Consider the following 72,089-nt stretch of genomic DNA (forward strand, 5'->3'; position numbering starts at 1 on the left):
TAATTAGTAAAAGAATTAGTAGAAATTCGTTAATGATACTTGACTCACTATCAAGCCATCAAAGCTCTTCATTTCTTGTGAAAACGAAACGAAAGGTCTGCCCTGGAATATAATTTAAAATAAAATAAAATGTTTTTTGTGCGTGTGTGTGTGTGTGCGTGATGCATGCGTGATAACATGTCTGAACCACGCCGTCTTGTGACGTCACTCCGCAGCGTCTTAAATATATTGTTAATCTTTTTTTTTATTTGCAAAATTTCACATACACAAAGAGCAGTCATATCATCTCCCACATTAACACTTTTGTATTGATTTAGGCCTAGATTTTTTTATTTCTGTGAAATTGTTAAAAAATGCAAACAAATAGAGATATGTCTTAATTATTAAATTAGGTTTTATTACTCTGTTAATTCTTAAAATCAATGACTGTAGAAATGCTGTACATTAGGATTTCTGGATTTTACTTTTTTATTTATTTATTTTTATTTTTTTTTACATTCACATTTATATTGTGTTGTTGTATGTTGTATGTTTCTAATGGTTTGTGCAAAAAAAAATTACAGTATGTCTGATAATATTTTTTCTTCTGAATAAAGTTTTATTTGTTTTATTTTGGCTAGAATAAAAGCATTTTTTAATTTTTAAAACACCATTTTAAGGACAAAATTATTAGCCCCTTTAAGCTAATTTTTTTCCGGTACAGAACATCATTTTACAATAATTTGCCTAATTACCCTAACCTGCCTAGTTAACCCAATTAACCTAGTTAAGCCTTTAAATGTCACTTTAGGCTGTATAGAAGTGTATATCTAGTCAAATATTATTTACTGTCATCATGGCAAAGATAAAGTAAATAAATCATTTGTTAGAAATGAGTTCTAAAAACTATTATGCTTAGAAAGGTGTTTAAAAAAAAATCTTGGCTCCGTTACACAGAAGTTGGGGGAAAAATAAACAGGGGGTGTAATAATTCAGGGGGGCTAATAATTCTGACTTCAGCTGTATATGTACACACCATAAAATATATAAACAAAGAAAACCTGTTACACTTTTTTTCACCATTTTAAGGCATTCTTGCTAAATAAAGTTTTAATTTATTTTAAGAACAGCAGAAAAAAATATTTAATCCTGTTGTATATCAAAGAAAAATACTGAAAACACAGAGGGTACATGCATAGCCTTCTCAAAAAAAAAAAAAAAAAAAAAAAAAAAACATTTTTTTAAAAAAAGTTCCTTATCCAATTAATTCAGAATGAACCGCCAATTTATCCAGCATATGTTTAACACAGCGGATGCCCTTCCTACTGGGAAACACTCATACACTCTCATTCACACACACATATACAGTATGGCCAATTTAATTTATTCAATTCACCTATAGCGCATTTCTTATGCCTACATAGGGAGAAGATGCAAACTCTACATAGAAATGCCAACTGGCCTAGTCATCATCAAATTGATCTTTATTATTAGGCCTACTGATTTAAGAAAATTACTAAAATGCTGTAACATGCATGCATGCAAGCAACTAATGTCACTTTGCGAATTATTATTTTTAAATTAAATAATAAAGTAATTAATTATACACTGTGTACTTGTGCACCTAGGTTGCTCTAATCCTTCGTTATCGATTTGGTTGTAATACACATATCAACTCTTCCACAAAATCACATATTTTATAAGTTTACACAGAGATCATAACACTATGTCCATTTCAATTACTTGCAATTTGAATCTAGGAAAACCATTTTCAAAAAATTGCATTAAAGGCTCCTAAACTGCTTTTTATTTTTCACTGTCACACAAATGAACTTGACTGCATATGATTCAACAGTTTATTTATTTATTATGTGACCCCTGTAATATCTGTTCATGTGCAAAACAAGCATATAATTTGATGGAAAAGGTTTAACCAACTCACTTAATATCTTTGGCTTAGTCCCTGTTTTATCAGGGGTCACCACAGTGGAATGAACCACCAATTACGCTGGGATATGTTTTTTGTGGCAGATGCACTTCCAGCCACAGCCCAGCTTGGGAAAACACCCACTCTCTGATTCGCACACACATTCTTTTACAATGGGCAATTATCTTTACCAAATTCACCTATGTGTTTGGACTGTGGGGGAAACTAGAGCACCCAGAGGAAACCCACGCAAACATGGGGACAACATGCAAACTCCACACAGAAAAGCCAACTTGCCCTGCTGGGACTCAAACCAGCAACTGTCTTGCTGTAAAGCGACAGTGCTAACCACTGAGTGCCAACATAAACAATCTGCCAGTCAAAGATTGCTATGGTGACTATAGAGAAGCAAGATTTTTTTATTGCTTAATGCTTCAGATTAGTTCACGGCTCAACACAGGGTTGTTCCATATGACTAAAATTGTTTTGTTTTTTCACAGATAGACCATATGTGAAAGACCAGCAGGCGGTGGAACGTCTGCAGGAGCCCATGCTGGAGGTGCTGAGGAAGATCTGTAAACTACAGCACCCCCAGGAGCCCCAGCATTTTGCACGACTTCTTGGTCGACTGACTGAGCTTCGCACCCTCAACCACCACCATGCTGAAATGCTGGAATCATGGCGCATGAGTGACCACAAGTTTAACCCCCTCCTCTGTGAGATCTGGGATGTTCAGTGAAACAGAATATGCATAATAAAAAATGGATGAGTGAAGGAGGACTGCTAAAGACTTTCACTAAGCTGCCAAACGGTGGATTTAACTGTAAAAGTATTAAATGTAAACTTAATATATTGTTGAGCGTTAAATAAAACGAGATGATTTTAAGATATCAGCATCAGTAGGACTTCAAGAAAGAACTATTTACACTTTTAGATATTGTAATGCATTTTATAAGTTGACCTGTCCTTGCACCCGGTTTAAAATGTTTTTAATCTGAGGACTCTATGGCTTTTTACACTTTTATGTCTGTTTGTGGATGTTGTAAATTTTCTAAATATTTTAAGGTTCTCAAAATCTGTACTTCCTGACCTGTGGTCATTTTTTTCACTTTTTGAGAATCATGTAAGCTTTTTTGCCAAAATAAACGTTTAGTTGTACATATATCTGGTGTTTTTCCAATTTAAGATACGCGTGGGTTTCCTCTGGGTGCTTCGGTTTCCCCCACAGTCCAAAGACATGTGGTATAGGTGAATTCATTCATTCATTTTCTTTTCGACTAAGTCCCTTTATTAATCCGGGGTCACCACAGCAGAATGAACCGCCAACTTATCTAACATATGTTTTATGCAGCGTTTTTCAGCTGCAACCCATCTCTGGGAAACACCTATACACACTCATTCACACTCATACACTATGGAAAATTTATCCTACCCAATTCACCTGTAGCGCATGTCTTTGGACTGTGAGAGCAACCGGAGCCCCCACGCGAACGCGGGGAGAACATGCAAACTCCACACAAAAACGCCAACTGAGCCAGCTGAGGCTCGAACCAGCAACCTTCTTGCTGTGAGGCAACAGCACTACCTACTGCACCACTGCATCGCCGTATAGGTGAATTGATTAAAGCAAAATTAGCTTTAGTGCATGAGAGAGTTTGTGTGTAAGAAAGTGGGAATGTATGGGTGTTTCCCAGTACTGGGTTGCGGCTGGAAGGGCACCCGCTGCATAAAACATATGCCAGAATATGCCAGTTGGTTATTCATTCTGTTTTGGTAACCTCTGATAAATAAGGGACTAAGCTGAAGGAAAATGAAACAATAAATGAATGAATGATTGTAGAAATGACACTTCTTACAACACTGCATGACAATGTGTCAGTGGAATATGCTGGAATCCCGAAACGTCATTTATTAAATTCATCATAAATGAATTAATCTTACATGTCAAGGCTGTGTTTACTTACCTTCATGACATTTCAAAGGCACTGGTTTCTAGTGATTCATTGTTTTGATGTTTCCAGGAAATATCTGCTTAGTTTCATGAAAACCCATTTATTACTTTTATGCATTTTACATATTTTAATCTGTATATTTAAAAAGGTAAAAAGGTAAGTTACTGCTTGTCAAAGCAAATATCTAATCAGTCAATATCAGCGAGAAACTGAATTCATTTAGACATTTGGGTACGTAATTCAAAAATAAAAAAATACTGGTTCTAAACCTTTATAAGTTTCTTTATTTTATTAAACACAAAATATCATATTTTGAAGAAAGCTGTAAACATGTAACCATTGATTTACACAGTAAGAAAAACAAATACTATGGAAGTCAATGGTTACATGTTTACAGCTTTCTTCAAAACATTTTGTGTAATTTGTGAAAAAAAAAAAAGTTTGACTGAAAAAATGAGAATAGGGTAAACTATCCCTTTAAGCTCAAACCTGGAATCAGAGTGGGATTTATATTATTTTTATGTGGCATGATTGTTAGTGCCGGATGGATATTTCTGAATATTTTCTGAATATATCTACAGTTTGTTTTCTCTCACAGGTTATTAACATTGGACAATATAAAAATCAAAAAGGCTGCTTGGTCTGATGCTTGTTAAGATGGGTCATATTTTGCTCTGATGATATGGTTGGGTTAGAATTTTACGAATCAAATATTGATCCATTCTGCCTAAATCCCCACAATTTCAGCCACAACTTGCTTATCTGATGCAAGTCTTAAAAAAATATTTATAATCATAGTTTTACATCTGTAATTGTTAGTTGGACATGTTAACCAACAGCTGATTAATATTCGCTGCAATCAAATAAAAGACTTTCTTGTAGTGTGACTTCTCTTACAACAAGCAATAAACCAAAGAACACCTCGATCAGCTCAGCAACTTCAAGCTGCCACAGGGAAATGTCAAAAGTGGCCTTTTTCTGGTTTTATTTATTTATTTATTTATTTATTTATTTACTATTTTATTTATTTATTTATTTATTTATTCATTTATTTCCAAGACATGTTATGAGCAAAATAACCCTACAGATTGTAAATGTTTGCTTTAAGGTGTATTTTTAGAATGCAGTTTACTGAACATGAATGGATGACGTCAAACTCTTGTAAAGGTATTTGATCCCATTTAGACACAATATCAGCTTTAGTTCATCGGAAACGGACTGCAAACTCTAGAATGTAATTGTATGCCAGAGCATTAATATTTGTCCTGGAATAAACTGGATCATGATTTACTCATTTTCATGGCATTTCAAACAAACTGGCTTTTGCATCTGAATTCTTCTTCTATATCATATATACAGTGGTGTGAAAAAGTGTTTGCCCCCTACTGATATCTTATTGTTTTTGCATTAATCTCATTTTAATGTTTCAGATCATCAAACAAATGTAAATATTGGTCAAAGATGACACAAGTAAACACATCATGCAGTTTTTACACATCACGCCGGGAAAACAAAATACAACGCTACATAGCCGTGTGTGAAAATGTGTTTGCCCCCTCACACCTAATAACTGATTTGGACACCCTTAGCAGCAACAACTCCAATCAAGTGTTATCAATAATCTGCAATGAGCCTGTTACAGTGCTGTGTAGCAATTTAGGCTCACTCATCTTTGAAAACTTGTTGTAATTAAACCACATTGGAGGATTTTTTTTTAACATGAACCGCCATTATAAGGTCATGCCACAGTATCTCAATTGGACTTTGACCAGGTCACTCCAAAGTCTTACTTTAATTTATTTTTCTTTAGCCATTGAGAAGTGCACATGCTGGTGGGTTTTCAATCATTGTCCTGCTGCAGAACCCAAATCTTTTCAACTTGAGGTCACTAACAAAGACCGGTCATTTTCCTTTAGGATATTTTGGTACACAGCAGAATTCATGGATCCATTTATCACAGCAAGTCTTCCATGTCCTGAAACAGCAAAACAGCCCCAAACCATCACACTATCACCACCACATTTTACTAAAATGCAGCATTACTTTTATACCACATATAATCAGACACCTTCCATACAGCTTCCCAAAAGTTCAACTTTTGTCTTGTCAGTCCAAAAGTTTTTGGGATCATCAAGATGTTTTTTGGCAAAACTGAGATGAGCTTTTATATTTTAGTTTTTTCTCAGTAGGTTTTTGTGGGGTCTTTTGTAGGGTAATAGGGTAAACACTTTTTCACTCCACTGTGTATGTATGTATTGATTTAATAATAATATTAATAATAATAATACTTTTTATTTATATTGTGCTTTTCTCAAACTCAAAGCGCTAACAAGAGCATCAACACACAGAAGAACATGAAATACACAAAAAAGTAAGAATGATAATAATGATAAAAATATACATATTAAAAGAAGGCCTCATAAGTTATAAACAATAATAAAAAGATGAGTTTTAAGAAGTTTCTTAAAACAGTCCAGGGAACTGGTGTTTCTGATGTTTGTGGGGAGAGCATTCCTCAATTTAGGTGCACGATAAGAGAAAGCCTTGCCTTCCATGCTGCTAAGTTTGCAACGGGGCTGATACAAGGTGAGCCCCGAAGCAGAACGTAGATTGCGAGAGGATGAGGAAGTTGATTTCAGGTCACATATATAATCAGGTGCAGAACCATGAACAGCTTTGTTAGTTAAAATCAAGGTTTTAAAATTTAATCGATAGGACAGTAGACAGTCCAGAAAGGAATGCATGAAGAGCACCGGAAACCATGTCATGCCATGAGCACCTCAGTGCTGCGTCAACACACTTAACCACTAGGCTATTGGCACCAGCCTTATTTTTAGTTTAAAAGAAGTATAGCACATTTGAATAAACTTCTGTTTAATAATGATTATATCAATGGCAAAATAAAGACTCTTGAATCAATCCATATGCGCCTGTTAAACTGTATTATTAGAACTTTAATTAGGGGTTAGTTCTCCATAATAATTCATTTTACTTTGGGAGACTTCTGCAAGTGTATTTACAACAAAATACAATACAATTTTTATTTGAACAGCAAATTTAAAACAACCACAGTCGAGCAAAAATGTGTTGCACAGAGTATAAAAAACAAAATCAACAAATGTGTAAACAATAAAACATAAAAACAATAAAATAGTTTCGCTTTCATTCATACACAAAATCAGTTTGAAACTATTTAAAAATTGTAAAAACGGAAACGGCACTGTTCTGAGAAACATTTCATGCTAGAGCATGAAGATTAGTCAGTGGATTATACTGGAATTCCCCTTATAGTCATCGTCATTTAAGCGTGAAATCTGACATAACTTTCTTACCTCATGACATGTCAAGCACATTGGTTTCTAATAATTAATTATTTCGAAGTTTCTCGGAAATCAGTGTCATGTAAACATATATCACTTTTATGCATTTTACATATATTTACTCAGCTTAGGGAAAAAAATAATAATCTAATGCTCGTCAAAGCAAATATCTAGTCAATATCAATGAGAAACTGAATTAATTTATATAGATATAGGCAAAATAATCTGCTTAAAGAAATAGTTCACCCAAAACTCAAACCTTTATGATTTTCTTAATTCTGTTGAACACAAATGAAGATCGGTCCCAAACCTAAAAACTATCATCATTGTCACATCCTAGCGGCATTTCAAACAGCTTAGGAATGTAAGGGTCCATCTATTAGTCTTGTGACGGAACTCAGAGACTCACAACCTGCAATGGGGAATCCTGTCTACAGGATTCCCCTGACACTTTGGCTAATACTCAAATCATCATAAATTCAAGACAATAAAAGCTTTACCAAGACTCTTGCTTGGTCATGAGTTGATGTAAAGACCATTTTCCCTGGAGTGGAGCATCTGGCAAAGATCTTATCAAAGTTAAAACCCAAATCACTAATATAAGAGAGATTGTAAAATATTACACTGAAATTAGGACCACTTTACCAATCACACAGAGACATTTAAAATAACACCAAACATGAATATAAAGCCACAAGATACACCAAATTAAAACCTAAAGATTCTGTGTGGATTGTGAGTGAGCTGCTCTGGTGGAGAAGGTAAAGTTCAGGGGGCTCAGGATGCATGATCGAGACAACCTGAACAACTGGTTTTCTAGTTGATCTTCTCAGATTAGAAAGTTTATTGTTTTAGTGCCTGACCATTCTCGTGGTCTTGTCCTGTGTGGAGTTCCATAACAGTTTTCAGGGTTTATTATTATGGAGAGATATAGCCATCCTTACACTGTATGCTAATACTAATTAGCACCCCTTTGAATTTGTTTTCTTTTTTAAATATTTCCCAAATGATGTTTAACAGAGCAAGAAAAATTTCACAGTATGGCTGATAATATTTTTTCCTTTGAAGAAAGTCTTATTTGTTTTATTTCGGCTAAAATAAAAGCAGTTTTTATAAAAAAAAAAAAAAACATTTTAGGGACAAAATGATTAGCCCCTTTAAGCAAATTTTTTTTGATAGTCTACAGAACAAACTATTGTAATTAAATAACTTGTCTAATTACCTTAATCTATCTGGATAACCTAATTAACCTAGTTACACCTTTAAATGTCACTTTAAGCTGTATAGAAGTGTCTTGAAAAAAATCTTGTCAAATATTATTTACTGTTATCATGGCAAAGATCAAATAAATCAGTGTTTAGAGGAAAGTTATTAAAACTATCTTTAGAAATGTGTTGAAGAAATCTTCTCTCTGTTAAACAGAAATTGGGGAAAAAAATAAACAGGGGGGCTAATAATTCTGACTTCAACCGTATATACTAACCACATAGAAATACTGATCATTTAAAATGTATTATGTTCACTTTGTGTGGCTTGCATTATGTAGACTAGCAATTTAAAAAAAAAATATTTATGTATTTATTTATTGGAAGAAATAAAGTCTAATACACTTGTGAAGACTGCAAGAGTTTGAGTACATTTCCTTTAATTCATTTTCCCTCAGCTTAGCTTCCATTTCAGAGGTCACAAATGAACTGCTTTTAGTAAATAATATCATTTAAATTTTAGGTTTCATATCTTTTTAAAAGCTTCAGATGTATAAGACAGAAATATACTGATATTCCATTATCTGTGACTAATAAATAATAAGACGACTAAATATGATTTAACATATTATCGTGTGTTAAATCATTTTTAACACTTGGTGGAATTTAATTATTGAAAAATATTAAAAACAAATATGCCTGACCAGACTAATAAATAAACTATTGGGGGAAAGCAGCTTTGCCCAGTAAACTTCCTCAGACTTTAATAGTGTGGCTTTAAAGTCAGAAATTTGCCTGAAAGTTGAAGTTTAACTAAAAAGGAAACAACCAGAAAGCAGTGTAAATCACTAATCCACCAAAATACAATATAATTTTTACTTGACTTCTATATTTAAGTATTTTACACATGCCTTGTCATAGCAGTAAGATTTGACAGTAAACGTCACTTATACAGCATTCTTCTTTCACACTTAAATATGTCAGTATTTCACTTCTCACTTTTCAAAGAGTTTTTAAATCCTTTATAAAAAACAGACTCAAGTTGTTATTCAGGTTGAACAACTGACAACCCTGCAAACGAGATTGTGCAGAGCTTATTTGGGCTTTTTGCTGGCACTGCGGGCTATGACAAGCCCACAGTAAATCTAAACAGGCCCAGTTTGAGCTAGCCTAGGTATGGCCCATAGCTGTCTTAATGTGGACTCTGTGTGTGTAGTCCACACTTGTGACTAGCCCACACCAGGCCTTCGTAGGATTAATATAGGCTTATCCCATTAAGTCCTAGTGTGGAAATGCCTGTGCTTGTTTTTTTTTCTTCCTTTTTTTGCACTGTAACTGATGATAAACACTAAAAATGTCATTATAATGGAAGTCAATGGGGCAAAAACAGCCACGAACATAACAAAGGTTTAGTAAATTTGTCCAGAGTGTATTGTTAAAATTTTATAAAAAAATTTCAAAGGATTTCCCAAAATCTCACCTTGTCCCAAGGGATCCCCATTGTAGGGAGTCCTACAATGACCCTGGATGGGGAGGCCCCAAGTTGAAGATTGAAAATGTGTTATTTGAATGGTCCTCTCCCTGATTTGTGAGCATGAAAGACTTGTACTGTATATGAGTGTACTGTATATGAGTATGAGTGACACCAGGCCGGGATTGGCTAATCGGGAGGACCGGGAGAATTCCCGGTGGGCCGGTCCGTTTTTTGGCCGCGAGGGCCGGTGTCCCTAGCTCCAGAATCTGTTGCTCTCAGCAGTCACACTTTTTAAATTAATTATTTTTTTTACTTGACCACAGTCATTATTTTACCGCAGCTCTGCTCTTTTTATCTATTTTCTCGCAGCCTTGTTAATGATGATATAACTCAGACGAGCCACCTTTTGTAGCGCAGCTGTTGTGGTCCAGTAGTTAGCACGTTAGGTTGTGACGCTGCGGACCCGGGTTTGATCCTCATTTAAAACTCCAGGGCTGAAAAGGAGTCCCACTCCAGCCCTGAGTGACACTGTCCCTTTAGAGACAAGTTTTACCACGTTGTCAGTACATTTTATTGCTCTTAACATTTTGGTGTGTGTGTGTGTTTTTAAGAACAGTATAGAGGAAAATGTGATCTGACGGGAAGCAGGAAACAGTGTACCGAGAGCAGCATGGCCAACATAAAAGGGCTACTAACAGCTTCCAAACATTTCTGGATTGGGGAGTTTTCTTTGTCTGCTCTTACCTTTCCAGAATAGTCTTGCAAGCTTGTGTATTATCATTATTTTGACCATCATTGGACTTTTACAATGCACTATCATTGTGTTTTATTGTGCAAGTTTCAACCAAGAGATTTCGACCAAGGTGTCACTTAGCAACAAACATCTGATTATAAAAAAGCGTAATAAAATATTCAAGAGAATACCTAACAAGCCATTGTTGTTAATGTTACCTTAATAATAAATATTGTAACTGGTATGTGACTGTAATGTGTTATGTGGCATGGCAGTCAATGTAATTAATAAATTTTCATTGCCATTGATTTCTGTTTACATTAATAATAATAATAATAACAATATTAATAATAATAATAATAATACATTTATATAGCTCTTTTCTTGACACTCAAAGCACTTTACACATTTTTGGAGGGAATCTCCTTTTTAATGACCACAGAGAGTTAGGACCTTCATGTGTCATCCGAAAGACAATGCTTACTGAGCAGTATAGAGTCCCCATCATGACACTGAGGCTCACACAGACTGCAGGTTGAGCGCCCCCTATTGGTCTCCACCACTTCCAACAGCAACCTAGCTTCCCCCTGTTGTCTCTAACCCATGTTCTGACTGGCCGCAGCCCTGCTTAGCTTCAGTGGGCAACATACCTGTCAACTCTCCCGTTTTTACTGGGATTCTCCCGTATTTTACAGTTCTATCCCACTATCATCCCGTAAAGTTATTTTCCTGTTTTTCTCCCGTATTTTCAGTCTTTCTCTCAAGGGTAGCAAAATAACATTAAAGAGCTGAATCCCTTATTATAGTGGGCTTATCCATTATTCTTACATCCCAATGTTGACAGGTATGGTGGGCAATCATGTGAGAGTTCCAGAAAGCTAGTTTCAAATTTATTTTATTTATACTGTGATCTTTTCTTGCTATTTTATTAACTGTTATAGTATGGAACAAAATCAATGCCAAAAGTCTTGAATTAAAAAGCTTGTTGAATATCACAAACTGAAAAAATAATACACCGTAATAACAAGTTCTTGCATTTTTATGACTTGAATTCCAGGGTTTGTATTTTTAGGTCCTGAAATTTAACATATCTGTATATTTAAGCTGTGAATATTTCAACGAAAAATATTTTAAACACGTTTTCAAACTTAAAAATTCAATAATTCATATTCAATTTTCAGATTTCACTTAAAAAATATTCAATACCCTTTAAAAATACGATGTATAATATTCAAAAGGTCATTTTCAGTTAATTTTATTTCAGTTCAAATATTCGCTTCCATAAATTCAGTGGATCAAATTCGACTGTTAAAATTCAACATTACATCCGGGAACTGCAGGAAAAGCAATAGATTGCAGAGTTAAGATCGCCAGCTGCTCTAGCTTTCCCCAGCAGGTGGAGATGGAATAATGTAAGATTTTTAACCCAGTAAACAGGCGAGAAAAAGGCTATTAAAGGCACAAAAGTAGCATTTAATATTAATATCAATGCTTTGGACATTATAAATGATAAAAAGTATGAGTAAAATGAGTAAATGAGGTTTTAGTCATCTATATTTGCCCTTATGTAACCGAAGCCAGCTGGTGATCGCGTAAAGCTCACTCCTCGGATCCAGGGACGGACGTTGTTCTGCAATCTTATCGGAGCTTGTCTCCCATGCTGGCTCGTTACCTGCTCGGACCGGTGCGGTTACTTGCACATAAACCGTCTTTTGATGAATATGATGTTACACATTGTCTATCTTTATTGACTCTTTCTTCCATAGACACTAAGTATTATATTGACAGCTAAAGAATATAAACGTAAGAGAAACAGGAGAGGAAATATTATAATAATGATACAAAATAGATAAACATTGACAGGGCTAAGAACAATTACGAACAAAGATTTTCAAAACCAGAGAGATTTTATGAGAATGTCACACAAAACAGTTTACTTGGAAATGTTAAACAGAGTTCAGGTATGATTTAAGGTTGGTTATGGATGGGGCGTGTAATTTAAAATAATTTAACATAACGTGCAAATGCATTAAAGGGACGTCTTCAGTTATTATTTAAACGCAGCTATGTCAGGTATGGGATAGGTTATATAATTTCATTATTTAAATTATGATTGTTAATATTAATATTTTATGACATGTATTTGGGCTATTGCGCTTAAATAAGTCATCCGTGATTCTAAATTAATATTTCTATTCATCCTTTTTAGCTATCACTTTGATATCGTCTTTCTCTTCTTTTTGTCTATTTTTTGTGGTTCTGCCACTGTTACGTTTGCAAAATGTCTTTAGTTTGTCCAGATTATCGCTTTTCCTCTAAAATAGAGACGAAGCAGACGGAAAATGAATGAATTGATAAATGAATGAAATGATTAACGTTTTTATGCATGTGCTGTGCGGCTTGCGCACGACAAAGACGAACGAGTGGCCGCGAGCTCCGGTGGCCGGTCAGAGCCAGCGCCGCATATCAAACTGGTTAAGAAATGCTGGATGGCTGCCAATATATGATAGGAATTCTTCCGAAGTTTCAGATGATATCTGGGCTTGTGCATAATAATGTAAAATAAAAGTGAAAGTCATGACATTTGGCCAAGCATAAGAATCGCCTACAAGAGTGTTTCGATTATTATCATGACATGTCATGCTTGGGCTTATATGAATAACACCTCGCTGTTTACCATTTCCGAAAGTGGAGCTGACGTCGGCGCGAAATTGCTTGTATAATTGTAAAAAGAGTGATGAATATTAATGGATTTCTTATATCTGACATTTCTGATAATATAATTGATTTAACTAGTTTGAGAGTATCCAACACTCATTTAGCAAAAATGCATCCAGTATCCTAAACCAATAACTTTGTCAAGCAAAAATTATGATTTTATAGGCTACTGATTTAAAAAAAAAAAACAAGAAAAAAGAAACTATTAGCTACCCTAGCAATTGTTTATTTAAATATGATCATCTCAAAATATAAAATAAAAACATAATGGGTTGACTTTGTGAAATCATAAAACAGACTTGCAGAAAAGAGTTAATAAGAATAAATGAGCAAATACATTCTCTCCAGTAGATGGCGATTAAAGCTCAGTAATACCCCATGATGATGAACAGAGCTGCTTTGCAGGAACCCCTCAACCACGCATGTCAAACCATGCATTCTAAACATAATCTTATAAAAACTAGCTGAAGTGACAACTATATTAAATTTAAACCAGTTTAAATAAGTTTATATGTTTAATAACTGCAAAAAAGATCAACATTGCTAATCATAAAATACAAACGGTTGCTGAAAAGTTATAAATAATGGTTTTCTCATTTAATACTGAAAACAAATTAAAGTCAGTTATAACTGCCTATTACCAAACCACAGACGACTCATTTTATTACTTATCATTGGCTGCGACATTGCCACTTTTGCGTTAATACCTTTTTCTCGCCTATAGGCTACATAACAATAAAACAATAATCTGGACAAACTAACACATTTTGCAAACGTTTAACCATGGCAGAACCCCAAAAATTTGAAAAAAGAAGAGAAAGACAGGCAGAGTGATAAAAAGGATAAATAGAAATATTAATTTAGAATCACGGATGACTTATTTAAGCGCAATAGCCCAATTAAATGTCATACAATAATAATATTAACAATCATAATAATAATTCAAATGATGAAAATGTATAACCTATGCCAATCCTGACATAGCTGCGTTTAAACAGCGCAAACATTACCCCTTATAGTTATGCCATATTAGACGGTTCTGTGTGAATAACTGAAGACGCTCCTTTAATGCATTCGCATGTTAAATTATTTTAAATCAGACGCCCCATCCATAACCAACCTTAAATCATAGGCCTACCTGAACTCTGTTTTGTGTGACATTCTCATAAAATCTCTCTGGTTTTGAAAATCTTTGTTCGTAATTGTTCTTAGCCCTGTCAATGTTTATCTATTTTGTATTATTATTATAATATTTCCTCTCCTGTTTCTCTTACGTTTATATTCTTTAGCTGTCAATATAATATAGTGTCTATGGAAGAAAGAGTCAATAAAGATAGACAATGTGTAACATCATATTCATCAAAAGACGGTTTATGTGCAAGTAACCGCACCGGTCCGAGCAGGTAACGAGCCAGCATGGGAGACAAGCTCCGATAAGATTGCAGAACAACGTCCGTCCCTGGATCCGAGGAGTGAGCTTTACGCGATCACCAGCTGGCTTCGGTTACATAAGGGCAAATATAGATGACTAAAACCTCATTTACTCATTTTACTCATACTTTTTATCATTTATAATGTCCAAAGCATTGATATTAATATTAAATGCTACTTTTGTGCCTTTAATAGCCTTTTTCTCGCCTGTTTACTGGGTTAAAAATCTTACATTATTCCATCTCCACCTGCTGGTGAAAGCTAGAGCAGCTGGCGATCTTAACTCTGCAATCTATTGCTTTTCCTGCAGTTCCCGGATGTAATGTTGAATTTTAACAGTCGAATTTGATCCACTGAATTTATGGAAGCGAATATTTGAACTGAAATAAAATTAACTGAAAATGACCTTTTGAATATTATACATCGTATTTTTAAAGGGTATTGAATATTTTTTAAGTGAAATCTGAAAATTGAATATGAATTATTGAATTTTTAAGTTTGAAAACGTGTTTGAAATATTTTTCGTTGAAATATTCACAGCTTAAATATACAGATATGTTAAATTTCAGGACCTAAAAATACAAACCCTGGAATTCAAGTCATAAAAATGCAAGAACTTGTTATTACGGTGTATTATTTTTTTCAGTTTGTGATATTCAACAAGCTTTTTAATTCAAGACTTTAGGCATTGATTTTGTTCCATATTTTAGACAGAATTCAGATTAAACAAGAAACCACTTTTAATTATTCTTCCAAAAAAAATAAAACTCACAAACTGACTTATTTAATATGAGTCTGATGAATCCTGCACAGATGTAACTCAAAGAATCAGTCATAATTAATTTGTTTGTCAACATATTTCAGTTTTTCACTTTTGAAGTTGAAGTTCTAACAGCTTTTGCTGACTGGCTCACTTCCCAAAGTTATGAAGTTAAGAAAGCAGTTTCAGAATTTGATCATGGACCAAATCCTTTTTTAATCAAAACCTTAGTTTCCTTGTTGTCCAGTAAATGTTTTACTTGAAACATAGTCATGGAAACTCTAGATTCTTCATAATATTCAGTTTCCTTCTTCCTTATTCATCTTACATAATTACAGTCAACTCATTTTCTTTCCACTTGCTCACTGGGGTTTAAATCTTCTGTTTCTTCTTAATGCTTCTTGTATTGTCATGTTCAAACACAAAAATGACCGGTCAAGTACAATTAGATTTAGTATTCACTACAACGTCTCTGTATAATGTAGCATCATTAATATATTATTTATATAAAATCATGCTTTTTAGTTGATGCTAGTTTTAATTAGTTAATAAGAATGAATTACATAATCAGGACGTTGAATGAATGAATGTACTTAATGACAGAATGAATGTACATAATCAGGACGTTTCCCTACAACTACATTGTGTGTCTGGGTTAGCCCTTTGGAGGGGGAGTACTACATATGATAAGCTGGTTAGCGGGTAGGGAAGACATGGGTCCGCCTGGTCAGGGGAATACTCAGTGGCTGAAATAAGCATATGGAATTGCCATTGGGGGCCGTGCATAGCTGGCTCCGAACGTCAGCATGTGGGTAGACCAGACATCACACTGAGCCAGGCACCCAGTTCCTCAAATGCAGGGGGCCTCGAAGGTATTCTCTAGGGTTCGCCAAACGAGGAACTTACTAGCAGAATAGAAAGTGCACGTAGTAACCAGGAGGAAACTAGCTCCACTTGAGAATTATAAAATCTTGCGCATGTGTTAGGTGTCTCCCAGCTTACAGCTCTACATAATCTGTAAAGAGGCAGCGCATACTCATGCTGAAAAGGAGGCACCGGGGGACACGGCTTGCCCTGCCACACGAAACGAGGTCATTGGCTAAATTTTCAAAGTGAACCAACCTTTGCTCTGATATGGCACTTCTGATCTGCCGATCATAACAGATAAGAACTGCTTTGAGACATATGCTCTACGTGTCACATTAATATAGCAATGAAAAGGCCGGGTCTGCCTCCTCTGCAGAAAGCACATGCAGGTTCACTACCTGATATTAAAACGGCGGTAGGAACTTTGGCACATAGCTGAACTGGGGTCTCAGGTAAAGGAGAGAGTAGACCAGTCTGAATTACTGGCACGAAATCCTGACCCACCTGATTAATGCCAATGCGACCAACTGAGCTGCCTTCATTGACAGAAAACGTATAAATACAGAGTCGCGTGGCACAACAGACCTCACCATGACCGATGGGGCTAGAGAAATCCCAAGAGGGCAAGAGACAGGGGAGGGGATAGAATTAACCATCTTGTGTCACGCGGCTCTGAGGAATCGGCTGATGAGGTTAAGTCTTTCCAGAGTGCTACCATCTGCCTCCCCACAGAGAGCGGGGAAAGCAGCACACTAAACCTTCAGTGCGAAGGGTGACAGCCTGCGCTCCAGCTATCCTGAAGGAAGAAAACAAAACACTATCTGAGACATATCTGAGGTTTCTTTCAGAGAGAAGTGCTCCACACAACAAATAGACTCCACCACAGCACATAAGCTACCCTGGTGGATTTGGTCGATTGTATCCTTCGCCAGGAGGATAACAATTTTCTCAATCAAGACAGGAGTGGCATTGCGATGCCCACTTAATTAAACACCCGTGAACTCTGGAGGCCTACAGCGAAATGAAATGCGTAGTCTGACCATCGGTGCTAACCAGACTGACAAAATCTGAACGAGCAGCTTTACCTGAATGACCGCTGAGTACCCGCAGAGGGGCAGCTTTGGGAGGGGGAGTGCTCACCCTGGGAAGCGGAGCGTCCCAAAGAAGTGATGAAAATATGAGATTGACTCTTACATTCCTCCCAGGATCCCATGGAGAGGCTGGAGGTGTGAGAGAAAGAAAGCATTCTCTGGCACCTCAAAGCCTGTGGCGAAGTGCAACAAAGCTGAGGGCTGGAAGGCAGCGTGTCCCATGCTGGCAGCAATTAGACTTCCAGACCAGGACTGAGGAAAAGCCGCTCTTTTTTTGGATCGCTACATTCATTCATGGGGGGAGCCCCCGGTTCTCCTCATCTTCAAGTGGCTTGTCTCAGGTTCGCTTCCCGGCCCAATCACAGGTTTCTCACAGGCCGACTGATTTCTCTCCACCGAGGACTCCTGGGTAAAGTTGAATGACTTAAAGGTCATTAGAGCATAATCGACCACCATGTGAGGAACCCTTGTGCCGCACAGTGAGGTGGTGACATGGTGCAGGGCTGAAGGGGCATGGCCCGCAGTAGTGTGGGCTCTGGCTATGAGAGACACAGATAACTCACCCGCCTTGGATAGGGGTCTCAGCTTACCCCTCCAGGTGGTGGCACCCACCACCTGAGGAACCCACTTCTTTATACCCACTGGCCCACCCAGTGGCCCACTGGAATGTCACACCCTCTAGTCAGTCCTGCAGTGAGACTTGGGGACAAGTCATCTCTAGCCACACTGCCGAAGCAGCCTAGGAAGTGCAGCCATCATTTCTGACTTGAGAAGCGGACCACGCATTGCACCCCATAGGATGGTAGTAGGCCCGGTCTGTCATCTGAGCACGACAGCTTGCTCTCCGATGTTGTGATGGGCAACTTATCTCCAGTGTCATTAAGCGGAGGTGTGGGTATCCCAGAGGATTAACTGACACTACCACACGAAACTTGGATTTAATGTGCTGTGGAGGATTGGGGCCTCTACCCATGCCCATCATCCAGGAGCCACCGCACCCAGAAACGCACAGAACAGAGTCTTGAAAAAGACGTGTTGATTGACTGTGTTGCTATCTTAGGAAATCTGCTCATTCAATGGAAACCGTTTTTTTTTTGCACACCAGTGAAACACCCAGGGGACAGGAAAGCCCAAATCAACCGCCAATGTCACATCTTCTCCCGCACAGATGAGTAAACTGGTTTTAGTCCTGAAATCAGGTTGGCAGAGGTTCATCAGTCTCGTGAGGTAGTCTCTAAAGTAAAATTCTAATGCTCGCTTCTCAGCAATCAGCTGATATACTCTGCTAATGCCTAATCACTGAAAACTATGGAGCTGAGCTGAGCCAATTCATTTGGCACTCACTGGACATATTTTTTACTCTTCAGATTGATTGGTCATCTGGTGAACTCCATTAGTCTGCTTCAGACACACGTTGCAGTTCCCATGAATTGGAACTGGTGAATCACTTTTTAAAACATTTGAGAAAATCATTTCATCATCAAAAGAAGAAAAAACTTGAAACCTGTCTAAATGCAATAAGGAAATAAATACAGATCAGCATCATTTCACATTTTACTCGACATGGTTAATGATTCCCTCCCATTTAGTTAAAAGGCTCGGGTCAGTTTTGCAGATCGGTAAATGTATTTTGCTGACCATCAAGTATCACTATGGAACAAAGTGCTGAGTTCAGGTAATTAAATTTTCTTTTACACATTAAAAGATAATAATAAAATAAAAATGATAAATTATATATATGCATACATATATATTCAAAGACTATATATGTGCTTGAGTCTGCGTTTATGTATTGTATTCTAAGCTTCTTTTCATCTAAAACAGGCAATTACGGGATGTGCACAAAAAAGAACATAAGCAAGATGAGCAGAAGGAACAAGAACAGTATGTATTTTATATATATATATATATATATATATATATATATATATATATATATATATATATATATATATATATATATATATATATATATATATATATATATTCAAACTTTCATTCCATATATTCAGACATTTATTCTATATATGTAATATATATTAATATATTCTTCCATATAGGAAATTTTGGGATGTGTGCAGAGAAGTGCCAATCATTCAAAATGAGCAGATGCCAAAGAAACGAATGCACTGTCTAAAATGGTTCGCATGTACAGTTGTTGGCTTGCTTGTCTTCATTCTTGCACTTCTCAGTAAAGTGAGCTGCTTTATTAATAATTGTCTAAACATTTTATTGATGATGAGATAACTATTAACTCATCGATTTAATAATGTACAAAAAGATTTGTCTTACTGAAATGATCAATTTTTGTCTTTACAGACATCATTTCTGCTTTTGATAACGTTTGGAAACAATCAAACAGACATTATTCATTCAGACAAAAAGCCCACTGCTCTACTTGCCATTGGGTTTGTTCTGGTCGGGCCAAATGTTCTGCTCCTGCTAAAAAGCACATGGAAGTTCATTTTCAAGAGTGCAACCATGCCAGCTAAAAAAACAGTTTTCTGGGTAAGCAGACATAATGTACCACCATAGAACCTAATTGTTTTAGCCATAACCTTTCTGACTTTGCCCTTTCCTCTATAGGTCCTTTGTGTTGAAATCCTGGTAGCATTGGGAGCTGCAGTTCTTACAATTGTAGCCATGCCACACTTTGACATTGTCACTAATGTGATGATCCTAAACAGTGTGAGCATTTTATCCGCAGTTTTCCAGGTGGTTGCAGAGTGCCTTGCCAAAGAGAGGAAGCGTCTTATAATGCTCCCGGTTTTATCTATTATCTTTATAGTCCTGGGTTATGTGTTGTTTGTGGTCAACTATCTGGTATTCGAAAGTTCTTTTTGTATAACAATTGGACTTGCCATCTTTGGGACCATCTGCGTTTCTATGAACTGGTGGGAAAACTACAGTACACTTTTTAACAGTTTACACCTAAAGGGGATATCCAAAGACATTGGCAAATCTCGTAATGCAGTGAACATCATCTCCAGCTTGACAAGAATCCTGATTACTTCAGCTGTGATTGGAGCGTATGTCACTCTAACAGGTGATGGCTGGAATTCAGTCAAACTTGTCTTTGAAACGGTTGTCATTGCATTGGTTGTCATCCAGACTCTATCCTCAGCCTTGTGTCGCTGGTTTGTGGTCGTGGCTTGCAAGATGCACGCTTTGCGACGTAGTTTTTTTATGCCCATGTACTTTGCCTCAGTTATAGTTTTGGCAGTGTTTTTGTCTCCACTTGTAGTCAAGTTCCCTGTGTCTAATTACACTTCAATCCCTCTAGACAAAAGTGAATCCAGTGTAGAGTGGGTGAAGTTGTTGCTGGCCGATGCCATAAAAACTTTACTCACCAGAGACATTGTGGTAAACATGAAAACAGAAGGACTGGTCTGTTTAGGCTGTTCTGCTCTCTTCTGGTGGCTGGGACTTGTGCTTAGCACAGTTTATATCTGGTTCCTAAAGATCCATCGAATTGAAAGAACCCAAGATCTGTTTGTGCAACGCATGTATGAAGGAGCGTTTTTGGAGCAGTCCTTGTTGCTGAACACTCGTTTTGAAATCAGAAAGAAAATCAAGGACAAAAAGTGGTAAGTGTTTACATTTTTTTTTATATGCTCATTACATGGAGATTTTGTCTTTATTGGTATTTAATATGCATTGATATTTAAATATTATGATTTATTGTAATTTTAGTGTTTATTTTGTGTACAGTATATTTACTTTTTATATATATTTACAGTAAATGTGTTTCAATTACAAATATTTGAGTTTTAAAGTAGTACATACTGTATGAATTTGCTTAGCAACCTCTGAGCAATTAGAAAATTTCCTTTGGATTTCTTAATATTATGTTACTTGTACTCCTCAGTGCACAAATTATCCGAGTGTTTCTATGTGCTACAATGTGGCATGAAACCTATGATGAAATGATGAAGATAATCATCTCTATGTTCAGGTAAAAATACATAGACTAAACTTAATCAACCAATCCGAATATAATTTTAAATGCAATACTTGTTGTTTTGCTTCCAGACTTGATGCATATAGGCCCAAAACCGGAAAACACAGCGATATTGAGTTTGAATTTCATGTTTATTTTGATGACGCTTTCAAGGATGACAGTAATCAAAGGGAGCGCCTTGCAAATGAATACGTTGAAATTCTTGTGGAAGTTATTAAAGAAGTTTACATGTAAGAATCATGCTTTGTTGTACGTGCTCTTAAAATATATGCTACTGTTACACAATTAAATCTACTTATATTTTAATTGATTAGCATTTTTAGTGAGGAGGATCCATGTGTCTTCAAGAAGATGCAACCATTACCAACCCAGAAGATCATAAGCACTCCTTATGGAGGTCGGCTGGAATACACACTTCCAAAAGGCAATGTCATGATGGTTCACCTCAAAGACAAGCAACTTATCCGTCACAAAAAAAGATGGTCTCAGGTAATATTAAACACCGGTGGCTGATCTGTGAAATTTAGCTATAGCAATTTTAAGCTTTTTCTTTCATTCATGCATACTGTAAAGGTGTAATTTTGAATTTTTTTGTTAAAATATGTTTAACGGTGTTTAACGATGTATAATTAATACATGAAAATTATCACACATTTTCCCTTTAAAGATCAGTTATAGGCAGTGGGTACCAAGAATTTCACCAATCATTCATGTTTCCAGATAATGTACTTGTATTACATTCTTGGCTGGAGACTTAACAAACAGTACTATGAGAAATTTGAGGCAGGTGAAGAACCGGATTTGCTTAAAGAAAAACTAAAGGTTAGAAGGATATCTTTACTAGCAGTAAGTTCTAGCATATCAACCAGGCTCTGGATCACTAACTGTGTATCACATGCTTCTTAGAGAGAAAGAGAGAACACATATATCCTGGCTCTGGATGGGGATACAGATTTCCAGCCTTCTGCAGTCATGCTGTTAATTGACAGACTTAAACTCTACCCAGAGGTCGGAGCCGCCTGTGGCAGGATTCATCCCACAGGCACAGGTTGGATGTTAATTTTGGATAGACTGTGTCTAAAAGTCGTACACATGCCACTGTCCAGTATAATTTAGCTCCAGCTTGCCTTAACACATCTGTCTGGCTGGTTGGGAAGTTTTAATTTGGGTTGGAACTACAATATGTGGGAAAATGGCTGTCCAGGAGCAGAATTGGACAATAGTATCTGGATGTAACTTCGATGATGCAAGCTGAGACTGCAGATGCAGTGATGCAATGTCAGTCACAATGCACTCAATGGAGCTAGTGACATCACTGCGAGGGCTAGGGTTTGGCATGGGGTTAGGTGAGTGCATTAAAAAAACATTGGATGCAGCTCAGTTTAAACTGAACTAGGTCTGCATCCAGACTCCACTCCATTTGGATGCGCTTGGCATAGAACATTGTTATAGAGCAGGAGAGGACATTTCTGGTCCTGGAGGGCTGCTGTCCTGCAAAGTTTACCTCCAAGCCTAAGACCTTCCCCAATGTAATCAATTTTGTAATCATAGAGCTGACACTAAAGGACCAGCGTATCGACCCATGTTATAGGAACTATCTAAATGTGCTCAGGTGTGAGCTAAGCTGTGCTTCTTTTACTGTCAAAGCATTTAAAAATGCAAAGTGCTCAACACTGAGCATAAAATGTATGCGCAGCACCTGGCTACTCTGCCGGTATTCCACTGATAACAAAAAATGTTTCTGAAGAGCAAAAAACTTTTTGCCCAAAAAATGTTCATGATCCATGTTCATGAGATCCACTCGTCTAGATACAAATCAAACAACCAACCTAAAATATCTGACTGAAAACGTATTATGTGTTAGGCAGGTCATAAACATACACATACTAATAAGATCTTCTGTTTGCTTGAAGGACCGATGGTGTGGTATCAGAAGTTTGAATACGCTGTAGGCCACTGGCTGCAAAAGACTGCCGAGCATGTATTCGGTTGTGTGCTCTGCAGTCCTGGATGTTTTAGTCTTTTCAGAGGAGCTGCACTTGTGGAAGACAACGTCATGAAGAGATACACAACCAAAGCCAGTGAAGCCAGCCATTATGTCCAATATGATCAAGGTAATGTCTTTACAAATAATATCAGTTCAGGCTAGACTGGGAGTGGGCAATTCTGGTTCTGTAAGGACGCTGTCCTGTGTTGCCTAATCAAATGCCTGAAAATAAAACCTCTCTTTAGGATTTCTTACAGACATGGGTGTTCAGTTATAGAGGGAGCTAAACTCTTAAGGATAGTAAGCCTTCAAAATCAGGATTTGCTCAACCCTGACCTAGACTAAACTAATTCCTTTGGTGTAATGTCAGGTGAGGACCGCTGGTTGTGCACTCTGTTGCTGCAGCAGGGTTGGAGAGTGGAGTACAATGCAGCATCTGATGCCTACACCAATGCTCCACAGGATTTTAAAGAGTTCTACAACCAACGCAGGCGCTGGGGACCTTCTACCATGGCCAACACTATTGACCTCCTGGGCTCAGGACAACTGACTTCTCAAAGGAACAGCTCTATCTCAAAACTTTATATATTGTACCAGATTATCAGCATGGCAGCTTCCATCTTGGGTCCTGCTACTATCTGCCTCATGATATCAGGTAGTCAAATTAATGCTTGTCAATAAATTGAATTCATTGTGCCATTTTAACGTACTTCCTGGTTCCAAGTGGGATTCAAAGAGGCAAGCATGCTAACAAGGATGCTAAATAAAAAACAGGCTCCATCTGCATGATGCATGAAGATGAAGGTGTTTAGGAGCCAATATTAACTCCCCCAGAAAGTTTTCTTTATTGAGCTGTTTTGAATTGCCTGTGGGCGAGGCAGTGGCGCAGTAGGTAGTGCTGTCGCCTCACAGCAAGAATGTCGCTGGGTTGCTGGTTCAAACCTCAGCTCAGATGGCGTTTCTGTGTGGAGTTTGCATGTTCTCCCTGCCTTCGCGTGGGTTTCCTCTGGGTGCTCCGGTTTCCCCCACAGTCTAAAGACATGCGATACAGGTGAATTGGGTAGGCTAAATTGTCCATAGTGTATGAGTGTGTGTGTGTGGATGTTTCCCAGAGATGGGTTGCGGCTGGAAGGGCATCCGCTGCGTAAAAACTAGTTGGATAAGTTGCCGGTTCATTCCACTGTGGTGACCCTGGATTAATAAAGGGACTAAGCTGACAAGAAAATGAATCAATGAATAAATTGCCTGTTTTGAATTGGCCAGATTTGGTTCGAAATAATGTAATTTCAGTTTGTGGTTCAATTTCGGTTAATGTATACCAGGGCCTTTACCACTGATGAGTTGCAGGCATGTCAAACAGTCTAACTTGAGTAGAACTGGAGTGTAGGAATTTCAATGGTGCTGTGACCCAGCATTTAGCCTAACAGGGTTGCATCGTCTAGCATTAGTCTCTTTTTCACCTCTTACCACAAACAAGAATGTTAAGAATCATAACCTCTAGCAATAATTGCTAGTGTGTGAGTCAGGGAGTGAGATATATGTTTACATCTCTTACTACTTAGCCCCTGTTACATAAGCAATAAGGCACACACTGTTTATATTGTCACATCTGTCTAAATGTTCTTTGCTTGTTTTGCAGGAAGCTTTGTGTTCATATTCAATATGAATGAAAATACTGCCCTTGCTTTGGCGATAGTGCCCCCTACGGTCTACCTTATCCTGTGCTTCAAACTGAAATCTGATACACAGATTAGAATTGCAGCAATCATGAGCATTATCTATGCATTTCTCATGGCTGGAACAATTCTCTCTATCATCGGTAAGGACTTTTAAATGCTATTTGAAAAATGTAAAGGCCTCATGATATAATTTGATGAACGGTTTTGTTGACATGCAAGCCTTCAAAATATGTAAGGTGAATACACTCTTAAAACAATTGATACTTTTACTTAGCAAGAATGAATTAAACTGTTCAAAGCTGGCAGTGAACAATCTTGAAAAATGTTTTCACTTTTTTTAACAACATTTTTGGCATGAAAAAGGAACTACTGTCCAGCTGTACATGGGCAAACTGAAACTATGATAAACTAACTAGATTGTGCAACTAGCTAATGGCTTGCAGTGGGTTAGGGTCTATGCAGTAATATCCCATACACAGCATGACCCTAAGTCTCAAGTAGTAGTCTGTATTCTTGTCTTTTATTTTCAGACACAAAACAACATGGCTAAATGTTCCACAGGGCCCTGTTGTTTCTTCACAACAGGTGAAGTGTGGTTTCCTCTGGGTGATCCGGTTTCCCCCACAGTCCAAAGACGTGCTATAGGTTAATTGAATAAACTAAATTGGCTGTAGTGTCTGTGTGTGAAAGAGTGTGTATTGGTGTTTCCCAATGTTGGGTTGCAGTTGGCAGGGCATCCGCTGCATAAAACATAAGTTGGCAGTTCATTTTGCTGTGGTGACCCCTGATTAATAAAGGGACTAAGCTGAAAAAGAAAATGAATGAATGAATCATCTTGGGTCTGTCACTATCTGTTTCGCTGCTGGAGGTGAGTGGGATGAGCCATCCAGCCATCCACTAGTCTTTCGTCCTAGGGCCAGCATGTGAAACAGTGCAATGCAGTTTTATCAAGCACCACATGCTTGCCCCATTCAAGCATTCAGCCCCCTAAGACCACCTCCAAAATTTATTGAGGATGTGATGAGTCAGTTTGGGTGACATCGTTATATGTTTCTGTTAGATTCCAGAATCTTCCAGAACCTCCCTGCCCAGCTGGTGGTCTGTGTTAGAGGCTCCTTTAACTGTCTGAAATAGTCACTGGATCAAATGGCCAACCCAAACACCAAGTCCACTAGCATTAAAATGTCAATACAATCAAAATCTCAGCATTGACTAAAAGCAAACAAATTTCCTGAGATCTCTAATATTAATGAATAGAATTACTGTACCTAAACAACCAATGACAAATATGCCTCTATCTTTGCACTTTTCTCCTCATCTTAACTCTCACAGGTGATTTAGTCAAGCAAAATACTTTTCTGACCCCTAGTGGTCTGTTTCTCATTGGCATGGTCATGCTGTACGTCATCACAGCAGCTTTGCACCCTCAGGAGTTCTCACTGGTTGTCTATGGTTTGCTATACTTCATCTGCATTCCCAGTGGCTATCTGCTATTAGCCATTTACTCCATTGTCAACATGAACAATGTCTCATGGGGGACTCGTGAGTCCGGCGGCCAGACGAAGACTTCTGCAGTGAACAGTCTCAAGAAGAAGTTTATGAACGCCACATGCTGCAAATGTCCATGCTTGGAATATGAAGATGAAACTAGCAAGGAGATATTACCAGCAGAAACCATAACAAAAACTGAAACGTCACAAATTACCTTGGATATACAAAGGTAAGAACATGTCTACTTTGTTTTACCAATTAGGCATAAACAAAATAATCTACAAATGAGTTACCCTAAGAATACTGCTACTAATACTACTAATAATACTGTGTTCTTACAATGTAGTGCAAATGTCTTCCCAACCAGTCCTTACAGTAAGTATGACTTTCACATGTAATATTGTTTATACTGTGATATTCCCACCAACATAATTGAATGAAATCATCAATAATCCTGTTATAGGTTTAGATCGAAAACCTTGGATTCAACGTTTGCAGCCAAAATTTGGTTTTTGGTTGAAGAGTAAATCCGAATGCAAACTTTCTACAGTAAGACACATTTTTATTATTCATTTATTCATTTTCCTTTGGCTTAGTCTCTTTATTCATCAGCAGAATGAACCGCCAATTTATTCAGCATATGTTTTACACAGCAGATAGCCTTCCAGCTCCAACCCAGTACTGGCAAACATCCATACACACTCATTCACACACTTAGGCCAATTAAGTTTATTCAATTCACCTATAGCATATGTCTTTAGACTGTGGGGAAAACCGGTGCACCTGAAGGAAACCCACTCGAAAAACAGCTACAACATGCAAACTCCACACAGAAATGTCAACTGACCCAGCCGGGAGTCAAACCATTCACTGAGCAGTGGAACACAATGCAAAAAATGTTTGCAAAACATTATTGCTTATTTGATGCTTCATTCATTCATTTATTTTCTTTTTGGCTGAGTTCCTTTATTAATCTGGGGTCGCCAGAGCGGAATTACCGCCAACTTATCCAGCATAAGTTTTACGCAGTGGATGCCCTTTCAGCCGCAACCCATCACTGGAAAATTATGTTTCATACATTGAAGAACTGTTGAAGATTTGTTTTGTTATCCTAATTATTAGACGACAGTTATTTATTTAAAAAAATCAAGTTTTCTTTAAGTAAAATAATGGTTCTGCCTGCTTCATTTTCCCCCTGCATGTATTTAATGACACAATTGTATACAAATGGAGTAAAATTGAAAATTGAGGATGCAGAGAATTCATCAGATTCATCAATGCATCGTGATGTTCAGTTGAACTGAATCCATAAAACATGACTCCTTGCGATGCACAACATGCAAGTCAGTGACTACCAGGACTTTGAGAGTAAAAAAAAAAACACAAGCAATTCAAAATGAACATCTCCTTATGATACTGAGTAGATACTGAATACGAAGTGGAATGATCAGTCTGTGCAAGAAGTAACACATTCTTTGCAATATTATTATACATTAATAATTTAATAAATACAGTTATTTAATAGTTGGTAAGTAATATTTTTACTGCTATGTTTTGATTATATGTTCTTTGTCTTACAGGATGAAGTCAGTTTTTGGATGGAAATGCAAAACAAATATCTGGAACCTCTTATGGAAAATAAAGAACAACAAGAAAAAATAGCTAATGATCTGAGAGAACTTCGAAATAAGGCTAGCCTGATAAATTCACCAGTTGCCAAAAATGGTTTAGACTACTGTTTGCTCTGAAATGGTAAAGATTTGCCCTCATCATTTTGTCTTTTAAAATACAGGTTACATTTGTCTTTTTCTTCTGCAATGCACTTTGGCTAGCGGCAACTTTCTTCCTTCAAACAATTGGTGATGCGGTCTCTATAAAGATCCCAAAAATCTACCCCAATGGGACTCATTCTTCAACAGAAACGTTGTCTCTTGATCCGATTGCGCTGATGTTTCTACTCAGTTTTGCAGTACTGCTGATAATGCAGTTTCTTGGAATGCTTTATCACAGGTAACTTGCAGACAATGATTACAGTTTAGCAATCACTGATAAAGACTATTTTTGGGGGGTATATTAAAATGTAATTTCGTTTAGGTATTTCCTTAAACCAAGTGAAGATTATATTATGTGTGTAAGAGATAAATATAAATAACTGATAAGTTTGTGTTTTGTTAAGTATTGGTGCATTATGTCTTTTTATTTCAGGATTTACACATTAATCCATTATGTGGCTTATGCTGATACAGAAATTAAAGCCCATAGAAAGCAGTCAGAACAGGTATAAGCCAACGGACAGCCATTCTATTTGATAGTTCTTTATTATAGTGGTTTCTTATTTTAATTTACTTTGTTCACATTTTAATAGGTTGCACAAATCGTGGACTCAAACCACCATCAAGAGACTACGGAGGATGATGGAACATTATGGTTTCAGAACCCCTCTACCATAGGACACATAACTGCTGTATAGAAGTTTGGATTTAACTCTCATTAATGCTGTATAAAATAAATATTTATTTAAATCTGAATGTATTGTATGTTGTGGCCTAAACTATTATGTTGGTCAATTATTTATGTATAAACTGAATTCTCAAAATAAAATATTGTATAACTGTTAAAGCATTGGATATATTCTATAAGAATTGGCATATATTTTTCCTTTTTTTTTTTGGTAAGAATTGGCATATATTTTTCCACTTTATTACTATCATTTCATATATTTCCATGTTTCTTTTAAAAAAATTGTTAACAATAAATTGAAAGTTTTATGAACATATAATAAATCTTTCATTGTAAATCTGTTCTTTTGAACATACTGTATTTACTGTATAGTGTATTGAAATACAATAAAACTATTTTGTTTTGAAAGTTTCCTATTCATTTAATAAGGCAAAATTCATTATAAAATTATTATTTATAAGGAACATTTATTTATAAAGTAACACACACACACACACACACACACACACACACACACACACACACACACACACACACTTGTAGTAAGTACTTAGCTATATTTTATTCATAGAAGATAGATATTTGTTGTAACCAATTTGTAATGAGATTTTGAGGGTTTCAAAGTAACTCATTATTTTATTGTACTTGAAATACAAAAAAGTATCCTTTAATACCCTAAAGAACCCTTTAATATCCTCAATTAGGCATGTAATGAACTTACAGTACACTTACTAAGCATACTTGAAAGATTTAGCAACTTAAATTTAGCAATTTAGCAAAGTACACTAAATACACTAAAAGTTGTGTTACTGAAACTGTAAAAAAGCAACAACAGAACAACCCATTTCAACTTCCCTACAATAATCATTAACATATTTGAAGTACACCCCCAATACTGGAATATTGAAACAAAATAAGGTCATTGACATATTGACATCCATTTTTTATCGATATGTCACTGCAATTTATTTTCAGTTTGGACAGCTCAACATCGAACTAGTCTAGCCTTGATCCTTATCTCTGAAATCAGGGGTGTGTAAAACTATGTTAAAGTATGAATAGGCCACTTACTCAAAAGAGTCAAAATAACTACCTAAAAGATATAATTATACTACACTTAAGTATAGGCCAAAATATACTACTGATTTCTGTCACTATGAGTCAAGTATGATGCAATTTTAAGTATATTTATGAGAAAAACCTAAAACCTGCATTTGATAGAATAAGTTTTTCTTTATCTATAAGGAATTTAGGCTTACATGCAAATGTGGTAAACCTTGCTGGTATGCATATTGAGACAAAAGAAGGTCATTGACATTTTGACATTTAGTTGTTTTAAAAGACATGTCACTGCTTTTTTTTCTGTTTGGACAGCTTAAACATGCAATTCAGTCTAGGACTAGCCTTGATTCTTATCTCTGACATCAGGGGAGTGTGTACAAATATGTGAAGAAATGAATAGGTCACTCAATCAAAAGAGTCAAAACAACTTCTTAGAATAATTACTTTTAAGTAGAGTCTAAAATTTACCAAGAATTTCTATCAGTATAAGTCATGTATACTTAAGTGTAACATTTATTCATTCATTTACTTTCTTTTCAGCTTAGTCCCTTTATAAATCTGGGGTTGCCAGCTGCAACCCATCACTGGGAAACACCTATACACTTGCATTCACACTCATACACTACAGACAGTTTTAGCTTACCCAATTCACTTATAATGGATATCTTTTTAAATTTTGGGGGGAAACTCGGAGCACCTGGAGGAAACCCATGTGAACACCGGGGAAACATGCAAACTTCACACAGAAACGCCAACTGACCCAGCCGAGGCTCGAACCAGCGATTTTTCTGCTGTCAGGCGAGAGTGCTACCCACTGCACCACAGTGCTGCCCTAAGCGTAATATATATATATATATATATATATATATATATATATATATATATATATATATATATATATATATATATATATATATATATATATATATATATATATATATATATATATATTTTTTTTTTTTTTTTTTTTAAAGCCATTTCACCTTTAATTGACAGGACAGTACAGCGTATAGGCAGGAAAGCAGAGAGAGAGGAAAGATTGGCATAGGACCTATAGGTGAACACCCGAGTGCCCAACACAATCTCACGGCAATTCGTAACTTTTTCATTTAGTGGCTAATTCGTACAAATTTGTACAATCTAATTCGTACATTTTACTACGATTTGCGTATCCCCCAATGACGGTTGGGTTTAGGGGTGGGGTTAGGTGCCACGCCTTCTTTTTAAAATCGTACATTTTCTTATGACTGAACTCGTACGAATTCGTACGAATTAGCCACTAAACTGCCAAAACATAAAATATTTACGTTTTCTCGTGAGATCAGGCTGGAGTGCCATGTGTCAACGCACCAACCACTACGCCATTGATGCCGACTGCTAATTCTTAATTTTAAGTATATTTCTGAGCAATACCTAAAGTATACTTTTGAAAGTGAATGTTCTTGACCTAATTTTAGATTTATGCACTCATTTGTACTTGTTAAACTATTAGTTAGAACCCTAATTAGGTAATTAGCGGTTAGTTCTCTATAATTATTCGCCTTGGCAGGGTCTCTAGATGTAAATGCATTTGCTCACATTCATGCACAACATCAGAAACTAACTCCAATATTTGAAACAGAAATGACAATTAGAAATTTTAGAATATCACAGCATACCAGTGTTTTTTATTATTTGTCATTAGAAAACAATGAAATTTCTGGAATAGTCTTCGTCATTTAGACGTGATATATGTCATGTCAATTTACTCACCTTCCTGACATTTTAAACACACTGGTTTCTAATGACTCAGTAATATCAGCCTACTGTCATGCAAACCCATATATCACATTTGACGTATTTTGATCTGTATATTTACTAAGTTGGCAAGTTAAAAAGACCTTTAAGACTTACCCACAGCTGGGTAAGTAACTGCACATCAAGACAAATATCTAATCAACCAATATCCGTGAGGAATGAATTAATTTAGGCATATAAGCTAGTTATAGGTGTTTGTCTGTAACAAACACTCAGGAAATCTCCAGGAACAGGAACATAAGAGCAAAGAATGTGGAATAATGTTCAAGACCAGACAGAAAACATGAGGAAAACATAAATACACTAAGACTTACAACGGGTTTCCACTAAAGCGTCAAATCTGTACTCGGTGCTACCACCGCCTCAGGTCCGGGGCTTGTCAAATTTAGGGCAGAGCACACCTGTTCTTACATTGTGCTGCTTGTAAACAGGATGGAAGACAGCACGCATACACAGTACCCTGTTTAATGGCTGCTTCAAAAAAAATCAATGAATAAACACACAGTCATAACATTCTAATACACTCTCATGGTAGCCTTTATGTAAGTGATTTCAGCACAATAATTAAGTTTATAGCATCATTTCTGATACTCTTGGCTGATCTCAACACCTTCTCTGTGCTGCTTTCAATCCAGTAATACACTGCGTGAGCATTAATACTGAACTTCCAAATGAATTAATTTAAAAAGATGCTTGTAAGGTCACAGTGGAAACCCACTAATGACAAACACAGGTACATGTGATATAGGGAGCTAAGGCAAGTAACAAAACAAAGGAACCACAAGACAAAAACACCTGAATTTAATCAACACAGAGGAGTGATTTATCACCATCTGAAGGGCATTTTGTTAAAAAAAAAAATTATGGCCGTCATATTGAAGTGTCATTCCAAACTAAAGTGCTCAAAACCGACCACTTCAAAGGGCCCTTTGGAATGAAGGATTTTGAAAAATACAGCTGATGACTTATGGACACTTCAGGCCTTTGTCGCTTGAGCAGGTAAATTGTTTAGTGTCACGCACTGCACTCAATTTGGAAGGCTCATCCCTTTGCTCTTATAGGACCCTCTAAAGGGATGAGCATAGGGATGAGCCCTTGCGAATGGAACCCAGATACAGTCCTTGGGCCTTAACATACACCCCACACAATAAGGCGCAAGATGTCTTTGGTGCGATTTATTGCTATTTTCAGACCAGGGCTACCCAAATTTTCATGTTTTGCAACACGTTGTTTAAATAGTAAATCCATTTGCGTCACTTTGTGGACTCATAGGCCCACACGGAATCTGCGCACGCAGAAATTTGCAGATTTTTAGCCCATGATTGAGTCAATGTATTTACTTGTGTCAATGTGTGTAAAGATATATTTATTAAGGTTTTAAATTGATTTCACTAATATTATTGTGATATAACAATAGTAATATTAAAATGTTCATATGATGTATTTACTAGTTTGTAACGTATATAGTAATAAACTATTTTAGTAGATATATTATATGAGAAACTTGCTCTGTTTACCAATAAGTAGATCTAATTGAATTTGCATTGTAAACATAAATAAATGTTAAAAATGTCCTATATTTTATTTCACATATTTAGTTTTTAGTTATGGTGATACTCCTAAAATCAAATAAACTGATTTTTTTTTTTTACAAAATTCTCAGCAGAAATCGCAAAAAATGTCAGCAGATTTTGTCCGGCCATAGGGTGTTCCGGTCTAAAAAGGAGGTGCGTTAAGGCGCATTGTTGGTGAGTTGTTATTTTGAGGAACTGAAATAGACTGCAACATTGACCAACTAAAAGCTGGTCTAAAGTCCAGCGCCGAACACTTTAGTTATACTCCAATGCAGGTCCAAAACGCTTAATACAAACAGGATGTTCAGCAATACACAAATATCTTTACATATAAAAAGAATTGAAGGATTAAAATGTTACGAAAATATTTATTTTCTATATAAATATAAAAACCACTCCCTCTATGCCATCTTGATGTGGAGTTTTATATTTCAATATTTATATTTGTTTTTATTAAAACAAGTTTAGATTTGTCCACCTGTTGCGTTTTGGAGATGTATGCATCACCATATGTGGCATAAGAATAGAACGTGCGTTTTTTTTTTAAACTGTTTTTGTTCATTCATTTGTTTGCTGGAAATTAAAACTGAATTTAAAAAATAGTTTTAAAACAAATCTTTGCACTTAAACGAAATTAAATTTAATGAATGTCTGCAGTGGAGTGCGTACAACACCGTCTCCTTATTCCACTGGAGTAAAGAAGTAAAGCAAGGAGTAAAAGTAAAGTAAAGAGAAAGTAAAGAGGCAGATTTAAATATGTATTGGATTAAAACATGCAGTGGTAGAGGGAAGCTGAAATGAAGAATAGGGCCAGGACATGATTATTTATAGGGGTTTGGTCTTATGCTGATTGAATAACAACATAATTATCGATGCAGAATTGTCAAAACATATGTTCATGCCCTTTCTGAAATATGTTTATAAAATATCACATACAAAATTAATTGAGACAGAATGCAGTCAAATTAAATAGCAAAATAAGTTTCCCGTGTCTGGACCAGGGATGTCCAAACTTGGTCTTGGAGGGCCGGTGTCCTGCAGATTTTAGCTCTAACTTGCCTCAACACACATGCAAAGATGTTTCTGAAAAGCCTGGTAAGAGCTTGATTAGCTAGATTGGGGTTGGAACTGAACTTCTGAACTGGAACTGGGGTTGTAAACGGAGTCTGGCCTGGTCTGGATTATCTCACAGGTTATGGTTTTAGAATGTTTTTATGAATGTTTACTTTGAAGATGTTTCAGCATGGAAATAAAATGAATATTAATGAGTAATATATTATTATTAATATTATTACTAACAATAATAGCAAAAAATATGTAAATATAAAATAAAATAATAAATAATCTGTTTTTATTCCAGCCTTGCCATCAAGTGGTTCTAAACCTTCATGGGTTACTTTATTTTATTGAACACAATAGAACATATTTAGGAGAGCTGAAACCCTGTAACCATTGACTTCTATTATAGGAAAAAATACAATGGAAGTCAAAAGGTTTTCAGCCTTTTTCAAAGTATCATCTTTTGTGTTCAACAGAGTACCACAGAGTTCAAGAGACCCCAACAGACTTGTGGCAAATGAAGTGATGACAAAAATGTCAATTTTGGGTGAACTATACCTTTAGGTCATGGGTGTTAAACTGTTGGGTGTTCCTGGAGGGTCACAGTCCTGCATAGTTTAGCTTTAACCCTAATTTAACACGCCTGATCAAACTCAGTCCTTCAGGCTTCTTTGAAATCTAGTGGTGAGTGTATTGATCCACGCTGTGGGCCTCCAGGAGTTTGACACCCCTGCTTTAAGGGTTTTAGACGTAACATTTGCAGGACTAGCATACTTCTTTCATGCGTAAAAACAATGGCCGTTTCTTAATTCCAAGAACGCAGAGAATGGACTTGCGCACTTCTGGAGACCGGTCTTGCCAGGTGTCCTCGGAAGAACGAACTCAGGAGAATGCGAGGGCAGAGAATGAGTCCTTTGAGAAATGAGATGCTGCGTTCTTTCTGATGGTCACGTGACCTTCACACGTTTTAAATGGTAAATTATTTAAACATTAAAGCATTCATACAATGATTTATTGTTTTTCCCCTTTTCAAAATTTATACTCTACATAAAAACATTACCAATATACTCTGCACAATATAAATAAAACTGATTTTCATACGAATTTCAGCAAACAAACACCCTTAATGTGTTTATTCATTTATTAAGATGTCCATGAAAATGTTTAGTTTCATTTAGGGAAATAATTTATATCTCTGAACTTTAATAATAAATCTAAATAAATTGCTGCACTTCCCACCTTCAGTCGCAATGACTTCTGGCAATTCCAGAGCGAGGTTGGTGCTCAAGTCTGCATTGTTTCATCCTCGATATCAAGAACACATCTGGGAAGTTTTACGCATCCTCCGTACTTGCGGACTTGAGTATTGGAATTGATCTTAGGTAGCTGATGATGACGTTGCACAAGAACACGAGGACGCAAGACTGCTGAAGAACGCATATTGAGAAACAGCCAATATGTTGCCCTATTTCTTTCCATCATGGAGGTTCAAACACATGACCTCAGTAAATTTGTTATTCTGGTTGAACAAGTGATAAACTAAAAGAGTGATTCTAAAGTAATCTTTAGGGACTTTTATAAACAAAATAACATAAATCCTTTAATTGATTCTTCTCTACAGAAAATTTACTTAGGGATCAGACAAGCCTAATACTTATCAGAACACAATATATAGTTGTTGCACACAGGATTATTAAGTACTAAGTAGTCAACATTTGCATGTACTTAGGTCCTGTCCTTGATCAGCCAGACATGCATAAGCAGCCAAAACACAGACAGCGCCACCTCGAAGAGGCATATTATGTGTATAGCTGTATCTTCTGTTAAATTAGGCTCAATCCCATTTCTATTTTTTTTACCCCAACCCTTTACCCTTGAACCAGTGTGAAGGGGAAGGGCTTCAAATTTTACCCCTAAGAAATGGAACAGCACTCCAACACCTGCACATGTCATCATATGTGATCACAATTCATTACTTCATATGAGAATGATGAGATCGACTGCTGTATTTATTCCAGTATTCCAGCATTATTATTTTTTATTTATTTACAGGATATCACTGAAGGCACTGATGTCATGTTATTACAATGATATAATGTGGCAATAAGATCATAACTGTACTGTGTATTTACACTGTGGCCAAATTCTAAACACACGAAAACAACATTAACATTATACCAGACACTGTAAACAGCACATTCCCAGCCACTAGACTTTTTTGACAGGATATTCGAGTGTCATCGACTGACAGATGTGAAAGTATGTTATGGGACTGCTCTACAAGAGGGCTTATTATCAGGGCTTGACATTAACTTTTTTCATCACCAGCCACTGTGGCTAGTAATTTTCTAACATTACTAGCCATTCGCCAATATCACTAGCCACAATGTTGTTGTTGGGGAAATATATTTTATATGCGTAAATAGGACTTTGACATGCTAAAATTACTTGATTTAGATTTTGTTATATCGACATTCCTCCTCATTCATTTCACTTGTTGTGTGTTGTCTATGAGTTTGCTTAATGAGCATGAGCAAATACATCATGATTTCATAGTGTCATATTACAATTAGTTTTTTATTTCACATCACTTTTTAGAGCTCAAAATGATGAATTTACCACATTTGTCTATGACCACGCCAAACATGAACAAATAATTATTTCTTAGCCACAAATTTTTAATGTGTCAAAACAAGCAAAATATAGCTGTAAACGATTTAATATACATTTCTTTAAAAAACAAAAAAACAATTGACAAAAAATAGTTATGGTCATGTATCTAAAATATGCACAGTAGTCTGTCCATGCTAAAGAACTCAGATCATCAGTTAACTACACACAAATGGGAAGTTAATCTCCCACTAAAGCAATGATATTGTAAAAAATGTTAACAAAATATTAACAAAATATTAACAAAAATAACTAAGTAAAAGAAAGCAGGTGGCAAACATACCGTGAGCGAATGAAAGGATGATCCTTCGCGCATGGTTAACTTTAGGCCAAGGTATTAAACATCTTTTCAAATAATGGTTAAAGCCAAAGCAACCAGTGCTGCTTACAAAAATCTGAAGCTCTTGAAAGCTGTAAGACTGTGGGTGCATGTCTAGTCTATTTGAATGAGAACTGAGCACACCTGTTGCGTTTCTAGGCACGGTTGCTTCACGCAAGGAAACGAGACCGTGCATGCATCAGCTGGCGGCGCGAGTGATCATCCTCTCATTCGGTATTCAACTAATTTATTTTTAACGTGCAAACTATTATTTTTGTCAGTCGTGCTGTTCTCAATTCTAAGACGCCATTTGCACATTTGGCGAGCTAGCGGGTGTTAATGTCAAGCCCTGGTTATTAGTACTGTGAATTATAGATAGCAAAATTGAGCTGTTTTAGTTTTAAGTATGTAAAACATGAACACTATTATGAATGTGCTAAAACATATGGTTGTTTGTTGTAAAAAAAAATCATTATAATGACAAAAATACTACACTTTGTGCATCTCCTTACTTCTGTGTGCAGCCATGCTTCCATTGTAGATGGTTTATTCCTAAAATTTTCATACCTCTTGGTTTCGAGTGTGGTTCTGAAACATCTCCATTTCAAGGGCTATTCAGCCCTTTCCCTTAGCTCTGCACCTTAAAGCTAAGGAGAATTGTAAAGGGGAAGGGCTAAGGGGTAGAACTGGGATTGGGCCTTATTGTGTTAAATTGTGAAATTTGTAATGAGGCAGATGTATGATGTGTCATCAATTTGACTCACCCTTTTCTTTTTCATTTCAAGTATACATTTGAAGAAAGCTGAAAACCCTCAATAGGGTTTATGAATGCACTCTGAAAAGCTGGAAGGGCATCCACCGCATAAAACATTTGCCAGAGAAATTGGCATTCATTCCGCTGTGACTCCTTAACCAAAGGAAAGCAATATACAATCACTAAAGCATTTATTACTGTACATGTATAATATAGGCTACATATTCATTCACTTTTACATTCATTGAAAAAAATCATCAAGTAAGTTTTGGAATTAAACATATTGTACATATCAAATGAATTAAAGGGATAGTCCCCCAAAACTGACAATTCTGTCATTGTTTGCTCACCCTTTACTTGTTTCAGAACTGTTTGACTTCATTTCTTCTGTTGATCACAAAATAAAATATTTGAAGACATCATGAAATCTGAAAATATTCTTAATTAAAGAAACATAGATGATTGGTCTATGCCTATGTTTTCTTCCAAAATCCCATTTGTGGCACAGCAAAGTGTTGTGAATCTTCTCTTAAACTGACACAAGATTTACTGCTCCTCACTTAAAGTACCACTGGGATATAGGACTGGTAAATATTAAGTGGAGCTTTGAGTCAAGAATTGTTTTTACTCTTAAGTCAATTCTTAGCACTGTTCGTATAAGTGTTGTTTATAACTGTTCGTATAAGTGTTGTGTAGTTTACAAAGGCTTGTTGTCAAGACATTTTTTCACTTGAATCATACTAAACCCTTGGAAACTGTAAACCATGGAGAGGGTTCTCCTTAAAATCCAGTTTCCTTTTTAATTGTTTATCTTACGTTTTTACAATTATTTATATATACTGTTTGCACTTGCTCATTGGACTTCAATTTGGTAGAAATCTGTTATATTACAGACCCTATATTTTTAACAGTTAGATGAGGTATTATTAACCATCAGTTACTTATTTTTATTGCCAGTTGTCTAAATTGTGTTTTTTAATATTTTCAAAACTAGTCGAGTGTCATGGAGGCACACCCTGACACAAACGTTGCTAGTTTCTTAAAACTGTGGCTTTAATTAACTATAAATGAACCCCGACCCAATAAACCCAACCCTAACAGAACAAAAAATATGCTGCACTTTCACATTTTCTAAATATTTGTTTTTTGTCTGGATGATTTATGAGGCATTTTTCTTATGGGGACAAACAAAATCTCCCCACAAGGTCAGCAACAACGACTGCCAACAACATTTGATGCCACAATCTGATAAATACAAGGTACACACATAAAATTATTGCTTCTGTAGCTAGTTTTGTTATATATTTAATTCCCTTTTGTGTTCTGCGTATTTGTTTGTACTCTTGTGTGTTGATAGCAGTGAATTTCACGGGCTCTACAACATACTCCACTTATTTTCTTTTTGTTAGAAATTTGTTATAAATGTGTGTTTTTTTGCCTTTAACTCATTTAACTCCTTTTAACTCATTTTCTTTATCTATTTTATATTGGATAAATATTTTAGAAACTAATCTTTAATTAAAAAGGAAAATTAAACTAAACTTGAAACATGACATTTTCTTCACAATGAAGCTGGTTTCCTCACAATTCAGGCAGTGGGTTATAAAATTTGACATTTTAAAAAACATGTTTCATAACGGTGCAGTGTCCCCTCCCATCTTGTTTAAAGACTCTGGTTTGTTTCACAGATGCTTGGAGTTTTTTTTTTTTTTTTTTTTTTGCTGGTCTACAAGCATCACCATGAAACAGACTCCTGAATTCAGGTACTTAAACAGTTTTTTTCCACAATACCTTAATTTTGAAAAAGCATTTGTAATAATAATAATAATAATAATAATATTAATAATAATAATTATAACAATAATAATGTTTTTTTATATGAAACATCACAGTGTGCAGTGCATCACAGGGTCTATTGCTATGGTCTTGTTTATTCTCTTTTTGGTTTCTTGTGTCTTTGTATTGAGCGTGTGGTCTTTGGCGAATTCTAACCACAGGTTCTCTCTCTCAGACGAAAAAACATACTTGAGTGCACTAAAAATATACTTACTAGCAAGTAAAGTAAAATCTTATTTTTTACTAAATAATAGTTGTAAAAGATTTTTTGAATATAGCAATAGTGTACTACTTAAAAAACACATTAGCGTATTTCCTAAAAGTCTCATTTGAATGCTATAAAATAGTTCAATGTTAGTATTCTTTTACATTTTCTAAGTTTAAATGTAATTCAACCTATTTTAAACACTAAGAAGAATCTAATAAAGGATCTGAGAATCCTTGTAGCAAACTTACAGTGTGTGTGTGTTGTTTCTAGAAAGTAACCATTAGTTTGTGTTGTGTATTATTTAAATTTTTTTATATTCATTATTCATTTAATTATTTTATTTAATAAAATCTTTAGTCATTTATATAATTATCATTTTATTGATTATTACATCATGATTTGATTATTATTATTGATTATTATTTATATGAATTATAACCTTTTTCCTATAATTATTGCTTTGTTATTATTTTATTTCTCCATATTGTTATACTCTTATGACTGTGTGGATTAAAGCGACTTGTTTTCATGAGTAAGAGATAAGAGAATGTCTCTATTTCAAGGTTTGCAATGTTTTAATGTTCTGATGCAATTATTATCCATTGCTGTTGCTTGTGCTATGATAACACTTGTTGGATTTATTCTGGTCAGACAAAATCTGGGCATTGAATCATACGCAACTATATAATACTTCTCTTTCTTTATCATCATTACTTTGTCTCCTGCTTCTGCTTTTTTGGCTTTCTCAAACAACTCCTATTTTGATAGGAGATTGGTAATTCAGTTGAATACTGGTTAACAAATTTGGGTATTGGGCAGCTCAGCTGGCTTGTTGTCTGGATAGAGAATCAGACATTTTTTGACAGGATCTGATGTCTGAGGCTAGATTAATGTGGCACGGGGGATGTGTTCTAACAGTTAGTAGATACATATTACCATTATTATATTATTGCAATAGTTCCAATGTGCAACTTTGTACATCAATTACCACTACCTCAAAAGTGCACTAAAATATTTTTAATTTAAGCACACTTACATTACTCTATTTCCCCAAACTAATTAATGTGCTGAAAAGTGCACACAATGTGCTGTGTGTATTGATTTCCCTGAGTCACATGATCAGTGAAGCTTTACTTTCAGTCCAATCACATATGCATTTCACTTTGTGTCCTAAAAGATTTTTACCGCAGATTTTGCTTAGGGAGTCCTTGTTGGCTCTGGTTGATGGGTTTGTGATGCGAGTGCTGTACTTCAAAAGTTAACCAATATATTACATTTAAACAAACATTATTTATTTACTAATGTGTGTGTGTTTGTGTGTGTGTGTGTATGTGTGTGTGTGTGTGTGTGTGTGTGTGTGTGTGTGTGTGTGTGTGTGTGTGTGTGTGTTTGTGTGTGGAGTAGCCTATTAGATCATTTTGAGTCATAATGTAGGCCAGTGGTGCACGAGAACCTGCAGCATACATTGGCGTAGTAATTGATCATGGAGGATGATTTACAGTACAAACTCAACATGTATTGACATGTTGTGCTCTAAGAAAAAAGGCTCAGCCATCACACTATCCATGTTTACGTGTACTTTGTCATTAAGATTGACAGATTTTACTGAATCAGGTAAGCTGAATTGGGCTACATAACTAATGGATGGTGTGGCTCAGTGGTTAGCACTGTCGCCTCACAGCAAGAAGATCACTGGTTTGATCCTCGGCTGGGTCAGTTGGCATTAAGTGTGGAATTTGCTTGTTCTCCACATGATTGCGTGGTTTTCCTCTGGGTGCTATGATTTCCCCCACAAGTCCAAAGACATGCGCTATAGGTGAATTGGGTAAGCTAAATTGTCTATGGTGTATGTGTGTGAATGAGTGTGTATGGGTGTTTATAGTGATGGATTGCAGTTGGAAGGGCATCCACTGTGTAAAACAGATGCTGAAAAAGTTGTTGATTCATTCTGCTGTCGCAAGGGACAAAGCTGAAAAGAAAATGAAGGCATGAATGAATATTTATGTGTGTTGACCCAGTTAACCCAACTGTCTTTCTATGTATATTAAAAATAGTTTTGAAATGTTTTTTTTTTTCTTCCGAAACAGAAAATTTTGGGATGTAGGCAAAGAAGTGCCTTTTATTCAAGATGAACAGATGCCAAAGAAACTAACACACTGCCTGAAATGGTTCTCTTGTACCCTTGTTGGCATGCTCGTCTTTGTCCTTGCACTCCTCAGTAAAGTGAGCTGCTTTATTGATCAATGTCTACTCATTTTGGATGATGAGGTAACAGCTAATCTATAACACTAAAAACTCTGTCATACTGAAATATTTTTTTGTCTTTACAGACATCATTTCTACTTTTGATAACATTTGGAAATAATCAAACAGAAATTGTTCCTTTAGACCAAAAACCGACTGCTCTACTTGCCATTGGGTTTGTTCTGGTCGGGCCAAGTGTTCTACTTCTGCTTAAAAGCACATGGAAGTTTATTTTCAAGAATGGTAACATGCCATCTAAAAAAACTGTTTTCTGGGTAAGCAGACATAATGTACCACCATAGAACCTAATTGTTTTAGCCATAACCTTTCTGACCCTGTCTTTTCCTCTATAGGTCCTTTGTGTTGAAATCCTGGTAGCATTGGGAGCTGCAGTTCTTACAATAGTAGCCATGCCACACTTTGACATTGTCACTAATGTGATGATCCTAAACAGCATAAGCATCCTATCTGCATTTTTTCAAGTGGATGCTGAGTTCCTCGGCAGAAAGAGGAAGCATCTTTTGATTCCCCCGTTTTTTTCCATTTTCTTTATAGTCCTGGGTTATGTGCTGTTTGCAGTGAACTATCTGGTATTTGAAAGTTCTCTCCGCGTATCAGTAGGACTTGCTATGTTTGGGACCATCTGTGTTTCTGTGAACTGGTGGGAAAACTACAGCCCACTTTTCACCATCCTGTCCCTAAAGAAGATTTCCAAAGACATGGTGAAGTCCAGTAATGCGGTGAACATCATCTCCAGTTTGACAAGAATCCTGATTACTTCAGCTGTGATTGGAGCTTATGTCGCTCTAACAGGTGATGGCTGGAAATCTGTCAAAATCATCTTCGAAACGGTTGTCATTGCATTGGTTGTCATCCAGACTCTATCCTCAGCCTTGTGTCGCTGGTTTGTGGTTGTGGCTTGCAAGATGCACGCTTTGCGCCGTAGCTTTGTTATGCCCATGTACTTTGCCTCAATCATCGTTTTGGCAGTGTTTTTGTCTCCACTTATTTACAGCCTCCCATTGTCTAATAACACTTCAATCACTCTAGAAAAAAGTGAATCCAGTACAGAATGGGTGGAGGTTTTGCTGACAGATGCTATACAAACTTTACTAACTAGGGACATTGTGGTAAACATGAAAACAGAAGGACTGGTCTGTTTGGGCTGTTCTGCTCTCTGCTGGTGGCTGGGGCTTGTGCTCAGCACAATTTACATCTGGTTCCTGAAGATCCATCGAATTGAAAGAACCCAAGATCTGTTTGTGCAACGGATGTATGAAGGAGCGTTTTTGGAGCAGTCCTTGATGCTGAACACCCGTTTTGAAATCGGAAAGAAAATCAAGGAGAATGAAGTGTAGGTGTTTCACCTTTTTAGAGTCTGCTCATTGCATAAAATGATATTTGTTGTGATTTTAGTATCAGACACATCCTTTATCAGTCATCAACTTTTTCTAAATTAAAGCATTTTACATAGTAACATGTTTCCTTAACATTTACAAACATGATCTCTGAAATTTAGCAAAAATTGACATTAATCAAGTTTTTGCATTTGCTTATATGTTGCGTTTAAGAAAAAGACTTTTGTCACACTTGTAATACTTCTAGTGTTTTAACATTTAAAACTATGCTCACGTTTACTAAAATACCAAAGCCTGCAAAAAGCCTTCATCGATTTCAATATGAATTCAAACATTTGACTAGACTGTCCAAATTTAACTCATTTGTATTATGCCATTGCACTTTAGTAGCATTAAACTATTATTTCATGTATTTTACGCAAATTTTAAATAGGATACAAACCTTTATTTTGGATCACTTGTTGTTTATAACCTGAAGAATATTTGTTGTATGCTTTAGTGCAGAACCAACAAAAAAAATCAAAGTGTTTCTGTGTGCAACAATGTGGCATGAAACCTACGATGAAATGATGAAGATAATCATCTCCATGTTCAGGTAAAAATGCATTGACTAAACTCACTCAACCCAAGCAATCCATATGGAAATTTAATTTAAATGCTTTTTCATTTGCTGCCAGGCTTGATAAATATAGACCAAAACATGGAAAGCACAGTGATGTTGAGTTTGAATTTCATATTTATTTTGACGACGCTTTCAAGGATGTCAATAATGGAAGGGGGCGGCTTACAAATGAATACGCTGAAATTCTTGTGGACGTAATTAAAGAAATTTACATGTAAGAATCATCCTTTGTTCTATGTTTACTCAAGCTGTACAAAAACAAACCTACTAATAATTTGAATTCATTAGCATTTTTAGTGAGGAGGATCCATGTGTGTTCAAGGAGATGCCATCATTACCAAGCCAGAAGATCATACACACTCCTTATGGTGGTCGACTGGAATACACCCTTCCAAATGGCAATGTCATGATGGTTCATCTCAAAGACAAGCAACTTATCCGTCACAAAAAAAGATGGTCTCAGGTAAGATTCAAAAAGAGGGACTACATGTGGAATTCTGAATTTATTGTTTCCGATGTATTTCTCCTGACATGAATAGGAGATTGCTAGACAACCAAACACTCTGAAAACAGGCCAATGAATGCCAATGAGTTGGCAGAGCTCAGCTCCGCAGGTACTGGTGATTATTCATTAGTAGAATATATAACCTGTGCACGCAGAGTGAGTGGTTACACTTTCGCTTCAGAGCCTCTCACATGATACAGAAGAGATCTTCTGCTTAGCTGTACAAAGCAGTAATTCCTGCAGTCCAGGCAACGACGAGAGGGGGTTGAATTGGGTTCCTTTCCTGTTCCCTGGGTGTTTTACTAGCAACTGAAAGAGCAGAATACCCTAAAAGTACAATTTGGTTGAACAACATGTTTTTTAAAAGATGTTGTTCCAACAGTGCGCTTCTGGATGCGGTAGCAGCCAAGGGGTACAAAGCGATTACCCAGGTGGAGCGTGCTACTGTGGTCAACCTTTACCTGCAAGGCATCACCACCTGGAGGGATCTGCCTAGACTATCGCCCAAGGCATGTAGATTATCCCTCTTGGCCAGAGTTTATACAGCCGTGGGCCGGGCTGCCTCCGCTTTGCACTCTATGGCCATCTATCAGCGCTACTAGACGTAGAAATTGGCTAAGTTGCACGAGGGTGGTTCTTCCCTGGGCTTAATGCATTAGCTCCGCACGGCGACCAACTCATGAGCACCAAGTTGGCCGCCAGTGCCCTGGGAAAGACGATGGCCACATTAGTGATCCAGAAGCCAGAATGGCAATGGTGGCATGTATATTCCATATGGGGGAATAAACGCTCCTGTTGCATGTCTCAGCTTGCCTACCGTCTGCTCCTTTGGAGTCACACGGGGTTGAAATTGTTGCTCTGGGCTCTCACAGCAGCTAGCTTTTTGAGGAAAATGGAGACTCCACTCCAGTGCAGTCCAGCTGATATAGGAGTAATTCTGGGAAACTTAGGTTTACCTGTTTGCTTTTGCTGAAATGTCTATTGCCAGTTGCTTTATGACCGAGGCCCCTCTTGGCATGGATGCACTGGCTTAGAACTAGTCCTGGGCATTCGCAAATATGCGTTTTGCCCAGTGAGCCTACCCGCACATACCTTGTGCAAGGTCAGGGAGGATGAGGGGCAGGTCTTATTAGTTACGGCTCTATGGCCCAACCGGACCTGGGTTTTCAAACTCACACTCCTCGGGACAGCCCCTCCCTGGGGTGGAGCTCACTGGAGCACCCTCTGGCACCCGCGCCCAGATCTCTGGAACCTACATATGTCGTCCATAGATGGAGCAGGGTAGACCTAGGTGACCAACCAATATAGGTGGTTCAATGTACGTTCTTTTGAGCAACTCTTTATTCGTTACAGTGATTGACAGAATGGAAATGCTGTTACAAAACAGAGGTTGGCCTACTGGATAGTTGATGCCATCACCCTTGCCTATTAGTGCCAGGATGAGTTACAATCCCTGAGGGTGAGAACACACTCAACAAAAATTGTTGCCTCCTTTTGGTGTTAGCATGCAGCACCTCTCCCACAGATATCTGTAGAGCTGCAGGCTTGTTGACACTTACACATTTGCGAGATTTTCTCATTTTTGAGTGGAGCCAGTTTCCTCCCGATTACTAGGTAACTCTGGTCAGTTAGGAGGAAACTAAGCTTGGTGTCAAAAACGCTTACTGTGCCATGCTCCCTAACTCGGTGATATGTGCACTTATTCTGCTCTGCTAAAGTAAGTTCCATATTTAGCGAACCCTAGAGAGTTCTTCCGAGGCCCCAGCACCTGAATCATCAGAGGAGCTGGGTGCCTGGCCCAGTACAATGTCTGGTATGCCCACTTGGTCTACCAGAATGCTGAGGTTCAGTGCCAGCCATGTGCAATCCCTGTTGTGATCCCTTATGCGTCATTCAGCCATGGAGTATTCCCCGTTCTCAGACAGACCCATGACTTCATGTGTCTTGTCCATGTAGTGTTGTCCATCTGTAGCACTACCCTAGCTAGGGCTAGCCCATATGTCCATATTTCTGTCAGGTCTCCCTCACATTGGGTAGCAGGTGGCCTCTGCTGCATTATCCCACCTTTGTGGACTGGCACGCTTTCCCAATGTACTGTCGTGTTTTCAAAATCCCTAGACTACAAATAACCAAGTAAAAGCACATTTATTATGCCCTATCTAAATTCTTCTAAATATTCCTATATAATGGTAATTATAGGGCCTAGAAGACATTGGAAGGACATTGCGCCCTTGGTGATGCTTGTGCACTCATGCTTTGCTTGGCAAACTTCACATCAGGGTGTGACAGGATTAGCTGCTGTGGCATTTTTATACACTTTTAAATTCGTGTTGGAAGACACACATCGGAGTTCCCAAACGGGAATGTCTTAATTACTAATGAGTAAAGTGTAATCGCTCGCTCTGCGTGCACCAGTTATATACTCGACTAATAAATAATCACCAGCCGCTGCAGAGCTGAGCTCTGCCAACTCATTGGCATTTATTGGTCTGTTTTCTTACTCTTCAGAGTGATTGGTCATCTAGCGATCTGTATAATCAAAAAATCGGCAACACCAAAGCTCCAAAAACTACCAATTTATTCAATCAAAAAGGCTAACACAAAGCAAGTAATGTTTCGAGCACACCAGCTCTTCATCAGACCTCCCATAGTAATCTCCTATTTATGTCCGAAGACACACATCCCTTTCCCTCAACAGGGAACGTGGGTTACGTTACTAACAAGATGGTTTTTGTGACACCAATGGCTGATAAGTAAACTGCAGCCTGCAAATGAATGCATATGTTACCTACATATGAAACCTACTGCAATGTCATTGTGTCATGCAAATAAAGGGGTTAGTTTACCCCTTAATCTACATGACACAATGACGTTACAGTACATGACTCTTTCGGCACTACCCTTAACACTGTATAAGCGTAACAATAATTTCACTAACCATTTATGTTTTCAAGATAATGTACTTGTATTACATTCTTGGCTGGAGACTCAACAAACAGTACTATGAAAACCTTAAAGCAGGTGAAGAACCGGAACTCATTAAGAAGAAACTGAAGGTTATAAATTTACCTTTATTGGTTTTAACTTCTAGCATTTAGATGCTATCTCTGAAGCATTAATTGTGCATTACATGCTCTTTTAGAGTGACAGGGAGAACACATATATCCTGGCTTTGGATGGGGATACTGATTTCCAGCCATCTGCAGTCATGCTGTTAATTGACAGACTTAAAATATACCCAGAAGTTGGAGCAGCCTGTGGCAGGATTCATCCAACAGGAACAGGTTGGATATTTATTAAGCATAGACTAGCGGTGTCCAAACTCAGTACTGCATGCACCACTGTCCTGTAAAATTTTGCTTGCCTCAACACATCTGTCTGGAAGTTACAAATATGCCTAGTAAGACATTGATTAGCTGGTTCAGGTGTGTCTAATTGGGGTTGAAGCTAAACACTGAAAAACACAGGCACTCCAGGACCAAGTTTCAAAACTCCTGAACTAGGGCAAGACCTAAATTATGTGGGACAGAAGCCCTCCAGGCGCAGGTATAGATACCACTTTTATAAACCATAATAGGGCAGGGATGGGCAGTTTCAGTCGTGGAGTACCACTGCCCTGCTGAGTTTATCCACTGCCATATCACCCCACAGGCCAACACTGCTTACTAATTGAAGCTAAGCAGGGCTGAGCCAATTTAGAACCTGAATGGGAGACCTCATGGAAAAACTAGGTTGCTGTTGAAAAAGGTGTTGAAACTGAATTCTGCAGTAAGGTAGATTTCCAGGATAAAAATGATTGGACATTCCTGCTCTTAGGAGTAGGGGTGGAACCCTGGTGTTCTGGCCAAATTCCCTCCATCGACCCTTAACCATCATGTCCTCCCAATCATTCACATCCACTGATTTGGCAGCTTCACGGGTTCTCCTCTCCACCTGCAGCAGGGCAGTGGCCCAATTATCCTGTGACGGCCTTTACATCATCCAGATAGATACTGCACATGGGTGTTAGTAAAGGGAAACCTCTTTATGCAATTGTAAAGCACTTTAGATGTATAGCAAAACAATAAATGCACTGTATAAATGTACATCACTATTCACAGCACCTATGCATTTTGGCAAAACTTGATCAGGGTGACATTATTTGGTGCATATGGATGAAGACAAGTTTTGCTAAAATGTGTAGATGTCTTTTTTTGAATACTAGCCATGTCAATAAAATCTTTTTATATTTTCACCTTCTTTTCAAGTGCCTTGGGCTCATGATTTATTTACATACAGTTGTGTTGGATTAAGGATGAAGCTTAACACTGAACAGTGGCATTCAAAGACTAGAATTGCTCAGTGATTTTTAGGGGCTATGTTAAAAATTGTCCATTAAATCCAATCAAATCATGGTCTGATTAGTACTCATATGTTGTGTTAAAAGATAAGATGACCAAAGTAATTTCTTCTCTTCGATTTTAGGACCAGTGGTGTGGTATCAAAAGTTTGAATATGCTGTAGGCCACTGGCTACAAAAGACTGCAGAGCATGTATTTGGTTGTGTGCTGTGCAGCCCTGGATGTTTTAGTCTTTTCAGAGGAGCTGCACTCATGGATGACAACGTCATGAAGAGATACACAACCAAAGCCAGTGAAGCCAGCCACTATATCCAGTATGATCAAGGTAAGTTATTGACAAATAATATCAGTTCTTGAAGACCACTGTCCAGTAGAGTTTTGCTCCATGCCTAAACAAATACCTGAAAAATATTTTCAGGATTTCTTACAGGCAGGTGTATTTGATTAGAGGTAAACTCTTATGGGTAGTGAACTTTCATGACCAGAGAAGCTCAACTCTGATCTGGACTAAACTAATTTCTTTGGTGTAATGTTAGGTGAGGACCGCTGGTTGTGCACTCTACTGCTGCAGCAGGGTTGGAGAGTGGAGTACAATGCAGCATCTGATGCCTACACCAATGCTCCACAGGATTTTAAAGAGTTCTACAACCAACGCAGGCGCTGGGGACCTTCTACCATGGCCAACACTATTGACCTCCTGGGCTCAGGACAACTGACTGCTCAGAGGAACAGCTCTATCTCAAAACTTTATATATTGTACCAAGTTATCAGCATGGCAGCTTCCATCTTAGGTCCTGCTACTATTTGCCTCATGATATCAGGTAAAGTCAAGAATAGGGATAAACCAATGTATTGGTTGCTGTCATTGAACTGACAATACTAATTTAATTTGAAGTTATTAGCATATTAGCATAGATGAAAATATTGAGCTCACCCAGGATGTAAATGGAGTTGAGCGAAATCAATGATTTGTGACTCCGAAGGAGCAGATTGCAAGTGACCAGTGACATGGGGTGAAAGAGTGCACTCGGCTGCCCTTTTCCCTGCCAGGAACTCCTGGGCAAAGTCCCTGGCAGTGTCACCGAACAAGCCAGCCTGGCATATGAGGGTGTTAAGAAGACAAACTTTGACTTTGTCCCATATGTCAACCAGGTTAAGCCAAGAATGTTGTTCCTGGACCACAAGCATGGCCACCACTCTGCCCATGGCACAAGCAGCTGATATAAAATGCATTGTCAGTCGCTTGAGAAGGAATCATCCTTGTGCACTTGGCAAGAGTATCGTTGATGGATAACCATGGCATGCAGGGCAGAGGTGGCCTGGCCTACAGCAGTGTAGGCTCTGGCTGTGAGGGATACAGAAAACCGTAGAGGATGGTGAGGGCAGAAGAGCTCAAGGACGAACAGAAGGGGACAGGACTTGTGAGGATTTTAATCTTTTCACCCATCTAGTCAGTCCAACTGCTGAGTTGGAGGTTTACCTCCAACCCAATCGCCAATGCTGCCTGCAACATAAATATCCTGTCTGATTTAGGGTCCAGGCAAACAGCCATGTAGGCGACGGACCCAAGCATCCCTTGGAACATGATAACTCACTCCAATGGCGCGAAGAACATCTGTGCTCCAGAGTCATTGGATGTGAGTGAAGCCATCCCAAAGGATAAACCGACACACTCATCCAAAACATGAACAAGGGGAGGTCCACAGAAAGTTACCCAATGGATTAGCCCTCACTACAATCATGCTTTGCATCAGCCATGATCTAAGCATACCAAAAGACATTTCCTATCACTGTGGGCATGAACTGCTCAGCAGCGCTGCATCATCAGGCTGGACTCCCACACATAGGATACAGTGAAGGGAGAGAAGACCCTGCTCAACTGCCATTGAATGTACTGTCACAAACCCTAGCAGACAAAGGAATACTTGAGCTCTGAAAGTCAGGAGCTCAGTTGAAATTGTCTCTTGTTCTTCAGAGGCAAGAAGGCAAAGAAGCGAAAACTAGCTATCCGAAGCTATCTGACCTAGCTAGTACTGTATGCAATTAGCCAATATTGTTAGCAGTGTTAAAAGCATTAAAATATCTTAATTGTTGTTAAAACCACTGTCATTGAAAACTTAAGCATGTCTTTTAAAATTAATGTTAACATCTGGTAAACACAAACCAACCTTACTCACTGCTCATTGACCCAATGGCCAAACGTCATCTTGGTGTCAACAATGGTGCTATGACCCATCATCAGACAATTAAAACCTATATGCCCAGGCGGCAAGCGAACAAGTTCATATGTTCTAGTATCAGTCTTTATGGCCAATGGGGGCCAGTGGAATAGAGTGAGGAGTCAAGTGTTATAACAAGGAAACTGAAAACCATAAACTACAACAGCAGTTGCTAGTGTACCTCTTCAGGAGATTAAGATTTACATGCACAGCTCTTATTACCTAGCCTCTATTACATTAAAAAATAAGGCAAAATGTTTCTATAGCCACATCTGTCTAAATGTGCTTTGTTTATTTTGCAGGAAGCTTTGTTTTCATCTTTAACATGGAGGAAAATAGTGCACTTGCTTTGGCTATAGTGCCCCCTACAGTCTACCTCATCCTGTGCTTCAAACTGAAATCTGATGTGCAGATTACCATTGCAGCAATCATGAGCCTTCTCTATGCATTTCTGATGGCAGGAACAGTTCTCTCCATCATTGGTAATGACTGTGTTTTAAATGCAATTTTGAAAAATACCATATGATATAGTTAGATGATGAATTTTGCTCACATACACTAGCATTTGATTTTAGATTAATAGATTTTTACACATCATCTAAATGTAATGTTAATTTTTTATTTATCAAACCATCTTGAAAAATATTAAATGGTAGTTTCTATTTTAGACTGATAATATAATATAATATAATATAATATAATATAATATAATATAATATAATATAATATAATATAATATAATATTTGGCATTTACATATGCTAATTTAACTGTGTAATTTAAAAGTACAATCTAAATCTGCTCATCGACTAAAAAGCAATCACATTTCCAAAGGTTTCTCTAAAAATGCATGTCCAGAATTAGTTTAACAACCAGTGACAAATGCACCTCTTACATTTCTATCTTTTGTTTTTCCAACACCCATAGGAGATTTAGTGAAGCAAAATACTTTTATGACCCCTAGTGGTCTGTTTCTTATTGGCATGGTCATACTGTACCTCACCACAGCAGCTTTGCACCCTAAGGAGTTCTCAATGGTCATCTATGGACTGCTATACTTCATCTGTGTTCCTAGTGGCTATTTGCTCTTAGCCATTTACTCCATTGTCAACATGAACAATGTCTCATGGGGGACTCGTGAATCTGGCGTCCAGGTGAAGACTTCTGCATTAGACAACATAAAAAAAAAGTTCATGAAAGCCACCTGCTGCAGATGTCCATGCTTTGAATCTGAGGATGAAATGAACAAGGAGGTATTACAAGCAGAAAATACAAATAAAACTGAAATGCTACAAATGACATTGAAAATACAAAGGTAAGAATGTTTGGCGTGTTTTAAAGTTTTATGGTGTAGTGTTGTAATGTATAGATTTTTAAAAATTAAAGTAATAGCTGTAAGATTATTTCTAATATTGATATTGTATTCTTCCTATGTAGTGCAAATGACTTCGCAATCAATACTCATAAAAGTATGTATTTTAATATTTCACATGTAAAATTGTTAATATTATAATATAGTAGCTGTGAAAGTTTAATGATCTGATTATTAAAAATATTACAGGTGTAGATAAACAAACTTGGATTGAACATTTGCTGCCGAAATTTGGTTTTTGCTTGACACCAGAATCTGAACTTTCTATGGTAAGACAAATTGGTTAAACATGTTATATTATATTATATTATATTATATTATATTATATTATATTATTGTCACCCTCTACGAGGAATGCCTATACCCTGAAGTGGAGTCTATTTGCTGAGTGGTGCGCTTCTCACGAGAAGACCCCTGAACTTGCCAGATTAGCATTGTGTTATCCTTTCTTCAGAATAAGCTAGAGCGTTGGCTGTCACCCACCACACTGAAGGTTTACATGGCTGCCATCTCCGCTCACCATGACGCGGTGGATGGCAACATCCTCAGGAAGCTTAATCTAATCATACGATTCCTTCCAGCCCTTTTCCTGTTTTGTGTGTGTTAAGTACCAAAGTAATGGTGTTGAAAACTGGATAATTTTGAACTTCTGTGAGCTAATTTCATCTTCCGAGTTTAAAATCATTTATTATGGTGGGATTAAAACTGGTGATGTATCGATATCTGCCTGTCCAGTGATGACGTGTTAGTTCCCCTTCAGTGGGACTGCTGACGTGTGTGTCTGGAAGACACTTTGAGAGGACGCTAGCTGACCAATCACTCTGAAGAGTAAGAAAACGCTGATGAATGCCAATGAGTTGGCAGGGTTTGGCTTTGCAGGTGCCAGTGATATTTAATCCTAAAGTATATAATGGGCACATGCAGAAAGGGCAGTTAGATCTTCGTCTTATTAAAGATGTCGTTCCAACTGTGAATTTCTGGATGCTGTAGATTTCTTGCCCTGGATGATAGACGCGAGTACTGCATCACATGTCTGGGGTCCAGCATGTTGCGGCGGTGCTCGAGGACAGTTCTTGCCCTCACTGTGAGTGCTTGACTGTTCTGCAACTGAGGTTGCAGCACACCAGCATTAGGGGACCTGATGCCCATCGCTGCATTGGAAAGTGAGTTAACATGTTCCGATGTCAAACTGGACCCGCTGTCACTCTCCGAGATTGACAGTGAGGTCCTGTTAGAGTCGGACATGTTAGCCATGTTACCCTAGGCTATCTCGGCAGTGAAAGAGCAGTCGAATGCGATATGTGAAGTCATCTATCAGCACTCTCAGAAAACTTGGCATGTCCTTAGACCTGCTCCGCCTCTTCAGCCCGCTCCACTGGCCTTTTTTTAAATTCTGAGCTAGACTTGAACTGATAGGGGGGGTTTCATGACCCTTTAAATTACTTTTTGTCTTACAGGATGAAATCGATTTCTGGATAGATTTGCAGAAAAAATATCTAGAACCTCTAAAGGAAAATAAAGAACAACAGGAAAAAATAGCTAATGATCTTAGAGAACTTCGAAATAAGGTATGTCTCATTATTTTATTCCAAAAATAGTTGAAGATTTTACTTTACTTTCTCTGAAACTGTATAGATTTGCCCTCATGCTGTTTTGCTTTTTAAAATATAGGCTACATTGGTATATTTCTTCTGCAATGCACTTTGGCTTGTGGCAACTTTCTTTCTTCAAGCAATTGGTGAAGCCGTCTATATCAAGATCCCAAAAATCTATCCTAATGGGACATATGCTGCAAAAGAACTTTTGTCCCTTGATCCAATTGAACTGATGTTTCTACTTGGCTTTGCAGGACTGCTGCTAATGCAGTTTTTTGCAATGCTTTACCACAGGTAACTTGCACAAAAAAAAAACAAAAAAATTACAGTTAAACAGTCACTGATAAAGATGCTTGTTTTTTCTATATTTTTGATTGAAATTTGCTTTTGCTTTTCACCACACCACCAAGTGGAGATTATGCTATCAATGCAAAGTATGAATATATATATATATATATATATATATATATATATATATATATATATATATATATATATATATATATATATATATATAAATGTTGTTATGTCCTTGTGTTTCAGAATCTACACATTAATCCATTTTGTGGCATATGCTGAAACAGAAGAAAAAGCCCCGAGAAAGAAGGTAAGTCAATGAATTGCCCAAAGAAATTTTTCATTTTTTGGTTTTTATTATTCTTTCTTTCAAACTCCACTGTGTTCACATTTTGCTAGGTTGCACAGATCGTGGACGACAATCATGAGACTTCTGAGGATGACACAATATGTTTTGAGAACCCCTATGTTATGACAAGACATATAACTTATGTATAAGATTTTGGATTTACCTCTCAGTTAATAAGGTAGAGCAAATATAGTTGTTTAAATATTTGTTTAAAGAAAAAACTTTAATGCCTTCAAATTTGTAAATGACATTATGCTAATTAAAGGTATCACATGATTGTTACAGACTAAAGCCTTAAATGTTATTGATATTACGAGTGGTGTATCAAGTCAATTACAAGTCAGTTGTCACGATATAGAAGACAACACAGGACTCAGGATTGACCGAACTTGCATTTCACTAGCTTCAAATATAGATGGGGTTCCCAGTATTTCTGAAGGACCTGCATGACATGGGGGTGATGATAGGTTAGGTATATCAGAATAGTATTGATGCAAACAATGGCAAAAGGATTGAGGAAGAGGTTGGGAAGATGGCTGGGGAGATGGAGAGTCCATACAGCATAACCTACAGTAGGCAGCCATTTTTTATCTTCGGTCTGAGGCAGGCTGCAATGGCAAGCAGCACCAAACCTATCGAGCAACTCAATTAGCAACATTGGATATGCATCAAATTTCAACACAGCATTTATTTTGCAATTATCCACACAGAACCAGACCCATCATCCATCAGGCATCCGCCTTGGGCACTAAGACAATTGAGCTAGCCCAGTTGCTTTGGGACTTGCTAGCCCAGTTGCTTTGGGACTTCTCTGCTACCCCCATATCCAGCATATTCTCCCATTCTTCTTGAACCATTTTTTTATGTTTTTTAATGTTCCGCTAAACAATACAGAACTGTTTTAACTACCACGCCTGGTTTAATCTCTATATGGGGCTGAATCAAGTTGGTTTGTCTGGGCAAGGGTGAGAACACATCTGCAATATCAAGCTGGAGGTGCTGAATGTTGATGAGCAGAGTGTGTGAGAGAGGATCACCCCTAGTGATCAGAACAACAGGCCAATCACAGCCACTGCTGTCTGATCCCAGGTCTTCCTTGTTTGTTTGTTTGTTTGTAACCATTGTCGCCTCCGGCTCCCTCCACTGCTTTAGCAGATTTAAATGCTAAATTTGGTGTGCCCTGCTTCTGTCTGTATCCAAAACTTCATTATCAAGCTCCGCAACTCTTCATGTGACCACGAATCGCTCTTGCCAATTGGTCAGTAATTTTGAACCAGATGAAGGAAGCAGTACAAGCACTTTATCTCCCGGTGCAAATTAAAGTAATTTAGTGCCTCATATCGCTAGCACTTTTTGATTCTGAGCCTTTTGGTAAATTCTGAGCAAATTTTGGTGTTTCTCACCACTGCATAAAGGTATTATGGGAATTTGCCAGTATCTTTTTGTTAAGTCCGATGTCAAGTAAAAGTAAGCAGCACCCAACCAGTTGAGCAACTCAATTTGCAACATTGGATATGCGCCAAAATTTCGACACATCATTTAATTTGCAATTATCCACACAGAACCAGGCCGAGCCATCTTTCTTGGGCACTAAAACAATTGAGCTTGCCCTGTTGCTTTGGGACTCCTCTACTAACCCCCTAATTCAGCATATTCTTCCATATCTTGCATTGGGGACCGGGATCAGGGCATGATCCCCACTCCCTTTGCCAGACCTCCCCGCTGTACCCCAAGGTAAACAGGACCAACTGATTGAGTTGGAGAGAGAAAAGGTGCTGTGTTGGTTGTTGCTGGTAGCCTTGACTCCACTCTGCCTTCTTTTGTGCCCACCCTCCGCTCCCTTAAAATGCCTCCTGGGCATTGGTCTGGGTGCCCGGTGCATTCTGGACCTGGGAATGAGGATAGGTGGAGAGACAGAGAGAGAGAGAGAGAGAGAGAGAGATAGAGAGAGAGAGAAACAGCATGGCTGACTTCTGCTGTGGTTAGTTCAACAACCCTAGAACTTACTACCAGATCACCCTTTGCCACATGAATTCCAGGTCAAGCCCAAGGTCTCTGGCTTTTGACCCAGTGTTTGGGAGGGAAGGTGGGTGAAGAATTGCTTCAGTATGATGCCATCAGTGACCTAGTTGAATCTCTGAGCATCCTGCACTAGCCATCTGTGGCAGACTTCATAGAGCTGCTGAGCAAACACGAAAGTCCGGATGATGGCTCACTTTAAATTGGTGTTGACCCGGAGATTCTGGACCAGTAGCTGGTGAGCGGCAATCTGGGCTTTCCATCAGATCTATTACTGAGAAGCAGGCAGTGGGTGAGGCTAACTGGTGAGCATCTTCAGGTACAGTATATGGCAGATAGCTAGTACTTGGGAAATATGGGTGGCTCATTGGACCAAGGCGTCCAGGCCAAAGGTGTCATCAAAGATCACCATATCACCATATCACCATAACTTTGATGCCATTACTCAATCTTTGTTGTTAGGTTCTCAAAAGAGCTGATTGCTTGCATCCACTAGCTACTGCCAGAGTACAAAATTGGAGATTGTAGTCTGTGATGACGAATAATCCTTGAGAGTGATGGAAAAGTTGCTCTGTGGTACAGTGCTCCAGTGGCTGTACTGAAAACTTCTGCAAAGTGGTTCATGAAATGGGAATAAAGCTTAATGATAACTTTGTTAGCGGTCTATACTGCCTTTGCCCAAAACAGTGCTTTACCAGTAGTAAGATGAGAAAAAAACTATTTAGAGCTCTCTACGGGGAATTAGGGGAGTAAGAAAACGGAAAGTGCCACTGAGAAAGGCAGATGTAGCTGTCATAGGTCCCAGAGCTGAAATGAGAGATGCTTTAAGAGCTGTAACCATTTCAATGAAGTGGTTTGGGGGTAAAGGTGGTTGGGAATCCATGGGTTAGTGATGAGGTTCGGATTTTTGTCACAATATAGCAAACAACAGACAGAAAGAAGTGCAAAACAGATTGGTTTAATGACAAACTTGAGGAATGAAATGCAGATTTGGTAATGGCTACTGAAAGTCCTAGTTTTATCTATTTATGATGAATTGCGGGAGTGTAGAATAGGGAAACGGGATAAACATCCAGGGAAGACAACGGTGAACACTAGTATACAGGAAGAAGGAGTTAGTCAGGTGAGTTTGGGTAAGTGAACTGTAGACTGGATGACATGTTCTATATTTATGTCTTTGTAAGTGATGCTGATTAGGGAGTGCACAGGTAACAGGAATCAAAGCGTCTAGGATGCTGGGAATTAAGTAGGGGCGTGGCTGGTGGTGAATGCCTGCCATCAGTACATCATTTCTAAATTATTATCATTTCAAATATCTTCATGTTCTATTCCTGAAAGCAGTCAATAACAAGAAATTGAAAAGTTATACAAACATTTGAAATAAAAGCATTTTATATCTTCCAGACCCAGAGCCTCCAGATCTAGACCCAGAGTCTTCAGACCTAGAGCTTCTAGTGCCTGATCAAGGCCTCCTTTGCTCCATGGTCCATACACACTTTCGAACCACAGACCTGGCTCTCCATCTTACACCCTGTTCCATCACCCTCCTTGACTCTTTGTTTTTCTGTTCATTTGAAATTCACACTTTTTAGGCAGTATGGGGTTTTCTGCTACATGTCATGTTCCTGGTTGTGTTTGTTGTATTTTTGCTTCGCCCTCTCCCCTTGTTTCCTGTGCCATGCCCCTTTTGAAATAAGCCCCTTTGCTTTTCTTACTATTTTTAAAAACGTAATTTAGTCATGATTTATTGCTGTCTATGTTCTTAGATCCTGCCTTGTTTTGTTCAATAATTATTTATTATGATAAACAAAGATGATCAGGAAGGCGGATCAATATTGCACTAGGGATGGGACAAAATTCAGTGCATTTCGATTCTTTCTCCAATGATTCTGAATCGATTCTGAAAAGTTAACAATTGATTCTTTTTTCAAATTAGTCAAAACAGAAGAAGACTCCAAACAGAAAAATAATAAGCGTTTATAGGTGTGAGGTGTGGACCAGTGTGGAACTTTTGATCCGTTGTGTGACCGGCTTCAAGACACTGTTCAAAATACTTCTGCCACTGAAAGTGAAATCTTTTCATCATAAACATGATGATGCTGTGCCACACTGCACCACTGACCTGGTGTGCCAGTGGTTTTGAAATCACTAAAGGAGGCACGTAATACATGGACACCAATTACAGAATCGTAGGTCATCATTACAACACACTCAGTTATGAGTGAAGGCTGCCGGCTTGTGTTCTGCAAATGCAGGTTGTGAATGAAACTGAATTAAGTCTAAAGCACATAGTTTTGAAAAATTACAATGTTTTAAAGCTTGTTTTATGCTTTAAGCTGAATACTAGTATCTTGCTGAATACTTGGTAAAATATCATTTACTGACAATGACAAGGATGAAACAAATTAGTTATTAAAATGAATGTTATTGAAAATTGTTTTCTCTCATAGAAAGCACTTAGGAATATTTTAAAAAGAATCATTATTTTGCAAGAGAGCTAATAATTTTGCCTTCAACTGTACACACACACACACACACACACACACACACATATATATATATATATATATATATATATATATATATATATATATATATATATATATATATATATATATATATATTCCTCATTATAATACTACCTTTTTTGGAATATGACTGTTTGTCCTTTATATATATTTTTTGTAACCTGTTGTTTTAATGTTACTTTAGAGCCCTGGCCACACTGCACTTTTCACCCCATAGACTTCCATTCATACACACGTGAATGCGACAGATTGAAAACACAAGCTCGTGTGACAAGTTTTGCAGTTGGAAAGTTCACGCTTGTCGAACTCTGACCTGCAAAATTGCATCACATGAATGAGTAAAACCAATTAAAGGTCAAAACATGACCTCTCTGGACAGAAATGTAAAATATGGACCAATCACTCGCTTTTTTAATGTCTAATCATCTTGTTCAATCTTGTCACCTTACGCAAAGCAGTAGGACAGAATTTCGCAAGCTCAAACTCTAGTGTGACCATGGCATCAGAGCTTCCTGAATAATTCTTTAGTATAATAAATAATTGTTAAGATGCCTACTGGCATACAGAGCTTACAATCATTAAACACAAGCATAGAAACTCTAATTTTCATTCAAATGTAAAGTTGTAAAGATTTAAATGTACAGCAATAGAAAAAGGAAACATTGATTTTGAATCGTATCGTGACACTCAGATCTTCACCCCTATACTGCATTTGGATCCACCTCAGGACCTTTTTCAGGACACACAGAAAAAAATGTACTGCAACACTAACAAAGTATACAACAGCTGCTGCTCCGATTGCAATTTATGTATTACATAATATTACTTTTTAGTTGTCTGAAAGTAGTACTGGGGTCCAACTAAAGATATGTTTAGTATACTTTGTTGTGCTAAAGTGGAACTATTCCAAGTACGACGTTTATTTTATTGAAATATTAGAATTTATGTTATAATATTAAATCTGCACTTTATAACTTTAATAACATTGCAATTGCAAAAAAATTACACTTTAAGTGTAATTATGCATTACTGTTATACTTAGAGTAAACTTCTATTATATGAGTAACGCTTAAATTAAATTAATGTGCATTTTTATTTAACTAAAAGTGTCATTAAAATTTTTTCAAGCTAGGAAAATTGAACGCTTGTGGGAAAAAGTACAGTTGAAGTCAAAATTATTAGCACCCCTTTTATTATTTTTTTAAAAATATTTCCCAAATTATGTTTAACAGGGCAAGGTAATTTTCACAGTATGTCTGATAATATTTTTTATTCTAGAGAAAGTCTTTTTTGTTTTATTTCGGCTAGAATAAAAGCAGTTAAAAAGATTTTAAACACCATTTTAAAGACAAAATTATTTGCCCCTTTAAGCTAAATATTTTTTTGATAGTCTAGAGAAACCATCATTATAACTTGCCTGATTACCCTAACCTGCCTAGTTAACATAATTATCCTAGTTAAGCCTAGTTATATGTCACTTTAAGCTGTATAGAAGTGCTTGAAAAATATCTAGTAAAATATTATTTACTGTCATCATGGCAAAGAAAAAATAAATCAGTTATTAGAAATTAGTTATTAAAACTATTATGTTTAGAAATGTGTTGAAAAAAATCTTCTCTTTGCTAAACAACAGGGGGTCTACAGGGGGTCTAATAATTGAGGGGGGCTAATAATTCTGACTTAAACTGTATACTAAGTTGTGTGACAAAAATATTTTATTTTTAGCAGTACATTGCAAATATAATAACCAAAAACTTATAAATATGAAAAGTAACCCTTTAAAATAATTGTAATCTAGTATTTTAGAAAAAAATATACTTCAATTAAAAGCAAAGTTTATTTTTTTATAAGTGTATTTATTTTGCGGTTGACGTAAATATATTTTTGTATAATTTTTTAATTATGCATTGAAAATTAACTTTGTAACATCGCATCAAAGACACACTTTCAAAGCTCATTTTTAAATAAGCAGTAGTTGTGGTATAATTTAGAAGCAAATTTTAAGTGTAGTTTTTTCATTCCTGCAATTCGTTTTCATTCCTGCAATTTGTTACTATTTTCAGAAAGTTATAAAACATGTCAAATGCATTGAAAGGTCATTTAAAAAATGTGTAATTAAGAAGTGTATACAAACATATTTACGTCCTTCAGCCTTTGTAAAGATCATATATGGATAATGTACTGAAAAACATTTTAATATATCTTGAAAAGTTCTATAAAATCACTCAAACCTAAGTAGTTATAAACTATGCAAATGTACAACTTAAAAATAAAGTCATAAATATTATTCGATTAAATTCTATTATCATATAATCATTAAAATATGTATCTTTCATCCCTCAATTTAGGATGGAATACCCATTTAAATAGTTAAAATCCTCCTTAAAATAAGCCTTTATTCATTCAATCCAATCTGATCATTCTATATATTTTCCTTGAGTAATGTGTTGGCCTATTTGTAATTACCATTCTCACGTTTTAATTAATTCTCACTTCATTACAAACCAGCAATGGTTTAACTTGATTATTTACTGGTTTAACCAGTAAATAATTACCATATAAAACATTAAGCAATTTCCCTGCTTACAATTACCATACCATGCCGTGAATTGTAAACACCAACGTTTCCTCGTTGTCATGTAAATTCCCTGAGCATAAAATCCCGGTGGAAAAAAAAGGCCCAATCAGAACACAGAATGGACAGAGTGTGTCCACAATATTTGCATGAAATTTAGGTCACTAAATCATTTAATAATTAGGTCACTATTTTTTTGGCTATGCCTAGGTACACCCAGATTTCTTTACAGGAATAACACTTACAGTTGAAGTCAGAATTATTAGTCCCCTTTGATTTTTTTTTTTTTAAATATTTCCCAAATAATGTTTAACAGAGCAAGGAAATTTTCACAGTATGTCTGATAATACTTTTTCTTCTGGAGAAAGTCTTATTAGTTGTATTTCGACTAGAATAAAAGCAGTTTTAATTTTTTTATGAACCGTTTTAGTCTTCAGAACAAACCATCATTATACAATAACTTAATTACCCTAACCTGCCTAGATAACTTAATTAACCTAGTTAAGCCTTTAAATGTCACTTTAAGCAATATAGAAGTCTTTAAAAATATCTAAATATTATTTACTGCTATCATGGCAAAGATAAAATAAATTCGTTATTAAAAATTAGTTATTGAAGCTATTATGTTTCATATCATGTATCTTCTCTCCATTAAACAGAAATTGGGGAAAAAATAAACAGGGGGGCTAATAGTTCTGACTTTAACTGTATATTCAAAATAATAAACTACTTGAGGAAAAGCTGCTTTGCTCAGTTTGCTTCTTCAGATTTAATGGTCAACTTAAATAAATAAATAAACAGAAATGGTTCTCGTATATTAAGCCTGCATTTTAGTAAAGCATTAATCGGCCAAAACATCAGGAATTTGACATATTTACTGTATTTAGGTGCGTCACATGTGCCTTTTGACTTCAGTTCTGCAGAATGACGTGCTAAGCCTTTTCATATCATTAGTCATTATTCATCATTCACACCTAATAATGTCAGTATTTATTCATTACCTTCATGGCATTTTAAACTACTGTTTAGCCCTTTTCTGATGAACAGGCTAAAGCACTTATTCATTTTGAACAAGTGATAAGCCTGAATCTAAACTCTCCAACTTTGCTTCTTTTTCGTTCCTGTTGATCTTTATAAATGAGGCCAAACTTTACATTCTGTCCCTCGTGACATTTCAAACATATGTGCTTTATTTGTCAATATTGTACAGTTAGTAGCCAACAAAAAAATTTATAAATTAGGAATCCTTTATGCATTCGCTCATTTCTGTTATTTTCAATCAGTTCCTATATTCAAATACAGAATTTATATGGTTTTACTGTTTTAAAATGTTTGCACTGTTGTCTTCATTCAAATTAATTTCACGAATTCTTAAAAACATTGAAAATAAGTATATGGGTGATTTATGAATAAAATAATAGTTCAAAGGATCAGGAGCTTATCATGTGAAAAAGATGATGCAAATTTCTTTTGAGGTTGTATATGTGTCTGTATTTTTATATATGTGTTTTTTTTTTTTTTTTTTAACCATAGAATACATGTATTAACAGCATTATTAATACATCCATGGAATAAAATATAATAATAATATAATAATAAATAAAAACATTTTAAGCAAGTACTGTGTTTCCTTGTTGTCATGTACACTCCGTGAGCATAAAGCATCTGGAGGAAAAAGGAAAACCAGAACACAAAATGGGTGGATCCATGTCCACATTATTTGCATGTAATTTAGGTCATGTTCTGAGTCATCCGTTGCCAGAAAAGATCATTAATATACATGTGCTAGGCAAAATTTCGAGAGTATAATATTGATAAATTAGTTTATTTTTATCTAAATTTATATTAAAATTCTTATTAAACCATTTTGCCATGTACAGAACACTTATTATTTGGCTATGCCTGGGTATACTCAGATTTTCTTTATAGAAATAACAATGTTCAAACAAATAAACATTTTGAGGAAAAGCTGCTTTGCTCAGTTTGCTGTATATATATATATATATATATATATATATATATATATATATATATATATATATATATATATATATATATATATACATATATATATATATATATATATATATATATATATATATATATACATATATATATATATATATATATATATATATATATATATATATATATATATATATACATATATATATATATATATATATATATATATATATATATATATATATATATATATATATATATATACGATTGAAGTTACAATTATTAACCCCTGTTTATTTTTTCCCTAATATCTGTACAATATCCTGTATGCTTAACTAGGTTTATTAGGTTAACTAGGCAGGTTAGGGTAAATAGGCAAGTTATTGTATAATGATGGTTTGTTCTGTAGACTATTGGAGAAAAAAAAATCAGCTTAAGGGGGCTAATAATTTTGACCTTAAAATTGTGCTTAAAAAATTGCTTTTATTCTAGTCGAAATAAAACAAATAAGACTTTGTCCAGAATAAAAAATATTATAGGAAATAATGTAAAAATTTCCTTGCTCTGTTAATCATCATTTGGGAAATAAAACAGGGAAAAAAAAGGGGTGGGGGGGGGGGGGGGGGGTGCTAATAATTCTGATTTCAGCTGTGTATATATTATTTTCTTTTTGTTTTGCTAGAATACTGTACATGTATTAACAGCATTAATAATATATCCATAAAGTAAAATATTCACAATACTTTGAAAAATACAAATCAACACTGAAAACACAGGATATTCATGAGAGCATTGAAGATAATGAAGCAGCTTTAGCCTAAAAAAAACTGTAAAATAAGTGAAGAATTTGTTATAGCTAAAGAAAAATGTTTTGGACTAAATTAAATGTTAAATTGAAGAGGTTTACTATTTGTGCAGATATAGACCTAGAGAATATTAATTTATTGTACGAACATGAATGTTAGGTGTTGTTGTTGATCTAAAAGCAGCAAAACTGTCCACTGAATGCTGAGTGTGTCAAGCTGACAAGACATGGGAAATTTTTTTGGGCTTTGTTATCGGTCAATATTACAGAGCGATGTTGCTTTCCCTACTAAACATTAGCAACAAAAGTTTTACAATAAAATTAGAAACATACTGTGAATTATTTTGTATAAAAGTAGAAATATGGTGTGCAGTGTAGTTACCAGCGTAAAACTAAAATAGGAAATAGTAATGAATACATTTGACATGTTTGAGGCCATACTTCTTTACTTTAATTGAGTTCAAAAGTGTAGTCAGTACTTCAATCTTTACCACAGCCATTTTAAACATAAGTATCTGTACTTGATTAAAGGATGTGTGTGCTTTTGCCATCTCTGATTAATGTGTATTTGTAATCACGTTTGAACTCATTCTCACTTCATTACAAACAAGGAGTTAACTTTAATTATTTACTGGTTTAACCAGTAAATAATTACCATATAAAACATTTTTAAGCAATTACCGTGTTTACAATTACCGCCATATCGTGGTTGAAAAACATCAATGTTTCCTCATTGTCATTTAATTTCCGTGAGCATAAAACCCTGGTGATAAAAGGGCCAATCAGAACAAAGAATGCACAAATCCATGTCCACATTATTTGCATGTAGTCTAGGTCACGTTCTAAGTCCAGAAGCCAGACGTGCCAGAAGAGATCATTAATATGCACTAGCTTAGGCTGAATTTTCAGAGTACAACATTGATATATATATATATATATATATATATATATATATATATATATATATATATATATATATATATATATATATATATATATATATATTTTTTTTTTTTTTTTTTTAAGTGTGTCTAAATTTATTTTAAACCATTTTGCCATGTACAGAACACTTATTATTTGATTATTTGACTATGCATAGGTATACCCAGATTTCTTTATAGAAATAGCACTTAAGTTCAAATGAGCGAACTTCTTGAAAAGCTGCTTGCTCAGTTTGCTTCTTCAGATTTAATGATGAACCTTTGAAGACTTAAGAGGAAACAAACAGGAATGATTCTCTACGCGTGCATTTTAGTAAAGCATTAATCAGCCAAAACGTCAGAAGTTTTACATATTCACTGTATTTAGGTACGTCATGTGTGCCTTTTGAACTCAGTTCTGCAGAATGACTTGCTAAGCCTTTACATATCATCATTATATTTACTTCACACCTAATTAAGTCAGTAGTTATGCTTTTCTGACAAACAGGCTGTAGTCCTTATTCAGGTGGAACAAGTGAAACTTGATAACCCTGAATCTTAACTAATCTTTCTGCAGTTTTTTCAAACAGAATCAACTTTTTTTCAATTTATTAAACAATTCATTGCTCAGGTGACAGTGACAGTGACATGCATTACAGGTGAATCAAATAATCACCAGCACGTGTCTACATTTAGAAGCAAGTTTAGTTGTCATGTTTAATGAGATTTAATGATGGTGCCAATCAGTGGTGTTGTCCTAAAAAAATTATATTACCCACCCAACCCAAATTTTAAATCAAAGTAGGCAAAGAAATGACGAAAGTCAATGTTTCTTTGATTCATTATAATGCTATAGCAATATTATTTAACATCAGTTATCTGTATTGACTTCCACAGAAGGAACTTACTTTCTTTTCTGGTTTATTACTTTACATTTAATAGGCTCCTTTAAACATCAATCAGCCATTATGTTTGATTTTCACATTCATACGTGCTTGTTTTAAACCAAGGGGAGTCTGATCTCAAAAGGAAACATAAGTATTTTACGTTTTGTCAGTTTAGTGGCTAATTCGTACAAATTCGTACGAGTTCAGTCATACGAAAATGATTTTAAAAAGAAGGCGTGGCACCTAACCCCACCCCTAACCCCAGCCGTCATTGGGTGATAAGCAAATCATACTAAATTGTACGAATTAGATCGTACAAATTCTAATGAATTAGCCACTAAATCAAAAAGTTACGAATTGCTGTGAGATTGCGTTAGTCTATAACACTAAAAACGATGAGGCAAGACAAATTATAAATTATGTAATGCTATGCAATTTACAAAGGTAACAGAGACAGCAGAAGACATCATTCCTTGTCGTAGCGTGCACAATTATTGCAAATGTCAAATACAGGGGCGATTTTAGGATTTTCATTTTAGGGAGGATCTTTATGGGGTAAACAAAGAAAAATGTGCAGTAATGTATTTGGTGAAAGTCAGTAAATAGCCACCCTGTTATTTTTTTCCCCCAATTTCTGTTAAATGGTGAGAAGATTTTTTTTTTGCACATTTCTAAACATAATAGTTTTAATCACTCATTTCTAATAACTGATTTATTTTCTTTTTTGCCTTGATGACAATAAATTATATCTGACTAGATATTTTTCTAGACAATTTTTTACTGCTTAAAATGATATTAAAAAGGCTTAACTAAACTAGGTTAATTAAGTTAACTAGGCAGGTTAGGGTAATTAGGCAAGTTATTGTATAATGTTCTGTAGACTATATATAATATATATATATATATATATATATATATATATATATATATATATATATATATATATATATATATATATATATATGTTTTATATATAGTCTACAGAACATTTTACAATAATGTATCTAATAATGTTATAATATACTCTGGTGAGGTTCGAACTCGGGTCGGCAGCGTGCTAACGTACTAACCACTGTACCACGATGGCGCTGTTATGCATTCGATGTTATCTGCTGCTCTTGAAGTCTACTCTTTTTTTTTTTACCCTACTCTTTTTCTCCCCTTTTTATATTTCTGATCATGTTATATCAGATTTATTAATGTAGTGAATCATCTGATTTTCATTGAGCAGGTGTAATATTCATTATTATTAGTTAATATTCACTAAGGTGCCGCTGTTTGGGGTGGAATGGGGTGCAGCCCGCAGTTTAATAATGATCATCATTAACCTGCAGGCTGCATTTTGTTCACGGGGCTGCGAGAAAATAAATAAAAAGAGCGGAGCTGCAGCAAAATAATAATTAAAAAGAGTGAGGTTATGGTCAAATAAACAAATAAATGAAAAAAGTGCAACTGCTGAGAGTGCAAGCAGCTAGGGACACCGGCCCTCGCGGCCAAAAAACGGACCGGCTCACCGGCCTGCATGGATGTATGTTTTAGTTAATGCTATATGCACTATAATGTGCTTTGTGTTCATGGTCAGTAACGCCGCTCCCTATACGCAGAGCATGCAGGCTGCGTAAGGCCTCAACTCCGGAGGGGGGCACCATCTCGGCTGCTCAAAACAAATAATGATATTTATTTACTCATATTAACATAAACTGACTGTAAATAAAATGTATATTGATAATATTTTGTTAAATACATTCTAAAAATTATTTTACGACGGACGCAAAAACAAACATGTCATTTCTTGCGTGTACGAACATAGCCGCGTGCGCACGGTCCAGCCCGGTCAACTCATCTTTGCGGCTGCTAGCAGCAGATGATTATAATTAATGCAAATTGCTGCTCCATGCCCTGTAAAAGACAACAGCAGATGAGAAAAGGAAAAAAGAACAAGATGAAACGCATCACTTTCAGGTAACTTCCATGAATTTGGAAAACATATTTTTGGTGGTAAATTAGTGAGTAAAGTAGTAAGGCAAACGTTTAAACTTCAACACAACTGCATCCATCTGCCTTGTGTTGTTGCTCACGTTCAGTTTCTTGCTTTACGGCTGTGCATTTTGCTTTAAACTCTGACAGGACATGTTCTCTGACTTCTCAAGTTCGCCCCTCTTTCCCATGTCATTGATAAATACACAAACTCAATTATTTATATTAACTTGTGCAATACTTTACAATTCTGTAGACACACCAGCTACATAGACATGCACTGCACAATTATTTGACTGTATCTATTATTTATTATTATATAGTTATTATGTTATATAATTATATATTACATGCAGTTATCATTGTTTATTGTTTTGTCTATTTTTTTTTACATTTCGTCAACTTGGAATTATAAGGTTTTATCTGCGTCCTGAATGATTTTGAGATATTGAGCTTTAAAGTGTTTGCATTCCGTATCAAGCACTGTGTGTGTAATAATTGTTTTTTTTAAGAAGAAAGTCCTAAAATGTTAACAACTTATATAAAAAAACATCCCATAATGTAAATAAGTTGTCAATTAATAAGATTATGTCAATAATTCAATTTTGACAAAAATGTCAGATAGAACCTTATAATTCTAAGATGACGATTTATTATTGCTGCTGTTGTTATTTCTTGTATCACTGGGAGATCATGGGGAGAATGCGGTATTACTCACGGCAGGGATTATTTGGTACTTTTTTCATTTATTTCACTAATTGGCAACCGTCAAACATCATCTGGGAAACGAGTTGCAATTCCGCTTTTTAAAAAAACGTTAGTGTTCCATTTAGGACGACACTACATACATACACTTTACTGTTGAGTGTGTAAATGCTTATGTACATAGTGCATGAGTGCATAGTGCATCAGTTATATCAGCTAAGTAGACTTAAGCATCCATTTTGTTGTTAACGCATAAAAAGAGACGAAATACCGTTAAAATGCAAGCGCCATCATTAGCAGCAGGATAGCACAAAAAAAATATTGAAAATACTGAGGGAAGATTAATTTCCATATTTTAAAGACATGGTCAGGAAAAATATAATTTAATGCTGTGCATCTTGTTTGATCTGATACCCACTTTATATTGTATCTTAGCCAGGAAGTGAAGATCGCTTTTATTTGAAGAAATCAAATCTTAAACACAGCAATTTTGTATGGAATGACTATTCACTGGAAGCCCTGGTGCTGGCTGACTGAAAATAAAAGTCTGTCTGCATTTACCATATTGCAACAAAAATGCCAGGTAAAAACATTTTGTATACAGTTAAAGGAGACACAAACACACATAAATTAGGAAAGTCTAATCAGCACAAAATCATATCAAACAAGTGCCTATACCAAGGGTATACCAATTATTGATCCTCAGAACTAATACCCAAACAGCTCATGGAAAAAAGTAGACATACGGCCAAAAATATGCCAAACAAATACATCTTTGAAAGGTTTCAAACTTTTAATTCTGTCCCTCGTGAAACATAAAATAAATAAAACATAAAATAAATAATGTTAATAAATTTTGAGAGGCATACTTTTTGCCTTTTTTCTTTTCATCAAGATATTTCTGGAAAAATCACTAACACTTCTGAATGGCTGCAAGTATACTTAGCATACTGAAAGTGTTTGTTTGTTTGGTTGGTTGCTTGGTTACACTACAGTAGGTCTTCTTAGGAAAATTAAACTATTTCGGCAACATACATAAAAATTAAGGAAACACATTACTAGTGTGCATCTTAAGACAAAACGTGATCATTGGCATTACATTTGTTTAAGATATGTCAGTGAGTCTCTGAATTCAGTGGAGTATGTAATATAATGTGACAAAAATGAATAAGACACTTAATTCAAAGAGGAAACACAATTTCATAGAAAATATAATTATGCTTTTAGGTAAATGTCAATGAACAGGTAGAATGTAACCCTGTTCCTGGATGCATACCAGCATAGGCTACTCATTGGATGTCTTCCTTATGGGGCTGTTTACATCTAGTGACTTCATGCATTTTTTTCTGCCCAGACACTGGTCATGTCTACATCTACATCTGGTGCCTAGTCTAGATCTGGTTGCTAAAACCACACATCTAAATTTGACTGGTCCCCAAAATAAATAAAATACCTGTATTATGCTGTATGACTGTCAGATATAGTGCCCCAAATGACAGTTTGAGTTTGTTTCATTTTATTGAAGTTTTGCCTTTGACTTAATTTTTGAAATTATAAAATGAAAATGTCAAAAACTAACATCAAATAGCAGCATTAACAGAGATGCAGAATGCGTAGCCTATCTCTGTGAAAAGAGCTTTACATTCACTTACAAATGCATGTTGTTTTGTGTTTTGGCGGTAGGCTATACTTAATTTAATGTAAACCTAAAATTATTATATTATTATAATAAATAATACATAAATAAAATGTGGTATATTTGATGCTTTAGTTGAACTCTAGTTAAATTTGCATATAGCACAGAATTTCAATATCAGATGTGCATCTGTTTAGTAGAGACTTATTTATGTAATATTCATATGAAACCATCATAGCTATTGGTTCTGAGAAAACACATGAAGTGACTACGTGTCTATATGACCCATTAATTTGGGGTTGTGGAGTCTCTTTTAATGGTGTGGTTCAAAGATGTTTGATTAGAAAGAGTTTAAAAATATGTAGTGCTGGTGTGCCTCCTAGAAAAGAATTGAAATGTACACTCACCAGCCACTATATTAGGTGCACTTTACTAGTACTAAGTTGGACCCCCCTTTTGCCTTCAGAACTGCCTTAATCCTTTATGGCATAGATTCAACAAGGTATTGGAAATATTCCTCAGCGATTCTGGTCCATATTGACATGATAGCATCAAGCAGTTGTTACAGATTTGTCGGCTGCACATCCATGATACGAATCTCCCGTTTCACCACATCCTAAAGGTGCTCTTTTGAATTGAGATGTGGTGACCACTGAGATGTGGAGGCCATTTCAGTGAACATATTGTCATGTTAAGGAAACTAATCTGAGATGATCTGCGTTTTATGACATGATACGTTATCCTGCTGGGAGTAGCCATCAGAAGATGGGTAAACACTGTGGTCATAAAGAGATGGACATGGTCAGCAACAATACTCAGGTAGGTTGTGGCATGCTCATTTGGTACTAATGGGCCCAA

General features: G+C 36.3%; 3 protein-coding genes across 10 annotated transcripts in view; all 3 read left to right on the forward strand.

Annotated features, from left to right (window-relative positions):
* nr1h4 (nuclear receptor subfamily 1, group H, member 4) overlaps positions 1-3,068 on the forward strand; it is a 22,544-nt gene extending 19,476 nt beyond the window's left edge. For all 4 annotated transcript variants that reach the window (XM_073929026.1, NM_001002574.1, XM_005169927.6 and 1 more), the window contains 1 exon segment: positions 2,407-3,068. In XM_073929026.1, coding sequence (XP_073785127.1) covers positions 2,407-2,645 — 239 coding nt within the window. In that variant the 3' untranslated portion in view covers positions 2,646-3,068.
* A 15,558-nt stretch (positions 3,069-18,626) lies between these two features.
* On the forward strand, positions 18,627-29,446 carry chs2 (chitin synthase 2). Its single transcript, XM_073929813.1, has 20 exons — positions 18,627-19,132; positions 19,282-19,341; positions 19,518-19,653; positions 19,777-19,965; positions 20,044-21,044; positions 21,326-21,412; positions 21,490-21,648; positions 21,733-21,907; positions 22,139-22,240; positions 22,325-22,466; positions 23,332-23,532; positions 23,776-24,060; positions 25,045-25,224; positions 26,417-26,804; positions 26,922-26,950; positions 27,039-27,124; positions 28,156-28,266; positions 28,368-28,585; positions 28,781-28,853; positions 28,941-29,446. Exons 1-20 carry the CDS (start codon positions 19,110-19,112, stop codon positions 29,043-29,045), a joined length of 3,750 nt encoding a protein of 1,249 aa, XP_073785914.1. The 5' UTR covers positions 18,627-19,109; the 3' UTR covers positions 29,046-29,446.
* Positions 29,447-39,436: 9,990 nt separating this feature from the next.
* chs3 (chitin synthase 3) lies at positions 39,437-59,667 on the forward strand. 5 transcript variants are annotated; one of them, XM_073929814.1, is made up of 20 exons: positions 39,437-39,529; positions 39,959-40,033; positions 42,402-42,537; positions 42,645-42,833; positions 42,912-43,912; positions 44,416-44,511; positions 44,594-44,752; positions 44,827-45,001; positions 47,998-48,099; positions 48,186-48,327; positions 49,508-49,708; positions 49,920-50,204; positions 51,905-52,084; positions 52,529-52,916; positions 53,039-53,070; positions 53,163-53,242; positions 54,431-54,541; positions 54,645-54,862; positions 55,112-55,175; positions 55,265-55,497. In XM_073929814.1, the coding sequence occupies exons 2-20, from the start codon at positions 40,011-40,013 to the stop codon at positions 55,361-55,363; spliced, it is 3,681 nt and encodes a 1,226-aa protein (XP_073785915.1). In that variant the 5' UTR covers positions 39,437-39,529; positions 39,959-40,010; the 3' UTR covers positions 55,364-55,497. The 5 variants fall into 5 exon arrangements, with proteins under 5 accessions (XP_073785915.1, XP_021323451.1, XP_021323452.1 ...); XM_021467776.2 differs by lacking the exon at positions 39,437-39,529 and adding an exon at positions 58,638-59,667 and having other exon boundaries at positions 39,921-40,033; positions 55,265-55,392; XM_021467777.3 differs by lacking the exon at positions 39,437-39,529 and having other exon boundaries at positions 39,921-40,033.
* The last annotated feature ends 12,422 nt before the right edge of the window (positions 59,668-72,089 follow it).

This window comes from Danio rerio, chromosome 18, assembly GCF_049306965.1.
Source record: "Danio rerio strain Tuebingen ecotype United States chromosome 18, GRCz12tu, whole genome shotgun sequence".
Lineage (NCBI taxonomy): Eukaryota > Metazoa > Chordata > Actinopteri > Cypriniformes > Danionidae > Danio > Danio rerio.

What these genes read in the sequence shown, in the direction of transcription:
- chs2 (XM_073929813.1), top strand. Translation starts at nt 19,110, where the DNA reads ATGGAACAAAGTGCTGAGTTCAG. An exon ending in GAGCAGAAGGAACAAGAACA is followed by an intron (nt 19,342 to 19,517) that starts GTATGTATTTTA and finishes TCTTCCATATAG; the next exon opens with GAAATTTTGGGATGTGTGCA. An exon ending in GTTATTAAAGAAGTTTACAT is followed by an intron (nt 21,649 to 21,732) that starts GTAAGAATCATG and finishes TTAATTGATTAG; the next exon opens with CATTTTTAGTGAGGAGGATC.
- chs3 (XM_073929814.1), top strand. Translation starts at nt 40,011, where the DNA reads ATGAAACAGACTCCTGAATTCAG. An exon ending in AAAATCAAGGAGAATGAAGT is followed by an intron (nt 43,913 to 44,415) that starts GTAGGTGTTTCA and finishes TGTATGCTTTAG; the next exon opens with TGCAGAACCAACAAAAAAAA. An exon ending in TTTGCAATGCTTTACCACAG is followed by an intron (nt 54,863 to 55,111) that starts GTAACTTGCACA and finishes CTTGTGTTTCAG; the next exon opens with AATCTACACATTAATCCATT.